This window comes from Panthera leo, chromosome B3, assembly GCF_018350215.1.
Source record: "Panthera leo isolate Ple1 chromosome B3, P.leo_Ple1_pat1.1, whole genome shotgun sequence".
In the NCBI taxonomy this organism is placed as follows: domain Eukaryota; kingdom Metazoa; phylum Chordata; class Mammalia; order Carnivora; family Felidae; genus Panthera; species Panthera leo.
This window is the reverse complement of record NC_056684.1, coordinates 69868658-69940746: the sequence shown is the minus strand read 5'-3', so window position 1 is coordinate 69940746 and position 72089 is coordinate 69868658. Positions and strand designations below refer to the sequence as shown.

Here is a 72089-nt window from a genome sequence, read left to right as displayed (position 1 = left end):
TTACTGCGATGTCACTAGACTAAGTTAGAGCTGCTCTAGCAGGAACATCAACTCTCAATGACAAAACTATACTTTGGTGACCTAATAGTCCTCAGTCCATTCATCTCGGGAATTCTGCCTTAGAATCCCCATGGTCTGAAGAAAGGTGGAATATAGAAGTTTGGTACAGAGTAAAATTAAGTTAAAGGAAAACAAATATTTGTGCAACCAAACACACCTGGGGAACCCTTTAAAGGAGAATCAACATTTCCAGGCAGTAGAATGTTACAAGACACCTGTGAAACTTATCTCAGTGAACAGGAAATAGCTATTAACACATTCAATAAGCACACTTCAAAATTAATTGTGAAGCATATTCATAATGAAAAGGTTTAAGTGAGAAAGTCTGCACATGCATTCCCATTTTAATGAAGTTAAGTTTCAGGCAAAATAAGTTGACCAAGGTTACCCTGCTGATTTTGTGTAACTGATACTCAAATCAGAGATTGAGGAATTAACCACTACACTGTACTGTTTCCCTTTTATGTCATTGTTATAGCATATCAACAGGGGTTCATAGGTTTAGGTAGCTTTTGAATTTTGTAATCAATATGACAAATATCACATATTCTTTTGACTTAATAAACTAAAAATAAGAATTTAGAGCACATCATTCACTTAAGGCTGGTAGCAGAGAACTCACATAACTCTGAGATTCTGCCCTAACATCAGCCACACTAAATGCCTGGAATGTTGTTCAGAAAAGAAATCTAAACAAATATAAAATTCAGTCTCACGCATCTTAATCATGGGAATTTAAAGTTAGTATAAGAATTAATTTTAAACACATGATTTCAGCTGAAATACATACGTAAATTTAATTGTTGTCAATGAAATTGCTATTAATCCTTTTCTGTTTATTAAATATTACACCAAGTTCTTCATAAAGCCTAACCTGGGGGAGCTTAAAAATAGATGAAAAATTTTGTGCATTAATTGTTTAAACATCTCACAGGCACAGACAGGACATAAAGTCGAATATGATTTTTACAATCACATTTATCCAAAGTAAATGACTAGATGAGTAATTAATAGAAGCTAGTCCCTGAAGAATTACTGAAATCCATTTACAATTTTTAATTAATTAATTAATTGATTACTTTGTGATGAATGAATGAAAGAACTGAGTGTACAAATATCCGCTTCCATGAGATTATTATTATTATGGTTAGGAAGTGAGATTTCTGCCACCGGAAGAATTCCAGCATCAATGAATAATCATCTGACAGAATTGCCATAGGGTAAAATTATACCAGATAATTTCTAAAGCCTTCTCATAAAGAAGGAGCCCTTAATATAACTTCTCCTTTTAAAGTCTAATTAGGAATATACATTTGATAGTAAAACAGTGGTTGGAAGGTAAAATAGTTTACTCATTATTCATTATTGCTGAGCTGGGAAAATACATTTCAATAATCACTGATTTAAATATTACTTTATCAGATTAACTAAATGGCAGTCATAATCCATTCATTCGATACGACAACAAAGGAAAAGTAGAAAATCTAGTCAATAAACCAATTATTTGATGTCCATGATACTAAACAGATGTTTTGACTAAATGAAGTAGTTGGTGTTGGATTGTGAAAACAGCCCTACACAACGCTCCATGCTTGCCTATGCTTTTTAGAGTGAGAAATATCAAAGGAATGATTACAACTAAACATGACCAACGTGGGAGTGGGGCAACATGGGTGCAGCCTTTTAGTCACTGATGTTTATTGACTATCTTCTGCTTGTTCATAAGAACAAAATGTTTTTGCATGTGTACATCTCATACTGAGTGTAGAATACTCTCTATGGAGGCCAAACCTGTGCTTTCATGATTCAAGGTCTTCACAATTGTGCTTACTCAAAATTCTATTGCCTATTGAACTGAAAAGATGCCTGAAATGTCTATTGTAAAAATGGCTTCCTTACATTATGTCCAGAATCCATATTAAAAGGCAAATATGTTACTTTAAAATATTTATATATATATGTCCAGTTTATTCAATATTAATGCAAATATGGTAAAAAATTTTTTTCAAAAAGTATAAGAGTGTTAAATTCCCCTCACCTTCCCCAGTTTCCCAGAAGTAATCACTGTTAAATATGTTCTTATGCATCTCTTGAAAAGTTTTCTATTCATATACATTATATCCCATTTTTACATACAAGAGGAATCACACTATATATTTTGTGGTATTATTTTAAGAATTTTTCTAGGAGCTAAGCCTTGTATATTGGGAAACCAGGGAAGTAAGACATTAATCTCTAAAATTCCTACAAAACATGACATGAAATACTGCATGTTTGTTGGACCTCCAAATCAAGTGGGAACTGTGGTATGGACATAAATAATTTTTCATGTAAAGGCTACAGAGGAAAGATTAAAGCCCAAGTAAACAGCATTCTAAGTAGCCATGTAGTAATAGAGGTAGAAGGCATGAGAAAAATATTGCTAATAATCCAGCTATAAACTTGGAAAGGCAGCAATATGAATTATCAAAGACAGAAATACAGCTATACTGTATCTATCTTTTCATAAGACTTTCACTCTAGTCCCCGGTATCAAAGAAGCACACTGTTTGCCTTGGATTAGTAGTCTTCCAAGACTTCAAGACTACACTGTATGTTAGCTAACTTGACAATACATACATACATACATACATACATATTAAAAAAATAAAAAATAAAAAATAGAAATGTCTTGACTTTGGGGGCACCTGGGTAGTTTAGTAGGTTAAGCATCTGACTCTTGATTTCGGCTCAGGTCATGATGTCACAGTCTGTGAGTTCAAGCCCCACATCAGGCTCTGTGCTAACAGCGTGGAGCATGCTTGGGATTCTATCTTCTCCTCACCTGCTCCATCTCTTTCTCTTTCAAAATAAATAAATAAACTTTTAAAAATAATAATAAATGAATTAATTAAATAAAATAAAAATATACTATAGAAATGTCTTGACTTTGGAGAGAAGTTGTGCTTATTTTAGAATTGGTTTGCTTATGTTTTTTCCTAGTATAACTGATCTGCTTAATCTTCTTTGTAAACAATTTCTAGAGTTCATTTTGAGAATAAACATTACCTTGAAACTGATCAATATAATTTTTGTGTTTCAAGTTCATTTTTTAAAAATAAATATAAAATTCTTTTTATATTTTTTCTGTGCCTGTGATTTCTTTATCCTCAATTAAAATACTATGAAATTATTTTCATTATTTAAAACCATTATCTAATATTTCAATTACAATATTTTCTTCAAATAAATTATTTTGGCTTTGTTCATTGATCCTACTGTGAACATCCATTAATATTTACTTTTCAATATATTATACCCTGCCATGTTAGTTGGGTTTACTATATTAGCCATCACTTACATTCAAAAGTTGAAAAACAATTACAATATTTTATTCATTCTTATTTGATTGTGTTAAAAGTTGAAGAGCTATAAAATTTTCTCTGAGCAAGATTTTACCCACAATCTAAAGGTTCTAATGACTACTGTTATCATTAGTATTATTATTACTCTACAGATTACTTAAAAAATTTAGTTGCATTTTACTTGATTAAAAGTTGTAAAAATATATATTGGTTTTGTTATTGATTGAATTTCATCTCCTCTTACCATATAAATTATACTTTAAAAAATCTTTGGTAGTTGCCCTAGACTTAAAATACATTTTTGCCTAACCTAAATGCACTTTCAAATAACACTATACTACTTCACATGTACTTGCAGGTACCTTATAACACAATACCTTCCTTTGTTCCTTTGTGTTAAGGAAAAACATTTATTCTAACATTTATTCCTTCTCCAGTGCCCTTCATTTCTTTATGTAAATCCAAGTTTCTGGCCTATGTCATTTTCTTGCTGCCTGAAGAATTTTTTTAAACATTTATTGCACGATAGGTTTTCTGATAATGGAATCCTACAATTTTTGTCTGCGAAACTTGTTATTTCTCCTTCACTTTTGAAGGAAAATTTCACTAGACATAGAAGCCTATGTTGATGTTTGTTTGTTTTTTTTCTCTTAATTCATTACATATTTCACTCCACTGTTTTTGCTTGCATGGCTCTAATAAGGAGCTCACTGTAACGTCTTACCCTGTTCCTCTACAGGTAAGATGTCCTTTCCACCTTTGGTTTCTTCTAGATTTTTCTGTTTGTCTCTTCATTTCTGCTGTTTGTATTGGATATGCTTACATGTGAGGATTTTGTTTTGCTTTGTATTTATCATTTTTGATCTTCTCTTGGCTCCCTCGATCTACAGTTCTCTCATTTTTTGACTTCTCACTCATTGTTACTTCAAATATTTTTTCTGCTCTGTTTTTTTTCTTTTTCTCCTTCTCTCCCTGGTAACCCACCAAAACATACAATAAGCCTCTTTTTATTGTCCCACAATTTTTGGCTATTCTCTTCTCCTTTCTTTCTCTTTCTCTTTCTTTTTGCATTTTAATTTGGGCATCACCAACCTTATCACTTCCTTCCTTGGCTCTATGGAGGCCAAAACTCTCTAGTGCATTTGTTTTATCCTCATCTCTTGACTTTGGGCTTCCCTAAGTATTCCTCCTTGAAAAGAGTCTGTGACATGCAATTCTGTCTCTTGTAATCTCTTGTTATCATACTGCAGCCCTGATCATATTGTGGTACATCGTGGAGGAAGGAGAACTTCTATAATCTTCTGAGATTAGATTTCCATTCTTTAGTGGGTCTGTGTTTTAAGGTTGTATCTCCAGTGATGTAGCTTGTTTAATTCTTCTGCCTCTTACTTCCTTTCCTCAATGCAGCATTTTTAATGTATTTTCTTGAAGCCCTTACCCCTTTGACTATGTTGGTGTATCCAGGAGGACTTAAAAGAAAAAAAACAAAGTCAGCCTGGGAAAAATTTCCTTACCCAGCTGGGAAGGATTTTAAAATTGTATTCTGACAAGGTCGTTTCACCTGTCCCTTGTTGTAGGAAAGGCTCTTAGTTCACAATGTTTACTTTGCTCTTCCCCAGCCATAACCATGAGGAAAAGATCCTTCTCAAATGTTTACAGTGATAACCTGGAAGGGTTCTTGGATGTAAAGGCCCCCAAAAATGTGCCACCCAAAAAGTTCTCACACTAGTCCACACTCAAGCCTACAACAAATCACCAAATTTATCAATCAAGTGTCCCTACAACTTCATAGTTCCAGCGGATTCCTCTCCAGTTAGGTAGACTTCATTTGAATCTTTCTGAATATGCTTCTCTTTCCAGATTCCAAAGTGGCAGTTTGCCTTATGACCTCAGTTATCTTACGGGTACAAAAAAAGTTAATGATTTTCATCATCCAGCTTTCCCTTGTTGTAAAAATTCAAGTGACAACTTGCAAGCTCTTTACTTGTCAGAGGGAAACCATAAGTCTCCTATGCTTTGTTTCTGTTGTACTTTTAAAACATGTCTGATGACTGATTACAAGATAACTACTTCCTTTTGCTTTCTGAGCTTGTAGTTCTTAATAAGTCTCAAATTGGCTCACTTCTGATTGCTATTCATCCTTGAATGTGCCCATCATATGTAAGCCAAAGAGTATTAGAAATAATGGACAGGGAAGAGTTGGAAAAGCAGGAAGCTAAGGAAATCATAAGTACACAGCTATATATGAGTTTCCAAAAATGAAAACAGTCAAGCAAACAGCCAGGAAAAGATATAGAACAACAAGAGCTCTCCAGGAGTACTTTATTGTATTACAAAGGCTTTTATTTTTTTCAAGTTTCATGGTAAGCATATATTTCCTCAAACTCTTCTCTAAACCAGCATCCTTCCCCAGAGGGTACCTCTCATTGGTCTTTCATTTAACAGCTGTAAGGCTTAGAAAAGTCACTTAGCCTCTTTTTGCGTATTTTCCTCTCTATAAAAGGATCTATATGTTATCATGATTATACAAGATAGTGCCTGGGAAGTGTATTACAGCATTCAAGCAAGTAAAAATAAGCATTGAATCTCTATGTGTGGATTCTAGACCTCAGGGCACAAAATGGTTCATGGAGCAAATAAATGTTTTGAGATCTAGAAATGAAAGGAATAAAGGAAACTCCAAGAAAGGGAAAATGAAATAGTAAAGAGGAAGGAAAGGGGCAGGGCCCATAAGGGATAAGTTGAAAGAAAGAAAACAGAGATTTAATAAAAATAGACTTTCAGGGGCAGCTGGGTGGCTCAGTCAGTTAAGCATCTGATTTCATCTCAGGTCATGATCTCGTGGTTCATGAGTTCAAGCCCCCTTGGGCTCTGTGCTGACAGTTTAGAGCCTGGAGCCTGCTTTGGATTCTGTGTCTCCCTCTCGCTCTGCCCCTTCCCCATTTACTCATGCTCTGTCTCTCTTGGCCTCAAAAATAAATAAAACATAAAAAAAAATTAATAGACTTTCATATATAATTTATTTAAAATCAAAACTGCAAACAAATAGTTAAGAAAAAAATTTACAATGATATATGTTGATATGTACACTTATCCCTATTGATAGGATCCATAAAAGAAGTCTGTACCACAAGATTGAAAACGGTAGTGATTACCTCCAAGAAGAGATAAGATTGGGAGAGGACAGATGAAGGGGGTCACCAATATTTGCTCCAGATAAATCTATTATTAATAGTTTAAATCTTATTAAGTTATATGGCATTCATATCATTATTTCTTTAATAAAGGAGTAAATGGCATCTGGTGGCTTAGTTTGTTAAGCATGTCTCTTGATTTTTGCTCAAGTCATGATATTGCATTCATGAGACTGAGCCTTGTGAGTGCTGACATCATGGAGCCTGCTTGGGATTCTCTCCCTCATTCTCTCTACCCCTCCCCAACTTGCATACCTGCATGCATGCATACAGGTATGCTCTCTCACTCTCTCTCAAAATAAATAAACTTAAATATATATATATATATATATATATATATATATATATATATATATATATATATATGAGTGAATTAAGAAACTATCCTTTCATTCTCTTTTCATCATTTAGAGAAATGCCTCTAATATGATTTACACTCAAACTATTAATATACAGGGCCCTGCTCAAGGAAGTACTGTGAAGGATGAGACCTAATATTCCCCTGAAATCCAAGGAAACAAAGTTCAATAGTTGCAACATTCCAAAGACGAGCTAACTGTCACCTGTCCATATATGATCTAACTTCTGCTGGGACTGGTATCAACATCTTGCTTCCCTTTATGACATGGTAGATACAGAGCAAAAGAAAGAAAGTTACATCCTCCTAATAAAAAGGAAATATAACATTTGAAACTCCTTTATTTTATACTTCCACTTGTATTTAAAAGGACTAACTTGAGGGATGCCTGGATGGCTCAGTCAGTTAAGTGTCTGACTTCAGATTAGGTCATGATCTCACAGCTTGTGGGCTCAAGCGTTGGCAGCTCAGTGCCTGGAACTTGCTTCAGATTCTATGTCTCCCTCTCTCTCTGCCTCTCCCCCACTCATGCTCTCTCTGTCTCAAAAATAAATAAACATTTTAAAAAAATTTTTTAATAAAAAAAAGGGACTAACTTGAATCTAGCTTTCAAAAGAGTAGATTATTGCATGATGCCCTTAACGCCCAACTTTTCCTCAGGGAAAGGTGGAAGCTAAGGATCCCCCAAGAGCATGATAGGGAAAACCTTTCCAAATACTTGACTCACTTAAACCACAGAGATAGAGATGGAAAGCCTCCAAGCTCAGAGGCTACTCTTTACAGCACACACTTGGCACACTGAGGACACAATCCGTCCAATATTGCTCACGGTACCTGGAATTCATTTCACCTAAAGCAGACTCTGGAGGTAAGCCCTCTCATTAAGCAGTGAAGGAACTGGTTTCAGAGGTGATCAGTGTAGGGTAAGTATATCCCAGATAAGAGATTATTTTTCTTTGAACTTTTACTTTTAATGCGTCCCCCCCTTTTTTTTTTTAAGTTTATTTGTTTTGAGAGAGGTGAGGGCAGTGAGAAGGAGTGAAAGAGAATTCCAAGCACACTCTGCACTGTCAGAATGAGCCACCCCACCCAGGGGCCCCGGTTCCCCCCTATTTTAAAACTATTTTGCAGATTTTTTATACCTATGGAGCTTAGAGTTCTGAATGTTTTATTTGGTTAAATGCTTACAGGAAAGTTTATGGGTTTTTCTCTCCCAGCTAATCCCTGGGACTTCTGAATTCCTAACAGCATTAGACACACTAACAAAAAGCACTGACTTTCTACAATCTTAGAGGTTCTGGAATGCCCTGGTTGGGGAAGATGTTTTCTTATCCTGATGTTTTCTGGATTTAGCTTATTCCACCATTTGATATACAAAACATATGAACATAGGGGAAGGGAAGGAAAAATAAGATAAAAACAGAAAGGGAGGCAAACCATATCTCTTAAATATAGAAAACAAACTGAGGGTTGCTAGAGGGGAGGTGGGTGGGGGATGGGCTAAATGGGTGATGGGCATTAAGGAGGGCACTTGTTGGTATGAGCACTGGGTATTATATGTAAGAGATGAATCACTGTGTTCTATTCCTGAAACTAATACTACACTGTATGTTAATAATCTTAAATTTAAATAAATAAGTAAGTAAGTAAGTAGTGGTAAATGCAGAAAAATCTTAGTCATTAACATTAACAGTCCTCTTAGTAATTAACATTAATAGGCCTAAGTACTGTCCTATGAAAACAGACAATGAAGTTAAAATGATTTTAAAATAAATATGAACATTGTTTTTGGACTCTTACATATGTTTGTGTCTGGGTTACCTCTTCATAGAATAAAAGGTCTTATTTTATAAAAACCTTTTCTATTTTTATAGTCTTGTCAAAATCAGAAGGCATCTCTAGGAGGGAAGTTATGTTGGTGGTTTGGGGATCAGAAAGACCTCAGTTTATATGCCAGTTCTGTTAACTTTCTAACTTATGACCTTGAAAAAAATCAAGTAAATGGCAATAAGTGCTGTGATTACTGAAATAGATAATGCCTATAAAGTGCATATTAGCACAGCAACTGGTACTTAATAAGCCATAGGTAGTCAATTTTTTAATCTTCTAGTTTCTAGCCTGAAAAAGGTAAAAAAAAAAAAAAAGACAGAGAAATTAAGAGAGACAAAGCAAAAAAAGAATGAAAGGAAGAAGAAAGATAGAAAGAAAGGAAGGATTAAAAGAAAAAATTTTCCATTGAAATCAATATATATAATATAGATAAATAGTTCATGAACAAGTGAACTGAGTTTACATATTCTCCCATCGAGGAGAGTCAGGAACTTTCAGAAGTCTGTCATATAAGATAATCTCAAAAAGGAAATTCCTCTTGCCAGTGAGGGGGAAGCACCAGTGAATATATGGAACATTTATGAGTCATTAATTCTCAGTCATGCTAATTGGTTTCATTTCTAATGGTACAATCTATAACTATTTGTCTAGAGCAATGATGATGAACCCAAAACAGACTGAATCTCTCCGTGTTTCTCAATCCCCTGAAGCTGCTGAGGATAAAAAGAGAGCCTGCGCAGGTACATGGAAATCGCATCTTTAATTCTCCAGCATCTGGTTCCATAAATTACCTCCTCTTTCTATGTTCTCCACTATTTACTTCTCTTTCAGTTGCCACTTCCTTTGTTAACTCACCTGATTTGACTGATTTTCACTCACATTGGTTATTTCCTTCTGGTCTTATTCTCACAATTAAAATTGTATTATAAGATGTATTTCTTCAGAATGCCTTGGTCTTTGTTAAAGTGGTATGTGAAGTACTTTGACCTTTTCATCTACTTTCTCCCTAAATATTAGTATCACAACATAAAAGGTAACATCTATGTCTTTACTATTCTATTCCTACTATTCAATATGAAAAGCATGCTAGCTTTATCTTTGCCAGAGGAATTAAACCACTGTTCCCATGGTTTCCTGAAAATCATCAAAATTATTGAGCACTTATTATATAGCAAATAAGTGCTTTGCTAGCACTTATTATATACCATAGCATTTCTCATGTTTTCTTGTTTCAACTCATTTAGTCCTCGAGACAATCATAAGAAGTACCGACTCTTAGTGTCTACCTTTAACAGAGGAAGAAATTGACCCATAAGGCAGTCTGGTAACTCACACAGAAATCACAGCAGGTAAGTGGAGCATCTAGAAACACAAATAGTTTGGCCCCTGTGTTGGTGCTGATGCTGTATATTGGAAATGGCTCCTATATAAGTGTTCTGATTCTCTCAACTAATTTTGATACATTTGATTTTAAATTTTAAAAAATACTACCTGTAAAAGTATAGGAAGTCGAGTTGGGGATAAAGAAACAAGCATAAAATTAGTTAAAATCCCACCACCTATATGGCCACAGATGGTAGCTATACTTGGGGTGAACATAGCATAACCTATAGAGATGTTGAATCTCTATGCTGCACAGCTGAAACTAATGTAACATTGTGTGGAAACTATATTCAAATTAAAGTAGAATTTGGGGGCAAATTCTAAACATCCGTTCATGCAAATGTAATTTGTACTCTCCTCTCCCAGTAAAAATATTTTTTTTCCTCTCTAGTTTTCTGGACTTACTGATATCTTCCCATGCTAGTTAATGTAGACACCTAATAACCCTTTTAAAACTGGATATATCCACATAATCAGTCCCTTATTAACAAACATTTCCTATTATAAGAAATGCTAAAGTAAAATAACATTATGCATTTTGTCTATTTTCTTTCAATTAATTCCAAGACATAGGATTCTGAATTACACTTAAAATATTTTTTACTCTTATGACTCAACTGCCTTCTGGGATGACTGTACCACTTCACATCTCCCATCAGCTGAGAATGAGAAGCACTGCTTCCCCAAACCTACAGCAGCAACAGGTTTATCTATTCTGTTGAGGAGAAAATTTTTAAAAATGGAATCTGCTTTCTGAATTTGAAGTAAACATAGACCTCTTCAATCTCCAGTTTTAGAAATTAACTCGTACCCATTTTATTAAAACTTTACAATTTTATTTTTACACTTAAGCCTTCTAAGCATCTGGAAGATACTTTGCTGTAAGAAAAATGGTAAGATACTTACAAGTTTATGTTTCCAATGTTGAGCTTCATATTTACTAACTATCGAATACTCTAATTTTAGTATATAGCCTTCGATTATCCTATTTAATTCCAATGCCTTATTTATCATATACTAAGTTTCCTAATTTGTACCACATTCTTAACTGGGTTTCGTTATATTTATCTGTTCAACTTCAGTTAAATCAATCATTGTTTAATTAGTATGGGTTTATGATATATCCCAATCTCCTTTACAGAAAGTGTTCTCTTTTCTACCCCCTAGCACCCACTTCATTTCCTTTTCACAATATCTCTGGACTTTGAAATGGACATTTAGATCACTTTGTAATGCTCCACAATATTTCTGCTTGGCTTTTTTTTTAAAGGTTATTTATTTATTTTGGGAGAGACAGAGCAAGTGAGGGGGAGGATAGAGAGAGAGGGTGAGAGAGTACTGAGCCTGACACTGGGCTCAAACTCACGAAACTGTGAGATCATGACCTGAGCTGAAACCTAGAGTCTGATGCTTAACCGACTGAGCCACTCAGGCGCCCCTCCACTTGGCTTTTTATTTTACTTATTTTTATTTTTTTATTTTTTTAAATATGAAATTTCTTGTCAAATTGGTTTCCATACAACACCCAGTACTCATCCCAACAGGTGCCCTCCTCAATACCCATCACCCACCCTCACCCACCCTCCCCCTCCCTCCCACCTCCCATCAACCCTCAGTCTGTTCTCAGTTTTTAAGTCTCTTATGTTTTGGCTCGCTCCCTCCCTAACCTCTTTTTTTTTCTTCCCCTCCCCCATGGTCTTCTGTTAAGTTTCTCAGGAACCACATAAGAGTGAAAACATGGGAACTGCAATTATTGCTCAAAATAGTTCAGTGAGAACGGCTATTTTTACAACTTTGAATCTTTTTTCTCTATTTACATGGTTTCATTTTCCATTTCAATCTGCATTTCAAATGTTTCAGAAAAGTTCGTTTTTTCAATAGAATGCATATGTTGCATAATTATTTCACTTATAAAGGAGACCTTTCTAAATTGTTTTATTTTATTAAGTTATTATTTACTATTTATTATTTATTATGTTTATTAAAATAATCCTGATTTATTTTTTTCATTTAATTACAAGTTATTGAGATGGGATTTGTGAACAATTATATTTTTGATATCATCCTTTCAAGAACATTACTTGATTTGCTCTTTCTGCTATAGTAAATTATTGAAACACAATTCTGCAAGTTTTCTTATTCATGTTCCTGATTTTAATGTTTCATCTATAATCAGACATTGACTATTGGTTTAAAAATTATATTTAAAATATCATATTAAAATATTTCTTAATCCTTCCTATTTTACTAAGAGTTTTTTATCAGGGATAAGCTTTGAAATTTATCCAGTGATTGTTTAGTACATTCATTCCCTATAATCTTTATAGAAATAGCCTCTGAAATCAAGTATTGTTTATCTCTTCTCATGGTCTTTATGTGATATGCTGTGGGATCTAAAATTTTCTCTTGATAGACCCACATAGGAAAACCACGTGATCATTTGATCTGTGGATAGACAGATATGGAAACAGACTGTAGAACAGACTGGACATGGGAAAAATGGAACAGAGAGATCATTCACGAGCCTTTTCAATTGGGAGCCTTTTCAAGATGGGAAAATATGTAGACCAGATGTAAAGGACAAAATGACAATAGAAGTGAAGAAGGAAATGAAATAAGAAATAGTTGAGAATAAAGTTATACAACTGGAGCTAGAAATGAAAGAACAGAGTGCTACCCAGGTATCTACACCAGACACTGGAGAGAATGGTAGTGATATTTATCAAGTCATTGCAGTAAATTAAAATATTATAATTTCAGTTCTGACATATCTACTTGATGATGGAGATGGAACTTGCATTTGTGTATACCACAGACTGCTTTGCATATATTACTCTGGAGCAAGGGATAAACCTACAGATTCAGAATTCAACATGTAGGTACTAGTGAAAATAAGTAAACGAGTATTGAATAAAATCTTTTTCCCCTCAGAGCAATGAGAATCTTTATGAGGGTTTTAAAAAGATACAGGCGGAGGTATGTGATGAAGAATTTGCATTTTTAAGTCCTTCCTATTATCAGACCAAGGTAAACAGGCATAGAAGACTTTCCTGAGAGAATGGTTAAAAGAGGTGTTGTCAACACACTTAAAAAAAAAATACTTAACACAGACTCTGAGTCACACCAGAAGTTAAGGTGAAGGAGAGTAAAAATGATTGCTATGTTCGTGAAAGGTATAGAGAGGTCAGAAAGGCAGAGGAATAATTAGGGAAGGGCTGTTATAAAAATGATGTAATTGCATTCAACAAATTAACAGAAAACCTGGTTTATAGTGGATCAAAGAAGTTACAGTTTATTTTTCTCACATTATAAGAATAAATCTGAAGGGACATTATTGCAGGCTTTAGTTAAATGATTCAACATGCCTTTGGTTTCTAGGTCCTCTCTGAATTTTTACTGTATTATTTTATTATATGGGCTTTGCAACTTTGTGGTTTCTGCACTTTTAAACATATCATTAGCATTAAATGCAAAAAAAAACCCCACAAAAACAAAAAACAAACAAAAAACAAACAAACAAAAAAAAAAAAAACCAAGACCATGAAAAGAATCTTCTCTACATGAAGCTTTGTCTTTTCATTTGAAAGGAAAGTTCTTCAAACAACATTAGTTTACCATTGAATAGTTCTGGGTCACATGCCCTATCTTAGATTAATTCATGGCCAAGGAAATGGGTTTATAGCAACTGGTTTATAAAAATCACGTATAGATCATGTATAAAAATCATGCTCTCAACTGGAGATAGAGCTAATGTCTTCTATAATCTAGAGATTTAAGCCAACTACCAGAAAAAAATGAAATTTCTGTTGGCAAGAAGTGGGAAGAAGACTGGCTTTAGAAAAGCCAATGAGGGGCACCTGGGTGGCTCAGTGGGTTCAGTGTCCGACTTTGGCTCAGGGCATGATCTCACGGTTTGGGAGTTCGAGCCCCACATCAGGCTCTGTGCTGACAGCTCAGAGCCTGGAGCCCGCTTCAGATTCTGTGTCTCCCTCTCTCTTTGCCCCTCCCACCCTCAAAAATAATAAATAATAAACATTACTTTAAAAAAAGAATTAAAAAAAAGCCAAGGAGCCAAGAGCAAAGGGAGTTACAGAATAAAGGGCATGATAAATATTATCACATCCTGCAGAGAGATCAAGGAAAATGATGCTAAAAATTGATTACTGTATGATGTATTCAGATTCCAGGGGTTCTTCCTATCAACAAGGAATTTTGGAAACTGAATTGTTTTGGCCTACTGGTGAACAAAAAGTGAGGACCACCAATGAGGAGTTAGGAAGAGAAAGAAAATTAGGAGACACAAGTTCAGAAACTTGATTTTTTAAAAAAGAACTAACTATGTAAATAGGTAAAAGGAAGCAAAAAGTTGAAAGTTTAATTGATCAATCCTTAGGGAAGATCCATGGTATATGGGGAAGAGCCAACCTTCAAGATCACAGAGCCATGGTCAGAAGCATGCATCATGTTGTCCTACAGCTCTGGGTAAAAGTCCTGGCTCTGACTTGATCCCTCTAAGACTCAGTTTCTTCATTAGTAAAATGAGTCTAAAAAAAGTTTTCCAAATTGAATTCTGTGGGGTTTAAATGAGATAATGTACTTGGTACAAAGCTTTGCATGGAGGATACATCAAAAACATGTCATCTATTAATATTATAATTGTTTAATTAACATTTTTTACTTACTAAGCATTCAGTCTTTGTATCTAACATTTTCATTGAATATAGAGGCATGTACCCATGATAATAGTTATGAATCAAAATTATGAATAATCACAATCTGAGCACCTGATTTCCATGGAAAATTACACACACACACAAATTTAAAAACAAAACCAAAACACATATACAAGGTGAAACAAGGTGAAAGGCATTAAACAATTTTGGCCTAAAGATCTCTATTTGACCACTGAAATAAATTCAGTTAAGGAAAATTAGCAAGTTTAGTGTGAGAATATTAATGTGAAGGTGACAGTAGTAGCCGAGATTATTCAGATGGGAGAACACGTAAGTAAGTGATCAGGGAAAGGTCTAGAAATCCTTGAGAGGTAAAATAAAAGGACCTGAAAATGTAATAGAAGGGAATTAATACCATTTACCTCCATCGAAAATATTAATAATTTTCTTCCCTTTTTATGTAATCATTCTCTTGATCACCATAATGTTTTCATATCCTTAATTTTTTTCTTATTCAATTAAAGGATTTCTAATTGGGGATATGTACCCCAAAGAAAAAACTAGCAAGAAATAGGAAATTTATACTTGTACCACTGATTCTGACTTTTAATCATTTTCTATTCTCAGGTGATTTGAAAATCAGCTCTTCTGCCCAAGTCAATGGATGGATTAAATAATTCTATGGTTTCTGAGTTTGTGTTGCTTGGACTCTCTAGTTCTTGGGAAACTAAAGTTTTTCTTACATTAATATTTTCCTTGATCTATTTAGGAATCATCCTGGGAAATCTCTTCATTGTCTTTTTGGTAATTTTTGATTCTCATTTACATTCTCCTATGTACTTCCTACTGGCCAATCTGTCCTTCATTGACGTGGGGGTTGCCTCTACCACAGTCCCCAAAATGATTAGAGACCTTTTAAATGAATACAAGATAATTTCTTTCCAAAGTTGTATGACACAGATATGCTTCATCCACATCATGGGAGGAGTGGAGATGGTGTTACTCATCGCCATGGCATTTGACAGGTACACAGCAATCTGTAAGCCTCTTCGCTACCTGAACATCATGAACCCTAAAATATGTGTTTCTTTTGTAATTGCTGGCTGGGTCATTGGGGTGATCCATGCTATGTCCCAGTTTGCTTTCATTATAAACTTGCCCTTTTGCGGTCCTAATAAAGTAGACAGCTTTTACTGTGACTTTCCCAGGATCATAAAACTTGCATGCACAGATGGAGCCAAGTTTGAGTTTATTATTGCTGCCAACAGTGGCTTCATGAGCATGGGCACCTTCTTCCTGCTAATCCTTTCCTATATCTTTATTTTGGTCACTGTCTGGAAACGTTCTTCAGGGGACTTATCCAAAGCATTTGTCACTCTGTCAGCTCACATCACTGTGGTGGTTCTATTTTTCACTCCATGCATGTTTCTCTATGTATGGCCTTTCCCCACATCGTCAGTTGATAAATACCTGTTCATTGCTGACTTTGCTATCACACCCATCCTAAATCCCATCATATATACGTTAAGAAATAAAGACATAAAGGTAGCCATAAAAAGATTGAGCAAATAAGGACATTATGTCAGACTCTGCTAACTGGTTCTATCATTGAAGCTCTCAACCTATACATCCACCTGTCTTTTATATATTTCTACCTAGGCATCTGACATTTAAAATAGACATAAACTTAATATATTTTCTACCTCACTGATCAAAATTCTACTCCTCTGTAGAGCATTTATTCATTACTTTGGTTTGCATGGGAGATGTGAATCTACTATATAAGGGTATTATTTTATTATTTTAGCAGACAGCAGTAGTATCTACTAAATAATATTTTATGATTGAAACTGTGATTATTTTGACAATAAGTAATATAAGAAAATCCCTTCTGCTTCCCATAAGGTTTGAAAACAAAGTACAACCCAGCTCTGGGGAATGTCAGGAACCATTACATTGAAGGGTTATATATGTAGGAGTAGCAGCTCTACATAGTTACTTAGGTTGGTTTCCCTTAGAAGACCCTAAGACAAAATTGTATTGCATGTAGTTTATTGGAAGCTGATTTTAGTATTCATTAGTAAGGGAACAGGGAAGCGGTACTGAGAAAGGAAAGATGCTTATGTTGCTATAACTGGAGTGCAAGCCAACTGTATTCCTCCAGGAGACTGTAGAGATTCTGTGATTTAGAATTGTCCCAATTGAAGGGCAAGGTATTCGAATTATTTCTTCATTTGTATTAGGTGCATTAACTCCTTGGCCTGTCCAGTCTTTCCCACAGTAAATACTGAACATCTATTTTAAGAAACAAAAGATAAGCAATGAGATAGCCTTTCTGGTGCTGATAGTAAAGAACCATCTCCAATAAAAGTACACTAGGGGCACCTGGGTGACTCAGTTGGCTGAGCATCCGACTTCGGCTCAGGTCATGATCTCATGGCTCATGAGTTCAAGCCCCACGTGGGGCTCTGTGCTGCCAGCTCAAAGCCTGGAGCCTGCTTCAGATTCTGTGTCTCCTTCTCTCTCTGCCCCTCCCCAACACTCTGTCTCTCTCTCTCTCACTCACTTTCTCTCTCAAAAATAAATTAACATTTAAAAAAAAGTAAACTAAAAGCAGCCTCCTAATACTGCTTTGTAACTGAAAGAAGTGTTAATTAAACATTTTACTCTAACAGAGCCAAACTGGTAACTGAGCACAGAGAATTCTGTGATAGAAAACATTTCTCTGCTTTCAATGTGCCTCATCAAACCAGCAGTTCAAAGTGGGCCATTCAGAATCCAGGAGCATGGTTTTGCAAGTCATGACCAGCCTATGGGATCAGGTCCCACAACTGGCCATCATCTGCTACCCACAAAAGACTTCCGACTTCCTCAAGAATGGGAAGTGAAATCTTGGTTCCACACAAAAACTGTAGACATTGATGAAAATAAAATTTTTCTCACACCTACAGAAACTTAAACTGAAAGTTTACTTCCAACTCTAGGACTGTTATACAGTAATTAAATTCACTTTGAATTTTTGGCTCCAAATTTCAGAAAAGGCACATTATCAGATGATGCTCTCAATTTAGGGAAACTCAGTAATTAAGACATTCCAAGAAACATAGCATGGATAATCAGTCTATAAGCCTTTCTCTACCCACAACACAGATCTCTAACATTTCCTACTCTAGAAGTTACTTTATATGATAAATACATCTACCTTGGGAGGATAACACTATCTAATAAAACTTGCCCAAACAAAGTGTATTGTTTGTTTTACCGTGTTTTGACTGTATTTAGGCCCTGGTTAGATTTTGGAATCAGCTCTATATCCATGAAGAAAAATATGATCACAGGTAATGATGGTTCCAAATGTAATATATCTTATACTCTATAATAAACTCTTCTCTCTTACTTCTCTTCTTCGCTTACATTTAAAACAGTACTTCAAAACCAACCACCATATATACCAAATCAGATTTTTCTGGAAGTTTTATAAAGTTTCCGGAAATATCAAGGGTTTCTTCTCAGGTAATTCCTGGAACATCTGGACTCTAAAGCAAAGACCTTCCTGTACCAAAAGGGATGCCTTCTGTACAGTCTGAGAGCTTCCTATATATTGAGGGAATATTCTAACTTCATGATTCACAATTCACCTATATTAAGAAATGGCTCTGACAGAATGCCAGTTACCAGAAATTTCCAAACAAAAAATTGGTTGCTAATGGTATTCATTGCTAAAAGTTTATGTCAGGAAGAACCTGAATGAATCATAGGGAAGGAAGCCTCCAAAATGCTATGAAAACAGTTATTTTCCATGGAAATAAAATTAAGCTTTTAGAATGTAACAGAATCAGAATGGCACCTTAGAAGTAGAGGTCAGAGGACCTAATATGGTACCCAAATCACGCTGTTTCCCAACTCTGTGACTTCAATTAAAATATGCTGAGATGTAATTTTTCAACATAAAATCCATTTCATTAGGTATGGATAGAGATTAGGTATTACAATGTGAATGCAAGCTCCTAGCATGTTAACTGTATTCAGGTTCTCTTTTCCTGATCTTTTTTTTGATCTCCACATGTTTACCCCCTCTTTAATGAAAGTTCTATCTTGACTATTTTAAGATAAAAATATAGACTCTAGGAACCTAAAGATAAACTTTCACACCTTAAACATCCTGTGTTTTTAAATTTTATTACCACAGTATTCTTTATCTGGCTATTAACATAAATTAATTTTATAATATTATCACTACCCTGTGATTTTTAAATCAGCACAAGACACTAGTAACACATTTCAAGGAAAGTGATAAGGGGAGAAACCAGGCATGGGCTTTGGTGTAATCTGTAGCAGTCAGGGTCTCTTTCATCTGAAGTGTCCAGAAGTAAGTAGGCTATGCTCTATGAACATGGTCAATAAATCCTTTTGACTTTACTAGAGAAAATTAGATCCTTCCAACTGCCTTTTTGTATGCTTACAAACAAGCACACTAAAATGTAGCTCACAATACCTTGCTTTACCACATACCCACAGGAAACAGCAGTGATAAAAATAAAGCCATAAATGAAAATTTGACAAAGTTATATTAACCAGGGATGGTAGATTCTGTCCCAGCCACCATGGTCATACAATTAACCCAAATTGATGTAATTTCATTATAAAGTATATTAAAGCTATTTTCACAATAAAGTTAAATTTTAATTAGGACACAAAAAGCTACAGCTAACATAAAAATAAACTACAACAGTGACTTTAATATTCTTGACTAAATGATAGCTAAGACCCAAACTGGGAATGAATACCCCATTATGATTAGCCCCAAGCTGAAATAATTATTATAAAAAAAAATGTTCACCAAAATACAAGCAAGAGCCTAAAAGTCAAAGGACTTGGCAGGGCTTTATATTTCTTCAGAAGAGCCTCTTCTACAATTGATAAACCCAATAAGAGTTTGCCAACTCTTGCAAATATAGTCTATATACCACCAACTTCAGCAAACCCTAAAATTATAATAAGCATAAACATTAAAACTTTAGGTCGAGTTGTAGCTTATGGGACAGAAAGAAATGGGCTATGATTTGTATTTCCCTGATGATGAGTGAAGCTGAGCATCATTTCATGTGTCTGTTGGCCATCTGGAGGTCTTCTCTGGAAAAATGTCTATTCATGTCCTCTGCCCATTTCTTCACTGGATTATGTTTTTGGGGGGTGGAGTTTGGTGAGTTCTTTATAGACTTTGGATACTAGCCCTTTATCCAATATATCATTTGCAAATATCTTTTCCCATTATGTTGGTTGCCTTTTAGTTTTGTTGACTGTCTCCTTTGCAGTGCAGAAGCTTTTTATCTTGATGAGGTCCCAATAGTTCATTTTTGCTTTTAATTCCCTTGCCTTTGGAAATGTGTCGAGCAAAAATTGCTGCAGCTATGGTCAAAGAGATTGTTGCCTACTTTCTCCTCTACGATTTTGATGGTTTCCTGTCTCACATTCAGGTATTTCATCCATTTTTATTTTTGTATATGGTGTAAGAAAGTGGTCTAGTTTCATTCTTCTGCATGTTGCTGTCCAGTTCTCCCAGCACCATTTGTTAAAGAGACCATCTTTTTCCCACTGGATACTCTTCCCTGCTTTGTCAAAGATTAGTTGGCCATACATTTGTGGGTCAAATTCTGGGTTCTCTATTCTATTCCATGGGTCTATGTGTTTGTTTTTGTGCCAATACCATCCTGTCTTGATGATTACAGCTTTGTAGTAGAGGCTAAAGTCTGGGATTGTGATGCCTCCCGCTTTGGTCTTCTTCAATATTGCTTTGTTGGCAGGAATGCAAACTGGTACAGCCACTCTGGAAAACAGTGTGGAAGTTCTTCAAAAAATTAAAAATAGAACTACCCTATGACTCAACAATAGCACTGCTAGGAATTTACCCAAGGGATACAGGAGTGCTGATGCATAGGGGCACATGTACCCCCAAAGTTTATAGCAGCACTTTCATCAATAGCCAAATCATGGAAAGAGCCTAAATGTCCATCAGCTAATTAATGGATAAAGATGTGGTTTATATATACAATAGAACACTACTTGGCAATGAGAAAGAATGAAATCATGTCATTTGCAGCAACATGGATGGAACTGGAGAGTGTTATGCTAAATGAAATAAGTCAGTCAGAGAAAGACAGATACCATATGTTTTCACTCATAGGTGGATCTTGAGAAACTTAACAGTAGAACATGGGGGAAGGGAAGGAGGGAAAAAAAAAGTTACAAACAGAGGGAGGGAGGCAAACCATAAGAGACTGTTAAATACAGAGAACACACTGAGGATTGATGAGGGGTGGGAGAGAGGGGAAAGTGGGTGATGGGCACTGAAGAGGGCACTTGTTGGGTTGAGCAATGAGTGTTGTATGGAAGCCAATTTGACAATAAATTATATTTTAAAAAAATAGAAAGAAATGGGCTATACCTCTATTCTAAAAACATTAAATTTTATACTGAAGTCTTTATAAAAATAACACCTAAAGGAGAATTGAGTAAAAACTTATGATGAAAAAGCTTAATTAAATAGGTCATGAGGCAAACACATGCCACCTTCCTCAAATATCAAAACTTACATATAACTTATTAATAATCATTATATATATAAGAGGAGGTAATAAGGTAAACATCCTGGAAAGTGTGTTTAGACAGATCAAAGCGTACCTTGAATAAAGCACCTGGTTTACACCCAGGAGATTTTATTTAATATGAGCACTTGAACTAAAGCTAGCCCAAAGTTACCAAACTCAATAATTATAAATGAATTAAACAAAACACTTATTTAAAATTAAAAATATTTGGGGCACCTGGGTGTCTCAATTGGTTAAGCATCTCTTGATTTAGGCTCATGTCATGATCTCACACTTGTGAGATGGAGCCCTGCATCAGGCCCCGTGCTGGCCATGGAGCCTGCTAAAGCTTCTCTATCTCCCAATTCCTCTGCCCCTCCCCCCCCCCCTCAAAAAATAAATAAACATCTAAAAATTAAATTAAATTATGAGTATAGGAGATGAAATTTCTAATTGGTGCTATAGAAAAGGTACCATAAAAGAATGATAAAAGAAATATTAAAAGCACTAAATAGCAAAGTTTACACTTTTATTTTTGCCTAATTATTTACTTAGAACAATTAAAAAGAACTTAACTACCCTGAAACCAGACAAGCTACCCATAAACAATTACAAAGAACAAAGTCACCTATGTAGCCAAAGAGTGAGAAGATTTACAGGTAGAGGTGAAAAGCCTATCATGTCTAGTGATAGCTGGTCATCCAGAACAGAATTTTAGTTCATTTTTAAACTTATCTTAAAAAATAATAATTTCAACATAAATTTAAATACTTTTCTAAACAGGTACAGCCTACAGGCACCTGGGTGGCTCAGTTAGTTAAACATCTGACTCCTGATTTCTACTCAAGTCATGATCTCACATTACATGAGATCAAGCCCCACATCAGGCTCTGAGCTGACAATCTAGAGTATGCTTGGGATTCTCTCTCTCCTTCTCCCACTTGCCCCTCCCCTCAAAATAAATACATTCTCATTCTCTCCCTCCCTCAAAATAAATACATAAGCTTTAAAAAATAAATAAAAATAAATTAATTAACTAAAAGGTACAATCTTTAGATATAGGATACAACCTTCCTTGGATAGTAAGAATGAACAACACCTTAGTTGGCCTAGAAGTGGTCACCAATTAAAGTATCCAAGGTCAACAATATATTTATCAAAATTCCAACACTAAGGACCAACTACTAACCTAATACTGGATTAATCTATTAATTAATAGAAGCAATACCATTCACTTGAGTAACATGAGTTATTTCTCCTTGCATAAGCTTATATTAGAATGGACAATCACTGATAGTTAACAAAATAAATTTAACCCAATAATTCATTACTTATTAAATTAATTGTTGACCCAACACAGGTATGCATTTAAGGAAAGATTTTTAAAAGTCAAAGAAACTCAGCAAACACAAACCTCACTTGTTTAGAAAAAACATTACCTCTGGCATTTCTAGTATTAGAGGCACTGCTTGCCCAGTGACATCTATTTAATGGCTACAGTATCCTCACTGTGTAAAGGCAACATAATCATTTGTTCTGGAAAAAAGGAACTCGTATGAGTGACCATATAAGGGTTTACTTACTCTTACTCTTAATCAATGAAAATGACTTTCCTGTGAGAAGGCAAGAATGACATAAGAAAAGAAGACCCTATGGAGCTTTAATTAATCAGTCCAAAAATGAACAAAAAATTTAACCAAATAATAGACAATTAAACGGTAAATGGACTAACAATTTTGTTTGACATGACCTTGGATAAAAAAAATAACCTTCAAGCAATTAAAATCTAGACCAACCAGTCAAATAGTTTATCACTTATTGATCCAAAATACTGATCAACAGAACAACTTACCCTAGGGATAACAGCACTATCTTATTCAAAGCTTCATAAGGTTTATGACCTCAAGGTTGGGTCAGGACACCCTAATGCTGTAACCATTATTAATGGTTGGTTTGTTCAACAATTAAAGTTCTATGTGATCTGAGTTCAGATCTGAGTAATCCAGGTCACTGTCTATCTGTTCTACGTTACCCCCAGTAGAAAAAGACAAGAGAAATAAGGACTGCATTACAAAAGTGCCCTCACATTAATAAATAAGATAATATTAATCTAATTAATTTATACCTATCCCCACCAAAGAACATGGCCAAGTAACTGTGTAAAACTTAAACGTGGGGTGCCTGTGTGGCTCAGTCAGTTGAGCATCGAACTCATTTCAGTTCAGGTTATGATGCCACTGTTGGCGAAATTGAGCCTTGCATCAGACTCTGCTCTGATAGTGTGGAGCCTGCTTGGGATTCTCTCTCTCTCTGGCCCTCCCCAACTCGTGCTTTCTCTCTCTCAACATAAATAAATAAATAAACATTAAAAAAAATTTAATGAAACTTCATTACCAGAGATTTAATTCCTCTTCCTAAACCACATTCATAATTAATATTCTGCCTAATTATACCTATGCTCCTTCCTGAAACATTCCTCACACTAATCACGTGAAAAGTATTAACCTATATACAACTTCATAAAGAACTAAACACCACTGGCCCCCATGACCTACTATAATCTATCACAGATGCTCTGAAGCTATTCATTGAAAAACTCTCACAATCACTAGCACCATAAATATCCATATTTATTGCTGTACCAGTCCTATCCCTAACTTTATCCCTGAGGATATAAGGGATTCTTAAATACAGAGAACAAAGTGGGGGTTGCTGGAGAGGAGGAGGGTGAGGGGAAGGGTTACATACGTGATAGGCATTAAGGAGGGCACTGGTCACGAAGAGCACCGAGTGTTGTATGAAAGTGTTGAATCAGTATGTTGTACAACTGAAACTAATATTACACTGTATGTTAAATAACTGCAATTTAAATAAAAACTTCAAAAATATACATGTATGTGTAACTACAGAACTGAATACTTAAAAGATTTAATTTTGCTATATGTAAACTGTGTTTCTGTGAAAACTATAAATTACAAAAACATTTATAAAATGAAATACTTTATTGCATTACAAGTGTTTTTACTTTTTTTTAAGTTTCATGGTGATTGTGTACTTCCTCAAACTCACCTCTGAACCAGCATCCTTACTCAGAGGGTATCTCTTGTTGGTCTTTCATGTCACAGCTGTAAGGTTTAGGAAAGTCACTTAGCCTCTTTTTGCCTGTTTTCTCCTCTGTAAAAATAGACCTATGTTGTATCATGATGATACGAGATGCTGTCTGGAAAGTGAGTCGTCGCACACAAGCAAGTGAATAGGCATTGAATCTTTCTGTTCTCAGACTGAGAGGTGCTGGATTCTAGGCCTCAGGGTATAAAATGGATCATGGAGCAAATATATTAAAGGCTTTGAGATCTAGACATGAAACAGATGAAATCTTAGAGGGAGACAATGAGACAGCAAGAAGACAAGCAAAAGCAGAGCCAATAAGGGATAAGAGAAGAAAGAAATGAAACATTTTTATCAATAGCCTTTCACATCTAATTTCTTTAAAATCAACATTGCAAACAAACACAAAAGACAGATAAAGTGCTAAATTCTCTAAAGACATTAAGTTGATAGGTATACTCATTTTAACTGATGGGAACAGTAACAAGGATGCCCTGTAGGATTGGTAGCTGTTACCTGCAAGACTGGATGACATTGGAAAGGACAGATGAAGAGATACTTCAAAATTTGATGTAAATAAATCTAATGTTAATAGTTTAAATCCTAGTAACTTAACATGCATTTTTATATTATTTCTTTAATAAAAGAGTGAATTAAGAACTATCCTTTCATTATCTTTTAAACACTTAGAGAAATGCCTATAGTATGGTTTACACTCAAACTACTAATATACAGGACCCTGCATAAGGAAGTACCATGAAGGTTGAGACCTAACATTTCTCTGAAATCCAAGAAGCGAGGTTCAAGTAGGCCCTTAAATATGAGCCTAGTTGCAACATGCCAAAGACGAGCTAGCTGTCACCTGCCCATCTACGTAAATCATCTAAATTCTGCTGGGATTGATACCAATATCTTAGTTCCCTTTATGTCATGGTACATACAAGGCAAAAGAAAGAAAATTACATTCTCCTAATACATGAAGAAATAAAAGGCTCGAAATGCCTTTCTCTTATACTTTCCCTTGTATTTAACTAGACTAACTTGAATCTACTTTGAAAAGGGTGGATTTTTATTGCATGATGCCCTCAACGCCCAGCTTTTCCTCAGGGAAACTTGGAAGCTAAGGATCCCCCAAGAGCATGACAGGGAAAACCTTTCCAAATATGTGGCTCTACTTAAAACACAGAGATAGAGATGGAAAGCCTCCAATACTCTTCAGAGTGCACACTTGGCACACTGAGGAGGACACAGTCCCTCCAATAATGCTCATGGCAGAAAATTACTTGCAATTCATTTCACCTAAAGCAGACTCTGGAGTCAGCCCTCTCAGTAAACGAAGAAATCGGTTTCAGAGGTGATCTGTGTAGTGTAAGTATATCCCAGATAATTGATGTTTGAACTCACACTTTTAATGTCTTCCACACAGGTTAAGACTAAATTCTTTTTTTTTTTTTCCTAAAGCATTTTTTTTCCATACCTATCTATAGAGCTTAGAGTTCTGAATGTGTTATTTGGTTCATGTCTTTTGGGAAAGATTATGGGTTTTCTCTCCCAACAAATCCCTGGGACTTCCGAATTCCTAACAGCATTTCAAATACTAACAACAGCATTGCCTTTCTATGACCTTAAATGCTGCCAGATGCCCAGGTAGGGGAAGATGGGTTCTCAAAAACCCTCCAACCTATCCTGACATTTTCTAATTCCTTTTGGATTTTACTTGTTTTACCCCTGATCAAAGCAGCAAATGGAGAAATGTTTCAGTCAAAAACTGTAGGGCAAAGTACCTAAAATTCAAAACAATGAACCTGAATAGATTTTAATGTGAAACGGTGTATCTCACTCCTATCGTTACTAGCCATTTACATTTATTTGTGTCTCTGTTACCTCTTCATAGAACAAAAAGTCTTACCTCAGAAGACTTTAATGTTTATTTTTGAGAGAGAGAGAGGGCAGAGAGAGAGGGAGAAACAGAATCTGAAGGAGCCTCCAAGCTCTGAGGTGTCAGCACAGAGCCCCATGTGGGGCTCAAACCCATGGACCAGACCATGAGATCATGACCTGAGCTAAAGTTGGATACTTAACCGACCGAGCCAACCAGGCTCCCCTGTCTTATTTTCTTAAAAAAAAAAAAATTTAAGAAATTGTATTTATTGTCTTAGTCTTGTCAAAATCAAGGTTTCAACCAGGTGCCATTTCGAGCAGGAAAATTCTATTGGAAGCTTTGGAGTCACAAAGACCTGTTTATATTCTAGTTTTTTTTAGTTTTTAATTTACAACTCGGAAAATAGATAATTTGGGTATGTATGTACATAGTTTGTGAGGTTTATGTGAAGTATTCTAACCAAAAAATATATTAAAGGACATTAAATTGAAATAAATAATTAGAATTCAATAGTGAGATGATATTAACAAGGACAACATAAGCACATGTTGATTTTTCTAACAAAGTCTTACTTTTTATGGAAAAATACTTAGAAGGAGAAAGAACAAAACCTAATAGGAAAAAGTAAAACAGAAAAGAAGGAGTAAAAAGAACATCAATCCTTCAAAATGGAGAAAATGCATAAAATCACAATAAGAAATTAAAACCACATACACTTCCCATTTCTCATCATCATATGACAATAACATCGCATTGGACAGCCTGTGAAAACACAGGTAATTCACACATTGCTGGTGGAAATGCAAAATGCTTTAAGCCCGGCAGAAGGATTACAAACATATGAATAAATAAGACAGATAACTGTTTTCAAGGTGCTTAACATAGATGTGCTATATAATTAGAGCTAATTAGTCCCTTTTATAACATGAACTTTAAAAAAAATTAGGTTATGAGAAAGATGGAGATATGAAGAGAGACCAAAGAAGAAATGGAAAAAGAGAAGGAAAAATGAAAAAAGACCTTGGCCTCCTGGCTTACAGAAAATAGTAAACATATGTATTTCCACAGAGCTCAAGTTAAACAATAGAAATGAAGAGTTTACATACAAACGAACTTAGAATTTATATTTTCTCCTGAAGAACAGTCAGGAGTAAAAGTAGCTTTCATATATCCTTCATTTAGGACAGCCTCAAAAAAGAAATCTCTGTTACCAATGAGAACCGAGAACCAGGGACCATCAAGGCATGTTAATGTTACTCAGGCCAAGGGAAACAGGAGTTTGTGGTCATATTCTTCCACGGGCAGATTCCAAATGCAGGGAAATACTGGATACTAGGAACGCACAGTCTGTAACTGGGATCTCTTTGGAAACACAACTATCTTTTCTCAAGTCATTTGATGAACGGTTTTTCCCAGAGTCAGTGAAATAATTGGTTCAGTCTGCTAACACATTTTCATAAAGCAATATTTGTTTCTGGGAAGCAAGTTTTGTGTCAGAAATGTAGCATTTGATTATTTCCCGGATTCTGGGAAATAACTTCTGAATATATTTAAAGCTACTCATTTTCCTGCAGAAGAGGCACATTCAAGCCTTGGAGAAATTATTTACCCAATATATTACTATTGAAATTTTTAACTGAATATTCATTTTTTATTCCCATAACAACTATACTTAAGCTAGGTAAGGCTTTTGACCTACACTTCTATACTTAGCTCTCCTTCTGGGCCATCAGACTGTGCCTACTTATAAATTCACAAAAACTTTATTTTCCATTTTGAGCTTTTGTACAATGGTATGATTTGAATTTTTGACGTGAGTACTACTTATCTGCTCTCCAGAACCTGAGCATTAATTACATTTTTCTTTCCATTCTAGAAGTTCTTAGTTCTTCCTTTGGGTCACATGAGAACACAACGTACTAAATGGAGGAAGCTAACCAGTCTGTGGTGTCTGAGTTTATTTTTCGTGGACTTTGTAATTCAAGAGAGCTCCAGACCTTCCTCTTACTGCCATTTTCCATGCTTTACCTGATGACGGTTGTGGGCAACCTCCTTGTCGTGTTCTTGTTCATCACTGACCCTCATCTCCACTCCCCGATGTACTTCCTCTTAGCCAATCTCTCATTTGTGGACTTCTGCGTTTCCTCAGTAACTACCCCTAAACTGATCATAGACTTCCTAAAGGATAATAAGACCATCTCCTTCGGTGGATGCATGAGCCAGATCCTCTGTGTGCATTTTTTTGGAGGGAGTGAGATGGTGCTACTCGTGACAATGGCCTATGACCGTTATGTGGCCATCTGCAAGCCACTCCGTTATTCCAGCATCATGGACAGACAAAAGTGCGTCTGGCTGGTTTTGATATCATGGGTCATTGGCTTTGTGCATGCCATGAGCCAACTAGCTATGATTTTAGATCTGCCCTTCTGTGGACCCAGAACAGTGGACAGTTTTTTCTGTGATATCCCTTTGGTGATCAAATTGGCCTGCATGGACACACATACTCTAGGAATATTGATAAATGCTGACAGCGGGGTCTTGGCAACAACTTGCTTCATTATCCTACTCATCTCCTACACCTATATCCTAGTAACAGTGCGCCTTCACTCTAAGAATGGAGCATCAAAGGCACTGTCTACCTGTACCGCCCACATCACAGTGGTGCTGCTGTTCTTTGGACCCTGCATCTTCATCTATCTGTGGCCACTTAGCATCACTTGGGTGGACAAGTTTCTTGCTGTGTTTTACACAGTAATCACACCTCTCCTGAATCCAGCCATTTACACACTGAGAAATAGAGACATTAGGAATGCCATAAAGAGACTGATAAGTCAGCATATGGATTCAAAGGATAATTTCTAGTTTTCTCATTAAATCAGAAATTGCACCCTTTACATCCAAATTTGGCCACATTTTTACCTATAAACTGAACTGGAAACATGACCTGTTCATCATACCGACAGCTTTAAGTATTCCCAGATGTATGGTTTGTGTTTATTCCATTATGAAAATGTGTTCAAAACTCCAACACTTATATTCTTACCACTTGGAGAGGATAATAACTGCAAATAATAATTTGTACAAATAATCCTTTACATTTATTCAAATATTTCCAGATGACAACAGGTTTCAGATAGGCCATGTTCTTTTGGGGTATATACCTCACCAATTTCTCCTTTCGAGAGAAGCGCTCAACAGAAAGCCCCCAAAATGTATGATATAGCATGCATAAATAGTAAAACATAGAGAAAGAAAATGTGAGCAGTTGGGTGTTTGTGTTAGTAGTCGGATTGGGAAAAACAGTCATGTCAATATCTTATAATCTTTTTGAACGAAACTGCCATTGTAATGGAGCATATATCACAGCACTGGATGTTATAGGCCATTTGCTGAATAAAATTATATTGACACACCTTTATAATATTGTGATTTCTAGTTTATTCCCATGAACAAAAGAAGAAAGTCATGACTTCTTGTGTACTATCTGTATACCAAGACCTAAACTGTTAATAATGACATCTCAATCTCTATACCATTAAAATAAAGTGATGATGACAAAATTGAAAATATACAAATAATTATTGTTATAATTTTTAACTTCCTAAAAAAGTTTTTAAAAAGAGAAGTAGAAACTATATCAAAAGATGTTTAGAGAGTGTTATGTTTCCCCAAACTAGATAATCATGGAAGCATCACTCAGATCTCCGTACATACATTCATGGGGACATATCATGGCTCCCAGGATATTTTTTTTAATATTTGTTTACTTATTTGAGAGAGAGAGAGAGAGAGGCAGAGAGAGCACATACATGCACACAAGCAGGGTAGGGAGAGAGAGAGAGAGAGAGAGAGAGAATCCCAATCAGTCTCTGCACTGTCAGCACAGAGCCTGACCCAGGGCTTGATCCCAAGACCCGTGAGATCATGACCAGAGCTGAAATCAAGATTAGACACATAACTGATGCCACCCTTGTGTCCCCATCCTGGGATACGTTTAAGATGCAATTATATCAGCCATTACTCAGTGATATGAGGCTTCAGATTTAGTGGCCAGCATTTATTCATAAGTGATTACAAGGATGTATATAACATCTTCTCACACCTTGGTATCAGAGAAATATAACAATGCTGAATCAGGATTGTGTTCTTGAAAGGCAGTATAATTAGTATTCTAAATTATAGACTACAAAATGAGGTCCTACTGTCCATCTAGTTTCTAAGGATATGAATTTCCTTTAACTCATTAGCAAGTCAATACAATTCACTTCTAAGTGATCCATGTTTCAGAAAGAACTTCAATGGAAAGTAAGAAAAACATTTTTAACTGAACACTACTAAAAAAATACATACATAAGCACATATGGAATGCAGTCTAACTGTGTTTTCAGGGACTTTTATATATACACATATTTTTAAAAGATAAATGGGTCATATGAATGATCCAAGTGTCTGTATCAAGATAATTCACCTAAAGAAACTACAGGAAGAAAATAATAAGAACAAAATTTAATTAAATAAAAAAAATGTTAAATCCAAAGACACAACAAAACCAAAGTTGGTTATTTCAGAAGACCAACAAAATTGACAATACATTAGCAAGACTGATTAGGAAAGGGAAAAGCACAAATAACCAATGCCAGAAATAAAAAAGGAGATAGCTCTACAGATGCTGCAGTTTTTAAAAATGTTTTACCCTGGGCGTGCCTGGGTGGCTCAGTCGGTTGAGCATCCCACTTCAGCTCAGGTCATGATCTCACAGTTAGCGAGTTTGAGCCCCGCATCAGGCTATTGTGCTGAAAGCTCAGAGCCTGGAGCCTGCTTTGGATTCTGTGTCTCTCTCTCTCTGCTTCTCCCCCACTCATGCTCACTCTCTCTCCCTCTCTCTCAGAAATAAAAAGAACCATTAAAAAAACAAATGTTTTATACTGTAAACTTAAAATTTTACATGAAATAAGAAAATTCCTATAAAAAACTGCCTACTAAGGCAAAAACATCTCGATGTGCCTATGTTTATTAAACAAATTGAACCTTTAATTAAAACATTTTCTGTTCCAATTATGGTTGCTTCTCAGCTCAAAACCCACCCTTTTGCACTCTGCTTTCTGATAGGGGGACTCCGCAAACCACATTCCTGTACTGCCATCTGTCTCCATTTTATGTTCTGGTGATAGACCATGCCAGGGGGAGGTTGCAAAGGTAGAGAGAGGGGAAGGGATTCCTTCCTCTTTGCTTCTACGGGCTCCCCCTCTGCCTGCTGTGCCTGTGTGAGCATTATCACCACAGCTACTGCAGTGATGTTTCTTTGCTATGGCAGCAGGTGAATCCAGGGTGCGGTCTCTCCATCAGTTTGAGAACTAGCCTCAGTGGGCTTTCTTAGAGATAACACTAGCATGCTGCTACTCTATCTCCAAAAAATCCAGGTCCCGGGCTTATCATGCCTCTCTTCTGAGTTCAGAGAAACAAGCAATAGCCAAGATACACTCCCTCCAAAAAGGGATTTTCATCAGCTCCACAGGACTCTATTCTAAAGAACTACATTTCAGTAATTCCAATTTCTTGTCTCTGCTCCCTCACCCTTAGGAGTAGAAGCTGCTTCTTACAACTGTTACCTCCATGAAAGCAGAGAGCTATCTTTATATACTTTCAGATACCTAGTTAACAACTTTGTACCTGGTTAATTTTTATATTAAACTCTGTTCAAATCACGTGTGCGTCCTTTTTGATGGCTGATCCCTGACTGATACAGCATTTCACAAAGAAAAGTGCAGGCCTAAAGCAGGTTTCCCTGGTGAATACTCAAAACACTTAAAGAAAACAGAAATTTAAAATAAATAAATAAAAATTTTAAAAAGAAAAAAGAAATATTTTTTATATAACGTTCTCTTGAGAAGAGAGAAAGAAGAAACGCTTTTTTTTTTTTTTGGCCAAAATAACAAAGTTGGACAATCAAAAACATTATCTGCTATCAAAATTTACCAATAAGCCAAAGGATACAGAACACAAAGGTCAAGAATGGAGCCTCCTGAGACCACTAAGAAGAGTCCCCAAGTTTGTTCAGGCTGTTGTAGGCTGCACGTGAAGAAGACAGAACAATGAAGACTCGGCCCTAATGATGCGTGTATAGCCTCCTTACAGAAAAGGACCTTATTTTGGTCATAAAACATCTTCAACGTTTACTCTGACAAATGGATAGCTAATTGACATTTTTCAGCTGAATCCATCCAATCATTCCAAAAATTCCAGGCTAATTTACTATTAGCAACCTAGACAGGTCAAGTGTAGCCTGCTTAAAGGGCTACGTATGTGAAGACTCCCCATTATCTTTCTAATAATAAATATTACAAGTGGTCCAATTAGCATTCCTCCAAGGAGATGGAGAGGTCATTTCTATCATTCCTTCTACATTTTTTTTCTCCAAGATGTCCACAAATTTGGAAGAATGGATTTCACACCAGATGCTAACACTTTATCCAGATTTATGAAGCCAACATAAATTTTACATGAAAATCAGATAAAGACATAAAAAAGAAAAATTATATGCTGTTCACTCTCATAAACATACATGCAACATCCAAAACTATAGCAAAGAAAGTGAAACAATATATAATAAGGATAAAATATTATGTCAAATTAAGTTAATACTGGAAGTGCAAGGTTGAATTAACAATTGGAAACCAATCACCAGGTTAAAAAAAGGGGGGGGAGATAGGGACGCCTGGGTAGCTCAGTCGGTTAAGCGGCCAACTTCAGCTCAGGTCATGATCTCATGGTTTGTGAGTTTGAGCCCCACATCAGGCTCTGTGCTTACAGCTCAGAGGCTGGAGCCTGCTTCTGATTCTGTGTCTCCCTCGCTCTCTGCCCCTCCCCTGCTCATGCTCTATCCCTCTCTGTCTCTCAATAATAAATGTTAAAAAAAAAAAAAAAAAGGGTGGGGGTTCTTACACATATGTGAATAGATACAGAAAGAACATGTGATAAAATCCCATACACTTTCATGATAAAACTCAGAAATGTAGACTTAGAATGAAAGTTACTTGGGCTGATAAAGGATACTTACAAACATCTCCAACACAAATTCTAGTTAATGATAAAATATTAGAAGCCTTCACCAACCTTTCTAACCCCCTCTCCACCTACATTGGGAATGAAAAAACATGCTTCCTCTCAACACTAATATTTGGCATTTTATTGGAAGTCCTGACCAGTTAAATAAGGAAAGGGCACTAAATAAAATGCATAAAAGGATAGAAATGTGAGGGGATGTGTGAAATAAAGGGAATTTAGAGGGACACACACACACAAAAGAGATAGAAATAAACTTATGGTTCTTAGACAATATTTTTGTTTAAAAGTTACATATCCTTTCATAGACTCCTCGGTCTAGGACTGTCTACCTACTTATAATAGCATTTAACATACAGTATTACCCGTTTCATTTGTTTTCATAGATAGATGGTTAACTGAAGAGAATAGGAATTCCTGGAGAGTGAAGAGGAATTAAAGGCAGATCTAATAGTGTTTCAGAAGTGTTGGCAAAGGTATTAGCAAAGAAAGTAATAGGTATTAGCAAAGAAAAATGAGTTTCTTTTGAAGCTCCACTGAGGGCGGAGCCTGCTTGGGACAATCTCTCCCCCTCTTCCTCTGCCCTATCCCCAGTCTCTTGCTCTATCTCTCAAAATAAATAAATAAACATTAAAAATAAAATTCAATTAAATTAAAAATATAGGTGATGAAAATTTTAATTGGCACTACAGAAAAAGTACCATAAGGAAATGATAAAAGAAATATGAAAAGAACTAAATAGCAAAGTTTGTCCCCCTTTATTTTTGCATAATGATTTACCTAGAACAATTAAAAAGAATTTAACCTCACTGAACCAGACAAGCTACCTAGTAACAGTCTTAAAGAACAAACTCACCTATGTAGCAAAATAGAAGATGTATAGGTAGAGGTGAAAACCTTAGTGACGGCTAGTCATCCAAAACAGAATTTTAGTTCACTTTTAAACTGATCGTAAAAAATAAAAATTTCAACATAAATTTAAATACTAATCTAAAAAGATACAGCCCAGAGGCTCCTGGGTGGTTCAATCAGTTAAGCATCTAACTCTTGATTTCACCTCAGGTCATTAACTCGAAGTTCATGAGATTAAGCCCCCTCTCCCTCCCACTGTAGGGTTCAGTGTTAATAGCCTGGTGCTTGCTTGGGATTCTCTCTCTCCTTCTCCTTGCTCACGTATGTGCAAACTCTCTCTCCCTCTCTCTCTCTCAAAAATGAATAAACTATAAAAAAAATTTTTTTTAATTAAAAAATAAAGAGCGCCTAGATGGCTCAGTCAGTTAAACATCCAGCTTTGGCTCAGGTCATGATCTCATGGTTCATGAGTTTAAGCCCTGCATCAGGTTCTGTGCTGACAGCTAAAAGCCTGGAGCCTGCTTCAGATTCTGTGTCTCCCTCTCTCCCTTCCCCACCCCCACCCCCACCCCATTTGCATGCACTCACTCTCTCTCAAAAAAAAAATGAATAAACATTTAAAAAATAAAATTAAATTAAAATTAAAAATAAAAAGGTACAACCTTTAGATACAGGATATAACCTTCCTTAGAGAGTTAGTATGAACAGGCCATAGTTGGCCTAGATAACCACCAATTAAAGTACTCGAGGCCAACAATATATTTATCGAAATTCCAATACTAAAGACCAACTACTAACCTAATACTGGATTAATATATTAATTAATAGAACAAAGTCTGTTCATTTGAATAACATGAATTATTTCTCCTTGCATAAGCTTATATCAGAATGGATAATCAGTGACAGTTAACAATAAAATAAATTTTACCCAATAATTCATTACTTATGAAATTAATTGTAAACCAACACAGGTATGCATTTAAGAAAAGATTTTTTTAATTTTTTTTTAATTTTTTTTTTAACGTTTATTTATTTTTGAGACAGAGAGAGACAGAGCATGAATGGGGGAGGGTCAGAGAGAGGGAGACACAGAATCTGAAACAGGCTCCAGGCTCTGAGCTGTCAGCACAGAGCCCGACGCGGGGCTCAAACTCACGGACCGCGAGACCGTGACTTGAGCTGAAGTTGGCCGCTTAACCGACTGAGCCACCCAGGCGCCCCAAGAAAAGATTTTAAAACATAAACTTGGGGCGCCTGGGTGGTTCGTCGGTTGAGCGTCTGACTTCGGCTCAGGTCACGATCTCGCGGTCCGTGAGTTCGAGCCCCGCGTCGGGCTCTGTGCTGACAGCTCAGAGCCTGGAGCCTGTTTCAGATTCTGTGTCTCCCTCTCTCTGACCCTCCCCCATTCATGCTCTGTCTCTCTCTGTCTCAAAAATAAACGTTAAAAAAAAAAATTAAAAAAAAAAAAAACAAAAACATAAACTCAGCAAACACAAACATCTCCTTTTTACCAAAACATCTTCCCTAGCATTTCTAATATTAGGAGCACTGCCTGCCCAGTGAAATCTATTTAATGGCTGCTGTATCCTGTCTGCGCAAAGGCAGCATAATCATTTGTTCAGAAAAAAAGGACTTGTATGAGTGGCCACATAAGGTTTTACTTACTCTTACTTTTAATCAGTGAAAATGACCTTCCTGTAAAGAGGCAGAAATGACAAAATGAGACAAGAAGACAAGGAGCTTAATTAATCAGTCCAAAAATGAACAAAAAAATTTAACCAAATTTAAACGATAACGAAACTGTAAATGGACTAACAATTTTCTTTGACGTGACCAAAGATAAAAAAATAAACTCCAACTAATCAAAATCTGGACCAACCAGTCAAAATATTTTATCACTTACTGATCCAAAACATTGATCAACAGATTAAGTTACCCTAGGGATAACAGCACTATCCTATTCTAAGCTTCATAGAGACCATAAGGTTTATGATTTCAGTCTTGGGTCAAAACATCCCAACGGTGTAACCATGATTTTTTTTAGTGTTTATTTATTTTTGAGAGAGAGAGAGACAGAATGTGAATGGGGAAGAGGCAGAGAGAGAGGGAGACACAGAATCTGCAGCAGGCTCCAGGCTCTGAGCTGGACTCCAGGCTCAAATTCACAAGCCATGAGATCATGGCCTGAACTGAAGTTGGACACCCAACCAACTGAGCCACCCAGGTGCCCCTGGTATAACCACTATTAACAGTTGGTTTGTCCAACAATTAAAGTACTATGTGATCTGAGTTCAGATGTGAGTAACCTAGGTCAGTTTCTATCTGTTCTACATTTCTCCCAGTTGGAAATTACAAGAGAAATAAGGGCTACATTACAAAAGTGTCTTCATACTAATAGGTGAGATAATACTAATCTAATCAATTTATACCTAACCCTGCCAAAGAACAGCTTGTTAAGGTGGCAGAGCCCAGTAACCGCATAAAACGTACACTTTTATTGCCACAGATTTAATTCCTCTTCCTAACAGCCTGTTCATAATTATTATTCTGTCATTAATTATACCTATGATACTTGCTGTAACATTCCTCACACTAATTGAGTGAAAAGTATTAGCCTACATACAACTTCAGAAAGGACCAAACATCATTGCCCCCATGAGGGCCGTCTATCTATCACAGATTCTCTCAAGCTATTCATTATAGAACCATTATAATCACTAACATCATCAATACCCATATTTATTATTGCACCAATCCTAGCCCTCACTTTAGCCCTAAGAATATGAATTCCACTACCCATACCATATCCATTAATTAATATAAACTTAGAAAAATGAACGATTGGGGCCTCATCAAAATAAAAAGCTTCTGCACAGCGAAGAAAACAATCAGAAAAACTAAAAGGCAACCAACATAATGGGAGAAGATATTTGCAAACGACATATCAGATCAAGGGTTAGTATCCAAAATCTATAAAGAACTTATCTTACTCAACACACCCAAAAAACAAATAATCCAGTGAAGAAATGGACAAAAGATATGAATAGACACTTCTCCAAAGAAGATGTGCAGGTGGCTAACAGACAACATGAAAAAATGCTCAACATCACTCATCATCTGGGAAATACAAATTAAAACCACAATGGGATACCACCTCACACCCATCAGAATGGCTAACATGAACAACTCAGGCAAAAACAGATGTTGGCGAGGATGCGGAGAAAGAGGATCTCTTTTGCACTGCTGGTGGGAATGCAAACTGGTGCAGCCACTCTGGAAAACAGTATAGAGGTTCTCTAAAAATTAAAAATAGAACTACCCTATGACTCAGCAATTGCACTCCTAGGTATTTATCTAAGGGATACAGGTACGCTGTTTCAAAGGGACACACGCACCTCCACGTTTATAGAAGCACTATCAACAGCACCCAAAGTATAGAAAGAGTCCAAATGTCCATCGATGGATGAATGGATAAAGAAGATGTGGTATATACATACAACGGAGTATTACTCGGCAATCAAATAGAATGAAATCTTGTCATTTGCAACTATGTGGATGGAACTAGAGGGTATTATGCTAAGTGAAATTAGTCAGAGAAAGACAAAAATCATATGACTTCACTCATATGAGGACTTTAAGACACAGAACAGATGAACATAAGGGAAGGGAAGCAAAAACAATAATAAAAAAAAAGGAGGGGGACAAAACATGACTCTTAAATACAAGAAAAAACTGAGGGTTGCTGGAGGGGTTGTAGGTAGGAGGGATTGGCTAAATGGGTAAGGGGCACTAGGGAGGACACTTGTTGGGATGAGCACTGGGTGTTATACATAGGGGATGAATCATTGGAATCTACTCCTGAAATCATTATAGCACTATATGCAAACTAACTTGGATGTAAATTAAAAAATAAAAAATAAAAAAATTTAAAAACAAACAAACAAAAAAGAATATTCACACAGCTTTACTCTTAATCACTGGAAACTGGAAACAACCCTAATATCCTAAAGTGGAACAGAGATAAATAAACTTGGTACATCTATACAATGAAATATGACTTACCAATGAAAAGAAACTACTAATACATGCATCAAAATGGATGAATCTCAAGTGCAATGAGAAGTCAGGCTCAAAAGGTAACATAATATATGATTCCATTTTTATGGTCCTTCATAAAATGAAACTATAGGGGCAGAAAAGAGATCAGCAGTTTCTTGAGACAAGGGAATGGTGTGTGGTTGACTCAAAGGACCACAGGAAAAGTTGACATGAAATGAGACTGTAGTACATCTTGGGTGTGATGTGGTTGCCCAAATATATATGTATGAAAGCAGAGAAGCAGCCTAGTTATTGTTGGGAAGTCCCCAAACATTTAAGAATTGGTAATACTTCTGAAAATGGGTGTGAAAGTACAGATAAAAAGAGGGAAATCTTGAATGTCTTAAGGTATATCTAGAGCCCCAAATCCCCTCACTGACACAGCTCCATAGGTGGCTGCATGTCTATTCACACTCTGGCAGAAGTCTGGTGTTTTAGTCTTTGGATAGTTCTCTGAACTACAGGATGCCAGGCCAATACCTTAACCTAGCACCTAACCCTAGCCCTAATCTTAGCATTGAGGGGAGAAAAAAAAAGATGTGATGCATATATATATGCAATGGACTATTACTCAGCCGTAAAAATATAAAACCTTGCCATTTGCAACAACATGGATGAAACTAGAGAGTATTATGCTAAGCGGAATGAGAGCAATACAAATACCATATGATTTCACTGATACGTGGCATTTTAGAAATGAAACAAAGGAGCACGGCGGTGAAAAAGAGAGAAAAAGAGGTAAACCAAGAAACAGAGTCTTAACTATAGAGAACAAACTGATGGTTACCAGAGGGGATGTCGGTGGGTGGATGGGAGAAATAGGTGATGGGAATTAAAGACAGCACTGGTCGTGATGAGCCAGACTTAAATACAGAGAACAAACTGGGACATGCTGGAGGGGAGGTGGGTGGGGGGATGGGTGAAATAGGTGATAGGCATTAAGGAGGGCACTGGTCGTGAAGAGCACTGGCTGTTGTATGTATGTATGTTGAATCACTATGTTGTACAACTGAAACTATTATTACGCTGTACGTTAAATAAGTGGAATTCAAATAAAAACTTCAAAAACATACATGTATGTGTAACTACAGAACGGAATACTTAAAAGATTTAATTTTGCTATATGTAAAATGTACATGTGTGTATGTGTGTGAAAAACTAAAAATAACAAAAACATTTATAAAATGAAAGAAATACTTTATTGCATTGCAAGAGTTTTTACTTTTTTTCAAGTTTCACAGTAATTGTGTACTTCCTCAAACTCACCCCTGAACCAGCATCCTTCCCCAGAGGGTACCTCTCATTGGTCTTTCACGTCACAGCTGTAAGGTTTAGGAAAGTCACTTAGCCTCTTTTCACCTGTTTTCTCCTCTGTAAATGGATTGTGTGTTATCATAATGGTATGAGATGGTGCCTGGAAAGTGAGTCGTCGCACATAAGCAAGTGAATAGGCATTGAATCCTTCTGTTCTCAGGCTGAGATAGTTCTGGATTCTAGGCCTCAGGGTACAAAATAGCTCACAGGACAAATAAATTAAAGGTTTTGAGATTTGGACATGAAACAGATGAAATCTGAGAGGGAGAAAATGAGACAGCAAAGAGGAAGGGCAGAAGCAGGGCCAGTAAAAGATAAGAGAAAAGAAAGAAATGGAGAATTTTATTAAGACCCTTTCACATCTAATGTATTTAAAATCGTCACTGCAAACAAATGCAAAAGAAAAAAAAAGAACTAAATTCTCTAAAGACATAATTACACTCATTTTTACTGATGGGAACAGTACCAGAAGGATGCCCTGCAGGAATGATAGTCGTTACCTCTGAGAGTGGCTGAGATGGGAGAGGACAGATGAAGAGAGCCTTCAATATTTGCTCCAAATAAATCTATTATTAATAGTTTAAATGCTATAAGGTTAGACTGCATTCATGTATTATTTCGCTAATAACGGAGTGAATTAAAAAGTATCCTCTCAGGCTTTCTGCCGGTGGACCTGCCAAGTAAGCAACATGAAAGTCTCCCTCCCACCGCCCTCATGTCTCAGTCAGAGTTTCCCAAAGAGCCTGAAAAGCCGCGGAAGCTTTTCATCAGAGGATTGAGCTTTGAAACAATGGATGAGAGCCTGAGGAGCCACTCTGAGCAATGGGGAATGCTCACGGACTGTGTGGCCATGACAGACCCAAACACCAAGCGCTCCAGAGGCTTTGGGTTTGTCACGTAGGCCACTGTGGAAGAGACAGATGCAGCCATGACTGCAAGGCCACACAAGGTTGGATGGAAGAGCTGTAGGACCAAAGAGGCTGTCTCGAGAGAAGCTTCTCAAACACCTGGTCCCCACTTAACTGTGGAAAAGATTTTTGTCGGTGGCATTAAAGAAGACACTGAAGAACATCATCTAAGAGATTATTTTGAACAGTACGGGAAAACTGAAGTGATTGAAATCATGACTCACCGAGGTAGTGGCAAAAAGAGAGAGGCTTTGCTTTTGTAACATTTGATGACCATGACTCTAGACAAGATCGTCATTCAAAAAATACCATACTGTGAATGGCCACAACCGTAAAGTAAGGAAAGTTTCATCTAAGTAAGAGATGGCTAGTGCTTCCTCCAGCCAAGGAGGTCAAAGTGGTTCTGGAAACTTCGGTGGTGGTCGTGGAGGTGTTTTTGGTGGAAATGACAACTTTGGCCGTGCAGGAAACTTCAGTGGGCAAGGTGGCTTTGGTGGTAGTTGAGGTGGTGGTGGATATGGTGGCAGTGGGGAAGGCTGTAATGGATTTGGTACCAATGGAAGCAACTTTGGAAGTGGTGGAAGCTACAATGATTTTGGCGATTACTACAATCAATCTTCAAATTCTGGAGGCAGAAGCTCTGGCCCCTATGGTAGTGTAGGTCAATACTTTGCCAAACCATGAAACCAAGGTGGCTATGGCAGATCCAGCAGTGGTAGTAGCTATGGAGGTGGTAGAAGGTTTTAATTACTGCCAGGAAAGGAAGCTTAGCAAGGGAGGAGCGCCAGAGAAGTGACAGGGAAGCTACGGGTTACAACAGATTTGTGAACGCAGCCAAGCACACTGGTGGCAGGGCCTAGCTGCTTCAAAGAAGACATGTTTTAGACATGTGTATGGACAAAAAACTGGAGAACTGTATTTGTGACTAATTGTACAACAGATTATTTTTGTTCTGCTCTGAGGAAAGTGTAAAGCATTCCAACAAAGGGTTGTAATGTAGATTTTTTTTTTTTAACTCCCATGCTGTTGATGGCTAAATGTAATAATCTGATCATGATGCTGAATAAATGTCTTTTAAAAAAAAGTATCCTTTCATTATCTTTTCATCACTTAGAGAAATGCCTATCATATGGTTTACACTCAAACTGCTAATATACATGACTCTGCACAAGGAAGTACCATGAAGGTTGAGACCTAACATTTCTCTGAAATCCAAGAAGCAAGGTTCAAGTAGGCCCTTAAATCATGAGCCTAGTTGCAATGTGCCAAAGACGAGCTAGCTGTCACCTGCCCATCTATGTAAATCATCTAACTTCTGCTGGGATTGGTACCAATATCTTAGCTCCCTTTATGACATGGTAGATACAGGCAAAAGAAATAAAGTTATATCCTCAAAATACACAAAGAAATCAAAGGCTTGAAACGCCTTTCTCTTATACTTTCACTTGTATTTAACTAGACTAACTTGAATCTACTTTGAAAAGGGTGGATTTTTATTGCATGATGCCCTCAACACCCAGCTTTTCCTCAGGGAAACTTGGAAGCTAAGGATCCCCCAAGAGCATGACAGGGAAAACCTTTCCAAATACGTGGCTCTACTTAAAACACAGAGATAGAGATGGAAAGCCTCCAATACTCTTCAGAGTGCACACTTGGCACACTGAGGAGGACACAGTCCCTCCAATAATGCTCATGGCAGAAAATTACTTGGAATTCATTTCACCTAAAGCAGACTCTGGAGTCAGCCCTCTCAGTAAGCAGCGAAGAAACCGGTTTCAGAGGTGATCTGTGTAGTGTAAGTATATCCCAGATAATTGATGTTTGAACTCACACTTTTAATGTCTTCCACACAGGTTAAGACTAAATTCTTTTTCTTTTCCTAAAGCATTTTTTTTCCATACCTATCTATAGAGCTTAGAGTTCTGAATGTGTTATTTGGTTCATGTCTTCTGGGAAAGATTATGGGTTTTCTCTCCCAACAAATCCCTGGGACTTCCGAATTCCTAACAGCATTTCAAATACTAACAACAGCATTGCCTTTCTATGACCTTAAATGCTGCCAGATGCCCAGGTAGGGGAAGATGGGTTCTCAAAAACCCTCCAACCTATCCTGACATTTTCTAATTCCTTTTGGATTTTACTTGTTTTACCCCTGATCAAAGTAGCAAATGGGAGAAATGCTTCAGTCAAAAACTGTATGATTTCACTCTTATGTGGATCCTGAGAAACTTAACAGAAACCCATGGGGGAGGGGAAGGAAAAAAAAAAAAAGAGGTTAGAGTGGGAGAGAGCCAAAGCATAAGAGACTGTTAAAAACTGAGAACAAACTGAGGGCTGATGGGGGGTGGGAGGGAGGGGAGGGTGGGTGATGGGTATAGAGGAGGGCACCTTTTGGGATGAGCACTGGGTGTTGTATGGAAACCAATTTGACAATAAATTTCATATATTAAAAAAACTAAAAAAAAAAAAAAAAAAAAAAAAAAAAAACCGTAGGGCAAAGTACCTAAAATTCAAAACAATGAAACTGAATAGATTTTAATGTGAACCTGTGTATCTTACTCCTATTGTTACTAGCCATTTACATTTATTTGTGTCTCTGTTACCTCTTCATAGAACAAAAAGTCTTATTTCAGAAGACTTTTTTTATGTTTATTTATTTTTGAGAGAGAGACAGAGACAAAGCATGAGTGGGGGAGGGGCAGTGAGAAAGAAAGAGAGGAAGACACAGATCTGAAGCAGGCTCCAGGCTCTGGGCTGTCAATACAGAGCCCCCATGTGGGGCTCAAACCCATGGACCAGACCACGAGACCATGACCTGAGCTGAAGCTGGACACTTAACCTACTGAGACATCCAGGCTCCCATGTCTTACTTATCTTCTAAAAAAAAAAATTTAAGAAATTTTATTTATTTTTTTAGTCTTGTCAAAATCAAGGTTTCAACCAGGTGCCATTTCGAGCAGGAAAATTCTATTGGAAGCTTTGGAGTCACAAAGCCCTGTTTATATTCTAGTGGTTTTTTTTTTTACTTTTTATTTTACAACTTGGAAAATAGATAATTTGGGTATGTATGTACATAGTTTGTGAGGTTTATGTGAAGTATTCTAACCAAAAAATATATTAAAGGACATTAAAATAAATAATTAGAATTCAATAGTGAGATGATATTAACAAGGACATCATAAGCACATGTTGATTTTTTTAACAAAGTCTTACCTTTTGTGGAAAAATACTTAGAAGGAGAAAGAACAAAACCTAATAGGAAAAAGTAAAACAGAAAAAAAACCGAAATAAAAAGAAAGGCAAACCATCCTTCAAAATGGAGAAAATACTTAAAATCACAATAAGAAATTAAAACCACATACACTTGCCATTTCTCATCATCATATGACAATAACATCACAAAGGACAGCCTGTGAAAACACAGGTAATTCATACATTGCTGGTGGAAATGCAAAATGCTTTAAGCCCGGCAGAAGGATTACAAACATATGAATAAATAAGACAGATAACTGTTTTCAAGGTGCTTAACATAGATGTGCTATATAATTCAAGCTAGTTTGTCGCTTTTATAATCTGAACTTTTAAAAAAAAATAGGTTATGAGAAAGATGGAGAAATGAAGAGAAACCAAAGAAGAAATGGAAAAAGAGAAGGAAAAATGAAAAAAGACCTTGGCCTCCTGGCTTACAGAAAAAGTGAACATATGTATTTCCACAGAGCTCAAGTTAAACAATAGAAATGAAGAGTTTACATACAAACGAACTTAGAATTTATATTTTCTCCTGAAGAACAGTCAGGAGTAAAAGTAGCTTTCATATATCCTTCATTTAGGACAGCCTCAAAAAAGAAATCTCTGTTACCAATGAGAACCGAGAACCAGGGACCATCAAGGCATGTTAATGTTACTCAGGCCAAGGGAAACAGGAGTTTGTGGTCATATTCTTCCACGGGCAGATTCCAAATGCAGGGAAATACTGGATACTAGGAACGCACAGTCAGTAACTGGGGTCTCTTTGGAAACACAACTATCTTTTCTCAAGTCATTTGATGAACGGTTTTTCCCAGAGTCAGTGAAATAATTGGTTCAGTCTGCTAACACATTTTCACAAAGCAATATTTGTTTCTGGGAAGCAAGTTTTGTGTCAGAAATGTAGCATTTGATTATTTCCCGGATTCTGGGAAATAACTTCTGAATATATTTAAAGCTACTCATTTTCCTGCAGAAGAGGCACATTCAAGCCTTGGAGAAATTATTTACCCAATATATTACTATTGAAATTTTTAACTGAATATTCATTTTTTATTCCCATAACAACTATACTTAAGCTAGGTAAGGCTTTTGACCTACACTTCTATACTTAGCTCTCCTTCTGGGCCATCAGACTGTGCCTACTTATAAATTCACAAGAACTTTATTTTCCATTTTGAGCTTTTTTTTAATATAAAAATTTTTTTTAATGTTTATTTATTTTTGAGACAGAGAGAGACAGAGCATGAGCAGGGAAGGGGCAGAGAGAGAGGGAGACACAGAATGTGAAGCAGGCTCCAGGCTCTGAGCTGTCAGCACAGAGCCCGACGCGGGGCTCGAACTCATGAACTGTGAGATCATGACCTGAGCCGAACTCGGATGCTTAACCGACTGAGGCACCCAGGCACCCCCATTTTGAGCTTTTGTACAATGGTATGATTTGAATTTTTGATGTGAGTACTATTTATCTGCTCTCCAGAACCTGAGCATTAATTACATTTTTCTTTCCATTCTAGAAGTTCTTAGTTCTTCCTTTGGGTCACATGAGAACACAACGTACTAAATGGAGGAAGCTAACCAGTCTGTGGTGTCTGAGTTTATTTTTCGTGGACTTTGTAATTCAAGAGAGCTCCAGACCTTCCTCTTACTGCCATTTTCCATGCTTTACCTGATGACGGTTGTGGGCAACCTCCTTGTCGTGTTCTTGTTCATCACTGACCCTCATCTCCGTTCCCCGATGTACTTCCTCTTAGCCAATCTCTCATTTGTGGACTTCTGCCTTTCCTCAGTAACTACCCCTAAACTGATCATAGACTTCCTAAAGGATAATAAGACCATCTCCTTCGGTGGATGCATGAGCCAGATCCTCTGTGTGCATTTTTTTGGAGGGGGTGAGATGGTGCTACTCGTGACAATGGCCTATGACCGTTATGTGGCCATCTGCAAGCCACTCCGTTATTCCAGCATCATGGACAGACAAAAGTGCATCTGGCTGGTTTTGATATCATGGGTCATTGGCTTTGTGCATGCCATGAGCCAACTAGCTATGATTTTAGATCTGCCCTTCTGTGGACCCAGAACAGTGGACAGTTTTTTCTGTGATATCCCTTTGGTGATCAAATTGGCCTGCATGGACACACATACTCTAGGAATATTGATAAATGCTGACAGCGGGGTCTTGGCAACAACTTGCTTCATTATCCTACTCATCTCCTACACCTATATCCTAGTAACAGTGCGCCTTCACTCTAAGAATGGAGCATCAAAGGCACTGTCTACCTGTACCGCCCACATCACAGTGGTGCTGCTGTTCTTTGGACCCTGCATCTTCATCTATCTGTGGCCACTTAGCATCACTTGGGTGGACAAGTTTCTTGCTGTGTTTTACACAGTAATCACACCTCTCCTGAATCCAGCCATTTACACACTGAGAAATAGAGACATTAGGAATGCCATAAAGAGACTGATAAGTCAGCATATGGATTCAAAGGATAATTTCTAGTTTTCTCATTAAATCAGAAATTGCACCCTTTACATCCAAATTTGGCCACATTTTTACCTATAAACTGAACTGGAAACATGACCTGTTCATCATACCGACAGCTTTAAGTATTCCCAGATGTATGGTTTGTGTTTATTCCATTATGAAAATGTGTTCAAAACTCCAACACTTATATTCTTACCACTTGGAGAGGATAATAACTGCAAATAATAATTTGTACAAATATTCCTTTACATTTATTCAAATATTTCCAGATGACAACATTGATAATGATAATGATAAGAGTAATAAATACTAACATTAGTTTACCAATAATCCCTACACCATGCTAAGCATTTTACCTAGTTTATGTATGTTACAAAACCACTATGAGTTAATTACCATTATTCTCATTTCTAATAATACATGATTTACTTACTTTAATTCTAACTTAGCTAGAGAGGATAATAAAGATATTTGAGTGATCTACATCTACCTAGAAAAAAAAATGAATCAAATTATAATGTTATTGCCCTTGTACTCCACAGCATAACCCTTATAGTTCAAATTTTCAAGTCTTTTTTTTTAATCTTTAACATTTATTCAGTTTTTGAGAGACAGAGAGAGAGCATAAGCGGAAGAGGGGCAGAGAGAGAGGGGAGACACAGAATCCGAAGCAGTCTCCAGGCTCTGAGCTGTCAGCACGGAGCCCAACGTGGAGCTCGAACCCACGAACAGCGAGATCATGACCAGAGCCAAAGTCGCATGCTTAACTGACTGAGCCACCCAGGACCCCCAAGTTTTCAAGTCTTAACTGTTGATTCAAACATTGAATTTCTCTTCACATATTTTTTTGCTAAATACAACAGAAAAAGTATTCACAACTTCTTGAAACATTACTTATTTTCTTATGTGAATAAATGAATTTCATGATTCTAATTTTACCTGATGTTAAAGCATTAAGAAAGGATTGCTAGTAGACGGGAAGAATGTGTTCCTTTGAAGCAAAAAATTTACAGCGAAGAGAAGAAAGCCAAAATGAAACCATCAATGCATACAACACAATAATTTTATTCAAAAATCTAAAAACTTCCTAGAAATTAATAAAAAAGAGAAATAATCCAAAAGGGGGGACAGTGGGAAAAATTTAGATCAGGTGTTTATTTCTGAAAAGAAATACCACTGGACACTAGACACTCAACCTCATTAGTAATCACAAAAATGTAACTTTAGATCATAATGACATACATGTTAAAGAAAAACATCTGTCAGTAAGTTATTGTTGACAATATGTATTGCTGTGTATTAATGGAAATTTTATGGCCTGCTGGTGGGTGAAAGTTGACTTAACCATCCTGAAAAACAATCTTGTGTTGCCTTGTAAAACCAAACATGGGGATACACTGTAAGTCAGTGCCTGGCTGCTAAGGGTCCATATGCCTATTCTTCCCATGACTAACACAACACCCTCAAGATTCAGCTGGACACATGACCACCCAGCTGCAGCGCAGATTTCCTAGTCTCTGCAGACGGATATGGCCATATGACTGACTTCTGGCAGCAGAACATGAGAAGCAATTTGTGAAACTTCAGCCATCTCTTTAAAGACATCAGCTCCATTTCTCTTTCCTCTGTCCTGGTGGCTGGCACACAACTGGAGCAGATGCTCTGGAGTCAGTAATGAAAGCTACACACTGAGAGGAGCAGAGCTAATGCTCCCTCCAGGAAACAGAGGGACTCCAGAAGGAGCCGAGGCAGCTGAGATGGTATTGGTATGTTCTATCTACCACCATACCATCGTTCATTTGCATGCTTTTCTTCCTAACCCACTTACATTGCTTTGTTTATTTCAGGTGTTATATATTGCAAATTAAAAAAAATAAAATAAAGGAAAGGCTTTCTTTTTGGTCTTCTAACAACACCACCACCACCACAAAATTCCACATACCACACAACCTTTCTTTCTACAGGTTTCAGATAGACCATGTTCTTTTGGGCTATATGCCTAACCAACTTCTCCCTTCGAGCGAAGCCCTCAACAGAAAGCCCCCAAAATGTATGATATGGCATGCATAAATAGTAAAACATAGAGAAAGAAAATGTGAGCAGTTGGGTGTTAGTGTTAGTAGTCTTGGATTGGGCAAAACAGTCATGTCAACATCTTCTGATCTTTTTGAATGAAACTGCCATTGTAATAGAGCATACATTACAGCACTGAGTGATACAGGCCATTTGCTAACTAAAATTATACTGACACAGCTTTATAATATTGTGATTTCTAGTTTACTCCCATGAACAAAAGAAGAAAGCCATGACTTCTTGTGTACTATCTGTATACCAAGACCTAAACTGTTCATAATGACATCTCAATCTCTATACCATTAAAATAAAGTGATGATGACATAGCTGACCTAATGAAACTATATAAATAATGGTAGTTATAATTTTTCATTTCCTGGAATATTTTTAAAAAGAGAAGTGCCAACTATATCAAGAGATGTTTGGGGCGGCTGGGAGGCTCTGTCAGTTGAGTGTCCGATTTCGGCTCAAGTCATGATCTCACAGTCCGTGAGTTGAGCCCCGCATCAGGGTATAGGCTGACAGCTCAGAGCGTGGAGTCTGCTTCAGATTTTGTGTCTCCTTCTCTCTCTACCCCTTCCTTGCTCGTACTCTGTCCCTCACTGTCTCTCTCTCTTAAACATAAGTAAACATCAAAAATAAAATTTAAAAAAAGAGATGTTTGCAGAAAGTTATATTTCCCCAAACCAAATAATCATGGAAGCAATACTTAGATCAGCCTTCAGATATCCATGGGGACATATGATGGTTTCTTGGAATATTTTTAAGATGCAATTATCTCAGCTGTACTCAGTAATAGAAGTCTTTAGTTTTAGGAACCACCATTTATTCATAAGTGATTTGAAGGCTATATATAACGTTTTCTCACAACTCTGTACTGGAGGAATAAAACAACATTGGATCAGGATTGAGTTCTTGCTACACAATATAATTAATATTCTAATTGATAGACTATAAAATGAGATCCTACTGTCCATCTAGTTTCTAAGCATATTAACTTCATTTAACTCATTAGTAAGTCAACACAATTCACCTCTAAGTAATCCATATTTCAACAAGAAACACAATGGAAATTAAGAAAATTTTTAACTAAACACTAATAAAAAAACAATACATACATAAGCACATATGGAATGCAGCTATAGCCGCATTTGCAAGCACTTTTCTATATGCACATATTTTTAAAAGAGAAATGACACATGCAAGTGATCCAAGTGTCCATCTAAAGATAATTCACCTAAGGAAACTAGAGGAGGAAAATAATAAGACCAAAAATTAATCAAAATAAAAAAAAATGTTACATTCAACACTTAACAAAACCAAAGTTGGTTATTTCAGAAGACCAACAAAATTGACAATACATTGGCAAGACTGATCAAGAAGGGGGAAAAAAGGCACAAATAACCAATATCAAAAACACAGATGCTGCAATCCTTAAAAATATTATAAGATGATATTATGTCCAATCTTACACCTCTGAATTTAAAGTTTTACAGAAAATAGGAAAATTCCTATAAGAAACTACCTCCTAAAGTAAAAATGTCCTTATATACCTATGTTTATTAAACATATTGAAACTGTATGATTATCTCTCAGCTCAAAACCCACCCTTTTGCACTCTGCTTTCTGATATGGGGACTCCGCAAACCACATTCCTGTACTGCCATCTGTCTCCATTTTATGTTCTGGTGATAGACCATGCCAGGGGGAGGTTGCAAAGGTAGAGAGAGGGGAAGGGATTCCTTCCTCTTTGCTTCTACGGGCTCCCCCTCTGCCTGCTGTGCCTGTGTGAGCATTATCACCACAGCTACTGCAGTGATGTTTCTTTGCTATGGCAGCAGGTGAATCCAGGGTGCGGTCTCTCCAACAGTTTGAGAACTAGCCTCAGTGGGCTTTCTTAGAGATAACACTAGCATGCTGCTACTCTATCTCCAAAAAATCCAGGTCCCGGGTTTATCATGCCTCTCTTCTGAGTTCAGAGAAACAAGCAATAGCCAAGATACACTCCCTCCAAAAAGGGATTTTCATCAGCTCCACAGGACTCTATTCTAAAGAACTACGTTTCAGTAATTCCAATTTCTTGTCTCTGCTCCCTCACCCTTAGGAGTAGAAGCTGCTTCTTACAACTGTTACCTCCATGAAAGCAGAGAGCTATCTTTATATACTTTCAGATACCTAGTTAACAACTTTGTACCTGGTTAATTTTTATATTAAACTCTGTTCAAATCACGTGTGCGTCCTTTTTGATGGCTGATCCCTGACTGATACAGCATTTCACAAAGAAAAGTGCAGGCCTAAAGTAGGCTTCCCTGGTGAATACTCAAAACACTTAAGAAAGAAAACAGAAATTTAAAATAAATAAATAAAAATTTTAAAAAGAAAAAAGAAATATTTTTTATATAACGTTCTCTTGAGAAGAGAGAAAGAAGAAACACTTTTTTTTTTTTTTTGGCCAAAATAACAAAGTTGGACAATCAAAAACATTATCTGCTATCAAAATTTACCAATAAGCCAAAGGATACAGAACACAAAGGTCAAGAATGGAGCCTCCTGAGACCACTAAGAAGAGTCCCCAAGTTTGTTCAGGCTGTTGTAGGCTGCACGTGAAGAAGACAGAACAATGAAGACTCGGCCCTAATGATGCGTGTATACCTCCTTACAGAAAAGGACCTTATTTTGGTCATAAAACATCTTCAACGTTTACTCTGACAAATGGCTAGCTAATTGACATTTTTCAGCTGAATCCATCCAATCATTCCAAAAATTCCAGGCTAATTTACTATTAGCAACCTAGACAGGTCAAGTGTAGCCTGCTCAAAGGGCTACGTATGTGAAGCCTCCCCATTATCTTTCTAATAAAAAATATTACAAGTGGTCCAACTAGCATTCCTCCAAGGAGATGGAGAGGTCATTTCTATCATTCCTTCTACATTTTTTTTCTCCAAGATGTCCACAAATTTGGAAGAATGGATTTCACACCAGATGCTAACACTTTATCCAGATTTATGAAGCCAACATAAATTTTACATGAAAATCAGATAAAGACATAAAAAAGAAAAATTATATGCTGTTCACTCTCATAAACATACATGCAACATCCAAAACTATAGCAAAGAAAGTGAAACGATATATAATAAGAATAAAATGTTATGCTAAATTAATTTAGTACTGGAAATGCAAGGTTGACCTAACTATTGGAAACCAATCACCAGGTTAAAAAAAAATGGAGGGTGGGGAGAAAAATCATACACATATCTGAGTAGATATAGAAAGAACACTTGATAAAATCCCATACACTTTCATGTTAAAACCCAGAAATGTAGATTTAGAATGAAAAGTATTTGAGCTGAAAAAGTACTTACAAACATCTCCAGCATAAGTCACAGTTAATGATAAAATATTGGAAGCTCCCCCAACCTTTCCAATTCCAACCTTTAACCTAAGATTGGGAATGAGAAAAACATGCTTCCTCTCAACACTAATATTTGGAATTTTATTGGAAGTCCTGACCAGTTAAATAAGGCAAGGGCACTAAACAAAATGTATAAAAAGAAATGTAGGTGAGGGGATGTGTGAAATAAAGAGAATTAAGAGGTACACATTCACAAGACAGAAATAAACTTATTGTTCCTAGGCAACATTTTTGTTTAAAAGTTACATATCCTTTCTATAGACTCCTCAGTCTAGGACTGTCTACCTACTTATAATAGCATTTAACATACAATATTGCCCATTTCATTTGTTTTCCTAGATAGATGGTAAACTTGAAGAGAATAGAAATTACTGGAGAGTAAAGAGGAATATAAAGGCAGATCTAACAGTGATTTAGAAGCAAATAGGTATTGGGATGCCTGGGTGGCTCTTGGTTAAGCGTCCAGTTCTGTGTCTCCCTCTCTCTCTCTGTCCCTCCCTCCACTCACACTCTATCTCTAAGTAAATAAACATTAAAAAAAATTAGAAGCAAATAGGTATTAACAAAGAAAAATGAGATTCTTTTGAAATAAAATCAAAAGTATCAGAACAATGAAACATCAAGCAAAGGTTTCAAATGTTGTGAAATCTGGTATATAATAGGTAGAGAATATCTAACACTGCACTGAGCCACAGGAGGGTCATGAGGAGACCACTCATGTCTCCCTTCAAGATAGAATTGGCTTCAGCAGATGTACTTTGCTGACAGTTTCCAGTTAACAATTTCAGATTCCAAAGCACCATTCACAGAGGCCACGGTCTCCTCCAGGCTTCTCCCAGCCAATGATTAACAACAGTAGGTGTACCAGAGCCCGGACATTCCTGCTCAATCTTTGCTGGAGCCCCCATCAACCTGACCGGGGTTTCTCAGAGCTGCACTTCAGTCCGAGGTTACCCCATCCAATCTCCCTCCTTTCCCTTCCTTTTTCACAAGAGCCACATGGCATTTTGTTAAGAAGGCTTTCCTTAAACTGGAGAGTGTGATGCTAAGTGAAATAAGCCATACAGAGAAAGACAGATACCATATGGTTTCACTCTTATGTGGATCCTGAGAAACTTAACAGAAACCCATGGGGGAGGGGAAGGGAAAAAAAAAAAAAAGAGGTTAGAGTGGGAGAGAGCCAAAGCATAAGAGACTGTTAAAAACTGAGAACAAACTGAGGGTAGATGGGGGGTGGGAGGGAGGGTACGGTGGGTGATGGGTATTGAAGAGGGCACCTTTTGGGATGAGCACTGGGTGTTGTATGGAAACCAATTTGACAGTAAATTTCATATATTAAAAAAATAAATAAAATAAATTAAAAAAAAGGCTTTCCTTACCCACTACTGCTCTTATTCTCCTTCACAGACATTTCCTCCTAGAACTATCCTATAATTCTGTCATGGTTCCTGCTTCACAGAGTAGCAGAACGGACATTAACACTTGGTTTTGGACACTAAAGTATTTGTGATCAAAATACTAAGAGGAATACCAGAAATAAGAGTTACCACCAAAGATTGCCTGGTCAAGCAGCAAACAAGTTTGCCTCAGACACCAAATTACCTACCCAACCCCCATTATAATGATATGGGGATAGAACGTATTGTAAGTAAGGTAAATTATTGTCCTGGGAAACCCAATACTATGAAATTAGGAACAAAAAGTAAAATGGTAAACTAAGTTGGTTTTTTATTTACTAATAATTCATGAACCAAAACACCCATACACCCATGCTTCTGAACAACTGGCCGCAAAATGAATCACATTTCCTTCTGACTTTCATCTAGTCAGTATAGATAATAAATCATGCCATCATTGCATTTTCATATTGCCTCACCTTTCCTCGTAGTTTATATTGCTGAGATGAGGAGGAGAACAGTAGTCAATAGAGACTGTATCCTCAATTCATTAATGCCAAATCCATTGCCTTCCCACTCTTAAATCAGGAAACAATAAATATTTATGGATTTCAGCTTGCAGAGAAAAGATCCTCAGGTTCTTGTAAGTTGTTTCTGCACTGTTATCTTGTCTTGATTCTTCCTCATTTACACAATTCACACTTCATTAACCAGACTGCATTATCATTCTCAGATTCATTATGTTCCCCTTATTTTGTTATTCAGTACTTTTCTAGTTCTATGTATAGGGACTTGGCCAGTATATTTGCCATAAAAAGCTTTGCATTTTAGCTAAAAAGGACTGATGTTCTGGAGGTAATCCCTCCAGAAAATATATTCCTCTTAATTAAATAGCTTCCATTTCCTTTCAACAGAAAATCATTTCATCACAAAAGGTATCCCAAGTTAAAGCTGTACAGGTGAAACTCCAACAAATCCTGCAGTGAAGCCCTAGGTAAAGTACTCTGTTTGCTTAAGTTATTTGTGAAAACTGAAAAACATCACTTAAGTATATTTAACCAATAAACATACTGCTTTTTTCCCAAAAACAAAAATTCCTTTGTCTTTAGACTTCCATGTAGAATTATTTCAGGTTATTAAAACTCCAAGTGACATTTTTGAGTTTATATTCAATCTATGCTTGATGCTTTCATATTTTTCAAATACAAATTTACTATTTCTCAGAATCCTAAGTGCAACTAGCAATTAAGAGTATGTAGTGGTATTTAGTCCTTTACATAATATTGATGCCAAACAGATACAATCAGTGAGTCATGATTCTGTTAACTTTCAACAATTCTATAATCTATAAAACATCTGTAATGTATCACATCTCTAATCTCAAATTTGAAAAAATACTGTCACAATCACATAATTACTACTCATAACACCAGACTGTTCAATTTCTCTATCACACTGTTCTGTAGCTCATGTAACTTGACCTTGGGGAAAAACCCAATGTTCATAAAAGACCTAATTTCTATAGACAACCAATAATGGAATAGATATTAGTCATTAATACCCAGCCCCGTAATTGGTTTCATTCCTAATGGTGAGCACTATTTTTAACTATGTGTCTTAATTAATAACAATGAATCTAAAAGGGAGTTAATCTCTCTGTGTTTCTCAATCCCTTGAAGCTGGAGGGTGAAACCAGAGCCTGCAGGTAGGTGGAAATTCAATCTTTAATTCTACAGTATCTGGCTCCATTATTATCACCCCTTTTTTGGCTCCCCATAATTTATTTCTTTTTCAGTCACTCTTTTCTTTTGTTAATTCACTTAACTTTAATGATGTTAACTTAACTTTAATTCATGTTGTTTAATATCCTTCTGGTATTATTCTCAGAGTTAAAACTGTATGATGAATAAACATATTCTTCAAAGCTCTAGTATCTTTTTAAAGATAGTATATGAAGTATATTGACTCTTCCATCTCCTTTTCTCTAAATATTAGTATCTTAAAACAAAAAGCAGTATCTATGCCTTCAGGATTGTATTCCTACTGAAACAACATGACAAGGGCATGCTAGCTTTCTTTCTGCCAGATTTATTCAATCAGTTACCAGTCTGAAATGCTAGGTCTGTTTCCTGAAAATCATCAAAATTATCACAATAGGTAACACTTATTTAGCATTTACTATATGTCCAAGCATTTTCTTATGTTTTCTTATTTCAATTCATTTAGTCCTTAAAACAATTACAGAAGCTACTGACTTAGGATCTGCCTATAACAATGAAGAAACTGATACATCCAGCAGTCTGGTAACTAACATAGAACTAACATAGAACAAATAGCTGGTAAATGGGGGATGTGGGGATGCAAACAGTTTGGGCCTTGTGTTTGTGCTCTTAAACACTGCGTTGTACTGTTTCCTGGAAATGGCTCCTATATAAATGTTTCTTTCCATCCTCTCAATTTATTTTGACACATTTACTTTCAAACTTAAAAAACAATAAATATTACCCCTAGATATATAGCAAATCAAGTTGGAGATAAAGAAACAAGAATAAGGGCATCTGGATGGCTCAGTTAAGCATCTGACTTTGGCTTATATCATGATCTCAAGGTTTGTGGGTTTGAGCCCCACATGGGGCTCTGTGCTGACAGCTCAGAGCCTGGCGCCTGCTTCAGAGTCTATGTCTCCCTCTCTCTCCGCCCCTCCCCCTTTGGTGCTTTCCTTCTCCCTCTCTCTCTCTCTCACTCTCTCTCTCTCTCTCTCTCTCTCTCTCTCAAAAATAAACATTAAAAAAAAGCATAAAACTATTTAAAATTCCACCACCTGTAGAAACTTGGGGTGAATCCTAAACATTCACTCATGCAAAATGTTATTCCAGCCCCCAAAATAAGAAGATTTTCTCTATAAATGTTTCCTTAACTTACTGAAATCTTTTCACCCCACTTAATGTAGATTTAATGTTCATTTTTAAGCCTGCCGTGTATGAATATATCCACTTATTTAATCACTCTGTTATTCTTAAACAATATGTTTCCAATTAGCTTACATTATTCAAAATGCTCATAAGTAAAATAACATTACAAATACATTTTGTTCATTTCTCTATTTCCTTTCAAAACAATTCCAACAGGATTACTGAGGTGTGTTTTTGGTTTTTTGTTTTTTTTTTTTTTTTACTTTTATGACTCAACTGCCTTCTAGAATGACTGTACCACTTCATATCTCCCATGAGCTGAGAATGAGAAGCACTGCTTCCCGGAACCTACAGCAGCAACAGGTTTATCCATTCTGTTGAGAAATAAATACAAAACTGGAATCTACTTTCTGAACTTGGAGTAAATACAGAAAGACCTCTTCACCTGAAGTTTTCAAATTAATTCATACCTATTTTCTTAAAATTCTATAATTTTACTTGTACATTTAATCCTTCTAATCATCCAGAACCTCCATTGCTATAAAATGTACAATAAGATACTTTCTCTGCCCTTCTCCCATGGCACTCTCTCTCTCTCTCAAAAAAATAAACATTAAAAAAATTGTTAAATGTATAACAAGATACTTACAACTTTATGTTTGCAATGTTGAGCTACATGTTTAACAACTATTGAATATTCTGAATTTATCTATTTTTATTTTAATTCCAGTGTAGTTAACATATAGTGTTATAGTAGATTGAATAACTCTTCATCACCTACATAATTGTGATGCCTTTTTTATCATATGTCAAATTCCCTTATTTGTATCACATTCTTAACTGTGTTTTATTTATCTGTTGACCTTTAGCCAAATTAATCACTGTTTAATTAGTATAGGTTTAGGACATATTCTAATATCTTTTATAGAAAGCATTCTCATTTTGTCCTCAATTCCCATTTCATTTCCTTTGGAAAATTTCCTGAGTTTTGAAACAGACGTTTGGATCACTTCGTAATGTTCCAAAAGATTTCCACTGGACTTCAAATGAGCGCTGCAGTTAGTGCACAAATTGGTCAGTGAGAATTGATATTTTTATTACTTGTCATCTTTCTTTCCCTCCATTTGCATGGTTTCATTTCCCTTATCATACAGGTTTCAAATATTTCAGAAAAAATTTTTTTTCAGTAGAATGCATACACTACACATTTTGTTCACTTATAATTGAAGTTTCTCTATTTAACAGATTATTTTTGACATTATATTTATTAAAATGATCTTATTAGGGGCACCTGGTGGCTCAGTTGGTTAAGCATCCAACTTCACTCAGGTCATGATCTCACAGTTTGAGTTTTAGCCCCGAGTTGGGCTCTGGGCTGACAGCTCGGAGCCTGGAGCCTGCTTCACATTCTGTGTCTCCCTTTCTCTCTGCCCCTTACCCACTCATGCTCTGTCTCTCTCTCTTTCAAAAATAAATAAATATTTAAAAATTTAAAAAATAAAATGATCTTACTAAATTTAATATTCTTAATATTTGTCTTAAGTTTTTGAGGTCGACAACTGTGTGATTTGTTAATTAATATATATTACAACAGTCCCTTCAGTAGAATTACTTGATTTAATCTTCTTGTCCATAGCATATGATTGAAACAGTGCTGCAGGCTTCCTTCTTTATGTTATTGATTTTGATATTTCACCTATAACCAGATTTTGACTGCTGGTTTAAAAATTCTATTAAAACAATCATGTTAAAAATATTTCTTAATATTTCCTATTTTACTAAGAGATGTTATCAAGAATCAATTTTGAGGGGCACCTGGGTGGCTCAGTGGGTTAAGTGTCTGACTTTGGCTCAGGTCAGGACCTCACAGTTTGTGAGTTCGAGCCCCATATCTGGCTCTCTGCTGACAGCTCAGAGGCTGGAGCCTCCTTCAGATTCTGTGTCTCCCTCTCTCTATGCCCTTCCCCTGTTAGTGCTCGCTCGCTCTCTCAAAAATAATAAACATTAAAATAAATTTTAAAAAAAAGAATCAGTTTTGAAACTTATCCAGTGACTGTTTAGTACATTCATTCCCTAAAATTTTCATGGAAACAGCTTCTGAAACCAAATATTACTCATCTCTTCTCAGCATATTATGTGATGTGCTGTGAGATTTCAAGAATTTTCTCTTGATAAACCTACCAGAGGCTTTAAGTAGGAAAGTCACATGATCAAACTTGACTTTTGACAGACATATCTCAAGTCAGACTATAGAATCAACTGGACTTGAGGAAGAATGGAGCTGAGAGATCTTTTCAACTGTCAAGATGATAAAATACATAGACCAAAGGCAAAAAAAAAAAAAAAAAAATGACGATAGAATGAAGAGAAGATGAAGAAATATTCACCAATAAAAATTGTGCAACTAGAGGTGGAAAGGGAAATACAAACAAGAGTGCCACACAGGTGTCTGTATTGGGCATCTGGGAAAATGGTAATGATATTTATTAAAACAATGGTGTGGAATATGAGTTCAGTTTTGGCTTGATAACTTGAAGGTGGAAGTCAGACTTCCATTTGTGTGTATCGTATACAGCTATGAATATATTGCTCTGGAGTGCAGTGATAAACCTACAGATAGAAAAGTGAACATGTAGGTACTAAAAAGCAGAAGGAGGAGATCATTCATGGCTTTGGTTAAGTGACTGTTCATGCATTTTGGGTTCCAGGTCCTTTCTAACTTTTTACTCTTACTTTTAGCACATGAGCTTTCGAATGTCAGGGTTACTTCACTTTTAGCCATAACATTAGCATCAAATTCAGGAAAATATGGATCAGGAAAATCCGTTTGCACATGAAGATTTGTCCTTTTTATTTGGGAAAGAAAACTCTCCACAGATGACATTGATTTTCAATTCAATGAACCATTCTGGGCTACACAATCCATCTTAACATCTCAAGGAAAATGAGATTATAGTAACTGGTTTAGAAAAATCATATAACAAACTTTCAAGTGGGATAGGCCTACACGCTCCTAATTTGAATGATTTTAGCTCACTACCTGAACAAATGGAATTTCTATTGGCAAAAAGTTGGAAGGGAAATGACTTTAAAGAAGACAAGAAGCCAAGGTCAGAAGGAGTTGCAGAAACAAGGAAGGGCATGATAAACAGTATCAAATCCTACGGTAAGATCAAGGTAAATAATGATTGAAAAGAAAGTGTTATGTGACATATCCAGGATCCAAAGCTTCTTCCTAACAAGGAAGAGACCTGTGGATACTAATTTTACTTATGAATGAAAATAAGTTTGGACCAGCTTGCCAATGAAGAGTTGGAGAGGAAAAAAATTAGAAAAGAACACAAGATATAAAGATTTGGCTTTTTCAAAAGAGAGTTCACTATCCTAATAAGTCATAATGCTTAATGTTCTCTTAGTTACAGGTCAAGGAAAATTTAAAGAGGAAGAAAATTAATTGATGGGTCTTGCATAAGACCCAGGATATAATTGAAGGGGCCGTCCTTGAATGTCATACTGCCATGGTTTAGATCAGGAATTCTGGTATCCTGCAAGCATAGATACAAATTCTGGCTCTGACAATTAATCCTTCTGGGACTCAGTTTCTACACTAGTAAAATGAATCTAATAAAACAGTGATTATATTATAGAATTTTATAAAGTTACAATGATGTACTGAGTACAGTGGCTTGCATGGAGGAATCACTTAATATGTTTTATCTGTTAATATTATCTTTGCTTAACAAACATTTCCTTACTTACTAACGGTATTTTTTCTCTCATACCCAATATTTTATTTGACATAGAGGTCCATGCATGCACCATGAAAATAATGTGTCTTGAACAAAGCATTTCAATTTGGACTTGCATGATAAATTGTACAAAAAAAACCCCACAGATGAGGTGAAGCAAGGTGAAACTTATTCAACAGTCTCAGCTTGATGATCTCTATTTGAACAGTGAGGTAAAATATCTAGCTGACAAGAATTTGCTAGTATGAAAGCAATGTGAAGGTGACAGAAATGTTTGAGATTTTTCGGTTGTGGAAATACCTAGTTAAGTGGTCAGGGGAAATGTCTTGAAATCTCTAACAGGAAAACAAAATGCCTGATAATGGAATAAGAAGGGAAAAATAGTAATTCTGTTTTCTTTGTATTTCTTTTCCAATTAAATTATTTCTAACTCTAGGATATGAATAAACTAGTAGGATAAATAGGAAACTACATTTGTACCACTGATTCTCACTTTTCTTCATGTTTTATCCTCAGGCGATTTGAAATCACCTCTTCTGTCCAAGTCAATGAATGGACTAAATGAATCTGTTGTTTCTGAGTTTATGTTGTTGGGACTCGCTAGTTCTTGGGAAACTAAAGTTTTTCTCATGTTGATATTTTCCTTGATTTATTTGGGGATCATCCTGGGAAATCTTTTCATTGTCTTTTTGGTAATTTTTGATTCTCATTTACATTCTCCTATGTACTTCCTGCTGGCCAACCTATCCCTCATTGATGTGGGGCTTTCCTCTACCACAGTTCCAAAGATGATTACAGACCTTCTAAATGAGTATAAGATAATTTCTTTCCAAAGTTGTATGACACAGATATGCTTCATCCACATCATGGGAGGAGTGGAGATGGTGTTACTCATCGCCATGGCATTTGACAGGTACACAGCAATCTGTAATCCTCTTCACTACTTGAACATCATGAACCCTAAAATATGTGTTTCTTTTGTAATTGCTGGCTGGGTCATTGGGGTGATCCATGCTATGTCCCAGTTTGCTTTCATTATAAACTTGCCCTTTTGCGGTCCTAATAAAGTAGACAGCTTTTACTGTGACTTTCCCAGGATCATAAAACTTGCATGCACAGATGGAGCCAAGTTTGAGTTTATTATTGCTGCCAACAGTGGCTTCATGAGCATGGGCACCTTCTTCCTGCTAATCCTTTCCTATATCTTCATTTTGGTCACTGTCTGGAAACGTTCTTCAGGAGACTTATCCAAAGCATTTGTCACTCTGTCAGCTCACATCACTGTGGTGGTTCTATTTTTCACTCCATGCATGTTTCTCTATGTATGGCCTTTCCCCACATCATCAATTGATAAATACCTATTCATTGTTGACTTTGCTATCACCCCTGTCTTGAATCCTGCCATCTATACATTACGGAACAAAGACATAAAGATATCAATAAAAAGATTGAGCAAATGGGGACATTATGTCAAATTCTGCTGACTCAATCTGGCTTTGGAGCTCTAAAACTATACATCCATCAACCTATTGGATATTTTCACTTAGGTTTCTGATACTTGCCACATCTGGAGCTGGACATAACAGCTATGTCACTGAATAGATTTCTACTACTTCTGTAAAGCATTTATTCATCACCCTTACTACCATGGGAATTGTGAATCCACTATGATATGGGTTATTTTATCAGACAGCATTACTATCTACTAAATATTTGTAATTGAAATTATGATCATTTTTACAATAGAAAGATATAATTACATCTCTTCTGCTTCCCACAGGTTTGCAAATGAACTGCCAACTAGCTCTGGAGAATGTTAGGAATCATTATATCAAATATATGTGAGACTAGTAATTCTATGTAGTTTACTCAGTTTGTACTCCTTGAGAAGATCCAAAGTCAAAATTTGATTATAATTTATTTGAAAGCTGATTTTTGGAAACAACATCATTAATGAATTGGAAAGTGAGACGGAGACATGAAGGATGTTTATGTTGATAAATGTAATGGATTCGAGCCTATCATGGTCCTCTGGGGGACTCTATAAACTGTGGCTTAGAAATGTCCTAATTTAAGGTAAAGGAAGCTAGAGTACTTTTTAATTTTCATAGAGTGCATTAACTTCTTGGTATGTCCACTCTTCCCCATATATAATACTGTGCATTATAGGAATATGTCAGGTAGACTTTCAGATGCTGGCAGTAGAGAACCACCTCCATGTTTGGTAACAAATGCCAAGGTATATCCCACTTTTCAAAGATACTTGATCTGTACTAAACATCACTTCATCCTGCTATAGATTTTTAAAGCAGCAACTGGATAAGATAATTCTGGGTTGAAAAATCACTATTTTAAAAGTCATTATGGATTTTCACTCAGCTCATGCTTATTGACCTCATGTTATTTGGTCTCTACTAAGGCCTAGCAACTAGCCAGAAATGTTTGTTTTCTTTTTTTTTTTTCTTTCTTTCTTTCTTTCTTTCTTTCTTTCTTTCTTTCTTTCCTTTTCTTTTCTTTTTCTTTATTTATTTTCCTTTCTTTTTTGTTTTTAAATTATTTTATTGAATTATAGTTAATATACAGTGTTATATTAGTTTCAGGTGTACAATACGATTGAACATTTCTGTGCATTACTCAGTGCTTACCACTACAAAGTAGCTACCATCTGTCAGCAAATAATATTATTACCATCTTATTTACTATATTCCTGATGCTGTGCTTTTCATTTCTGTGACTTATTTATTTTATAACTGAGTTTGTACCTCTTAATCCTCTTTATTTATTTCACCTATCCTCCCATCAACCTCCCCTCTGGCAACTATCACTTTATACTCTGTATTTAAGAGGTTTTTTTTTTTTAATCTCTCTTTTTTTCTTTGCTCATTTATTTCTTAAATTCCACATATGATGAAATCAGATGTTTTTCCTTCTCTGACTTATTTAATCTAGGATTGTACTCTCTAGGTCCATCCATGTTGTTGCAAATGGGAACATCTTATTCCTTTTATGACTGATTAATATTCCATTGTGTATATATACCATATATTTATCCATTCATCTATTGATGGACATGGGTTGCTTCCATATCTTGGCTATTATAAATAATGTAACAAGAAAAGGGGAGCATGTATATTTTCAAATTAGTGTTGCATAAATGTTTTCTTATTATAAGAAAGCTAAAGAGGACGGAAGAATATTTTAAATCATAAAGATCTGTACTAAGATCACCCATACGGGCTAACAAATTCTCCATGTAGTATCCATATGTGACTCAGTAACTTCAAATATCACTGTTTCTACCCTAGACCACTGGTCTCCTAGAAATTATCCCAAAGGGACAGGTCCATGAATTGGGGGAAAATATGTTTCCCACTTTCTGGCATACATGTGACTTACAAAAGTGTCTATAACTTTGCCACTTCCTTCTCATCTGGTCCAACAGCATTATATCATTACTGTAATGGACATGGATTATGTTCTCTGGAATAGAAAACTAGAGAGTTGATAAAGCCCTGAGACAGAATAGTGAATGTATGTTGCTGTATCTGCCAGAAGAAAAAAATGCTTCTGAAAATTTTTGCTAATAACCACCCCCCAGGGAAGACGGTAGAGTAGGAGGACCCTAAACTCACCTTGTCCCATGGATACAATTAGATAACACTTACATAAGAGTAAACAACTCAGAAAAGGACCCAAAGACTGGCCAAACATATTTTACAACTGAAGGTAGAGAGAGGCCATGTTGAAGAGGTTAGGAAGGGTGAAGACTCAGTGGGAACCTAAACCCTCAGATTTGACCACTAGAGTGAAGGAACTGGGAGTGTGAGAGGAGCAAGAAACAGACTACTTATACCAGGGAGCCTACAAAAAGAAGAGAAATCCCCATACCCTATGACTTTGAAAATCAAAGGGACCAGATTTCATGAGTGCTTACAACCTACAGGACTTAGAACCTGGAACTTTAAAAATCAGCACACTCTGCTCTGAGAGAGCCCAGAGGGTGCTAAGAATCTGACCCACTGACCTTAAAGGGACAGCACAGAGAATAGCTCACAGAGATACAGCTTGGAAGCAACAGTTTAAAAAAGGTGCCTGGAGTTTATGGGAGGAAGAGTCGGTTACTAATCTCACAGTTCTCTGAGGGACTTCTTTAGGAATAAAGGAGATGGTAGGTGCCATTTCTGTCCTCCTCCCCCTCTTCATAAATACATAGCCACCTGTGGGAACCAGCACTACTCCAGCACTCACTACCTAACTTGCTTACAGTACGCCCCAACCTCTTGAGCCAGGCCTGTCTTAGTACCGATGCTGTGGACTCCCTCCCCCAGAAGATGTGTACAAACTTTGCCAACACTGCACCTCTCCGCCTCCCACGTAAGATGCCCACACCTTTTAAAACTGCACCTCCAGCCTGCACGTGCTTTACTGAATTACTGAACAGCTTGGCTGGCCCAGTCTCTACAGCAGCCTCCTCCATATGGAGGAGGAACTGCACACACAGCTTACAGCATCATGCTCCCACCCTGCCAGCCAGTCTCTGCAGCAGGCGTGTGTTCGCTGTGGAGGAGGGCCAGCATCACTTAGTTAAAAGTTTTAAGTGCAGGGGTGCCTGGGTGGCTCAGTCGGTTGAGTGTCCGACTTTGGCTCAGGTTATGATCTCGCGGTCTGTGAGTTTGAGCCCTGCGTCTGGCTCTGTGCTAACAGCTCGAAGCCTGGAAACTCCTTCACATTCTGTGTCTCCCTCTCTCTCTGCCCTTCCCCCACTCATGCTGTCTCTCTCTCTCTCTCTTTCTCTCTCTGTGTCAAAAATAAACATTAAAAAAAAGTTTAAGTTCAATACACTACTTTCATGGGCAAGAGATGAAGGTGACTTTCCCAATACACAGAAACAGATACAGAGTGACGGAAAAAAATGAAGAGTCAAAGGAAAAAGTCACAAATGAAAAGTAGGACAAAACCACAGCAAAAGACCTAAATGAAACAGATATAATAACATGCCTGATAGAGCATTTGAGGTAATGATCATAAGGATAATCAATTGACTTGAGAAGTGAGTGAAGGATATCAGTGAGACCCTTAAGAGATAGAAAATGTGAAAAAGAACCAATTACAGATGAGGAACACGATATATGACATTTAAAATACACTTGATAGAATAAATAGCAGATTGGAAGAAATGGAAGAATTAATTAATAACTAGAACAGAGTAATGGAAAGAATCAAACTGAACAAATGATAGAAAAAAATTATGCAAAACTAGAATAGACTTAGGGAACACAGTGACTCCATCAAGTGTAATAACATTCGCATTATAGGGAATTCCAGAAGAAGAGAAAGAAAAGGGGGCTAAAAATTTATTTGAAGAAATCATAGTTGAAAAGTTCCCTAATCTGGGGAAGGAAATAGATATCCAGATCCAGTAGACACGCAGAACCCCCAACAAAATTAACCCAAGGAATTCCATATAAAGACACATAGTAATCAAAATAGCAAAAATGTGATAAAGAAAAAAAAATTAAAGCAGAAAAAAAAAGACAGTTCCATGTACAAGGGAAACCCCATAAGAGTTATCAGCTGATTTCTCAGCAAAAACTTGACAGGGTAGAAGGGGTGGGCAGGATATATACAAAAGGCTGAAAGGAAAACTTCTACAGACAAGAATACTCTTTCCAGCAAGGCTATCATACAGAATAGAAGGAGAGATAAAAAGTTTCTCAGACAAACAAAAACTGCAAGAGCTCATGACCACTAAAACAGCCCTATAAGAAATATTAAAGGGGACTCTTTGGGTGGAAAATAAAAGGCCATAAGTGAGAGTGTAAAAAGTAGAAAACAGTAAAAATAAGTATATCTGTAAAAATCAGTCAAGGGATTCACAAAATAAAGGATGTAACAGATGACACAATATATCTAAATGTGGGGGGGAGAGAAGTAAAGAACAGGTTCGAACTTAAGCAACTATCAACTTAATGTAGATTGATATATGCAGATTTTGTATACAAACCTAATGAAAACCACAAATCAAAAACTATGAGATATGCAAAGAATTTTTAAAAAAGGAATCCAAGTAAAGAAATTGTGGTTTATATACACAATGGAATACTACGTGGCAATGAGAAAAAATGAAATATGGCCTTTTGTAGCAACATGGATGGAACTGGAGAGTGTGATGCTAAGTGAAATAAGCCATACAGAGAAAGACAGATACCATATGGTTTCACTCTTATGTGGATCCTGAGAAACATAACAGAAACCCATGGGGGAGGGGAAGGAAAAAAAAAAAAAAAAAGAGGTTAGAGTGGGAGAGAGCCAAAGCATTAGAGACTGTTAAAAACTGAGAACAAACTGAGGGTTGATGGGGGGTGGGAGGGAGGGCAGGGTGGGTGATGGGTGTTGAGGAGGGCACCTTTTGGGATGAGCACTGGGTGTTGTATGGAAACCAATTTGACAGTAAATTTCATATATTAAAAAATAAAAAAAAAAAATAAAAAAAATAAAAAAAAACAAAAAAACAAAAACAAAAAAAAAAAAAAAAAAAAAAAAAAAAAAAAAAAAGGAATCCAAGGATATCACTAAAGAAAACCAGAAAATTATGAAAGAAAGCAAGAGAAGAAAGGATTAGAGCAAAACTACAAAAACAACCATGAAACAAGTAACAAAATGGCAATAAATATATATCTATCTATCAATAATTACTTTGAAGGCAAATGAACTAAATGCTCCAATCAAAAGACACCAAGTGACAGAGTAAATAAAACAGTAGGACTCACCTATATGCTGCCTATAAGAGACTCATTTCAGATGTAATGATACCTGCAGATTGAAAGCAAGGGGATGGAGAAACATTCATCATGCAAATGGATGTCCAAAGAAAGTCAGAATAGCATACTTACATTGGATGAAACAGAACTTTAAACAAAGACTGTAACAAGATATAGATAGATAGATAGATAGATAGATAAAAGGACACTATGTATTAATAAAGGGGACAATCCAACAAGAAGATATAACAATTGTAAATATGTATACACCCCACATAGGAGGACCCAAATACATAAAACAGTTAATAACAAGCATAGAGGAACTAATCAATAATACAACAATATTAGGGGGCTTTAACACCCCACTTACATTGATGTCCAGATCAACCAAACAGAAAATCAACAAGAAACAGTGGCTTTAAATAACATACATGATCAGATAGGTTTAACAGATATATTCAAAACATTCCATTCTAAAACAGCAGAATACACATTCTTTTCAAGGGCACACAGAATATTCTCTAGACTAGATCATATATTAGTACATAAAACAAGCATCAGCAAACTCAAAATGATCAAAGTCATACCATGCACCTCTTCTGACCACAATGCTAGGAAACCACAAAAAAAAAAAAAAAAAAGTCTGGAAAGAGCACAAATACATGAAGGTTAAATAACATAATACTAAACCACGAAAGGGCCAACCAAGAAATCAATGAAGAAAACATTGGTTTCAGCTCAAGTCATGATTTCATCAAGCCCTACTTCAGGCTCTGTACTGACAGCATGGAGCCTGTTTAAGATTCTCTCTCCCTCTCTGCCCCTCCTCCACTTACTCTCTTCTCTCCCTCTCTCAAAATAAATAAACTTAAAAAAAAAAAGAAAGAAGGAAAACCCACAGTTAATATCATACTCAATGGGGAAAAACTGAGAGCTTGTCCCCTAAGGTCAGAAACAAAACAAGGATGTCCACTTTTATTCAACATAGTACTGGAAGTCCTAGGCACAGCAATCAGACAACAAAATGAAATGAAGGCATTCAAACTGGTAAGGGAAAAATAAAACTTTCACTATTTGCATATGAATGATAGTATATATAGAAAATCTGAAAGGCTCCACCAAAAATCTGCTAGAACTGATCAATTCAAAAAGTCCCAGGCTAAAAAATCAATGTGCAGATATCTGTTGCATTTCCATATACCAATAATGAACCAGCAGAGAGAGAAATTAAGAAAACAATCCCATTTACAAATGCACCAAAAATAATAACATACCTAGAAATAAACCTAACCAAAGAGGCGAAAGACCTGTACTCTGAAAACTATAAAATAGTGATGAAAGAAATTGAAGGTGACATAAAGAAATGGAAAGACATTCCATACCCATGGATTGAAAGAACAAATATCATTAAAATGTCTATACTACCAGAACCAGTATACATATTCAATGCAATCTCTATCAAAATACCAACAGCATTCTTCATAGAACTAGAACAAATAATCCTGAAATTTGTATGGAACCACAAAAGACCCCAAATAGCCAAAGCAATCTTGAATAAAAAAAGCAAAGTTGGAGGCATCACAATTCCAGCCTTAAGCAAAGAATATGGTACTGACACAAAATTAGACACATAGATCAATGGAAAAGAATAAAAAAACCCAGAAATAAACCCAAAATTATGTGGTTGATTAATCTTCAATGAAACAGGAAAGAATATCCAATTGAAAAAAAATACAGTCTCTTCAAAAATGGTGCTGGGAAAAATTGGTCATCTACCTGCAAAATAAAGAAAGTGGACCACTTTCTTACATCATATACAAAAATAAATTCAAAATGAATTAAAGACTTAAATGTGATACCTGAATCATAAAATTCCTATAAGAGTATACAGGCAGTAACTTTTTGACATTGGCTGTAGCGATATTTTTCTAGCTATATCTCCTGAGCAAGGAAATAAAATAAAAACCAACTATTGGGATTACATCAAAATAAACAGTTTCTGCACAGCAAAGGAAATAATCAACAAAACTAAAGGGCAACATACAGAATGGGAGATTTTTGCAAATGATATATCCAAGATAGGAGTAGTATCCAAAATATATAAAGAATTTACAAAACTAAACACCCAAAAGACAAATAATCCAAGTAAAAAACGAGCAGAAGAAATGAAAAGACATTTCTCCAAAGAAGACATCCACATGGCCAACAGACACATGAAAACATGCTCAATATCACTCATCAAGGAAATGCAAATCAAAACTATAATGAGATACCACCTCACACTTGTCAGAATGGCTAGAATCAACAACAGAAGAAACAAATTTTGGCAAGGGTGTGGAGAAAAAGAAACCCTCCTGTACTGTTGGTGGGAATGAAAACTGTTTCAGGCACTCTGGAAAACAGTATGGAGGTTTCTCAAAAAGTCAAAAACAGAACTACTCTATGATCCAGCAATCACACTACTGGGTATTTACCCCCAAAATACAAAAACACTAATTCAAAGGGATACATGCTTCCCTATGTTTATTGTAGCATCACTTACGATAGCCAAATTATGGAAGCAGCCCAAGTATTCATCAACAGATGAATAAAGACGACATGGTATATACTCAATGGAATATCATCTTGCCATCTGCAATGACATGGATGGGGTAGAGAATATAATGCTAAGTGAAATAAGTCAGAGAAAGACAAATACTGTATGATTTCACTCCTATTTGGAATTTAAGAAACAAAACAAATGAGCAAAGGAAAGAGAGAGAGAGAGAAACCAAGAAACAGACTCTTGGTTACCAGAGGTGGGGTGGTAGGGGATTGAGTGAAAGAGGGGTGGGGATTAAGGAGTGTACTTACCAAGATAAGCACTGTGTCATGTATGGAATTATTGAATCACTATATTGTACACCTGAAACTAACATAACACTGTACATGAACAATACTGGAAATAAATGTTTGCTAACAAATGTAGACAATCAAATGCATTTAGTAAATCAATAACTATGTACCAGAAACCAGATGCATAGTAATTTAATACAGCAATGAATTCATAGATGGAACAATAGGTATAATTGGCATTATCACCTGATTAAGTTTAACATAATACACTGTTGTTCTTAAAGATACATCAAGACTTCTGCACAGGTAAAATAGCCAAGTTGAAAGAAATTGTGGTAGGAATCAAAACTCTGCATCTTTGAGAAAGTGATGTCAGCAAGATGGTGGAATAGGAAATCTCAGCCCTCATTCCCCTACAGGAGCATTTATTTGACAATAACATACAGACCGAAACACCTTTTTGAGAGGTCTGGAATCCAGTTGTAGGACCCCATGGAAGCAAAACACCAAGGATAGTCATATTAAATTGTGAAAGAAGAGTGATTTCTCTTTGTGTAAGTCCTCCCCCCAAACCAGCATGGCTCAGTGCCTAGAAAGATCACATCAGCCCTATACTTTTCCCATGGAGGAAAGAGAAAGTGGAACTTACATCCAAGGACCACAGCCTTTTGTGCACTACCTGAGGGGCCAGTTTGTATCTTCCCTTTACAAGTGTTGCTGAACCAGTATAGGTTGTATGCCTGAAGGAAACCAAAAACAGAGGGAAGGGGCAGAAGGCTTGCTACACAAATAAAATGGAGAAAAGGGAGAAATTAATTACACTATAAGTGTTTTTTAAAATATAAACAAAATTAACAAACTTTTACCTGGACTAACAAAAGAAAGGCCAGTAAAAAAAATCAGAAAGAAAAATGAGATATTAAGACTGTTAACACAGAAATTTAAAAGATCATAAAAACTATTATAAATAATCACATGCCAACAGATTGAATATCCTAAAAGAAATGGTTAAATTCCTAGAAATACACAACCTACCAAGACTGAATCAGGAACAGATATCTGAACATACCAATAATGAGTAAGGAGATTGAATCACTAATCAAAAACTTCACAACAAAGAAAAGTCCACAACCAGATGGCTTCACTGGTGAATCTACCAAACATTCAAAAAAGAATTAACATCAATCCTTCTCAAACGCTTCCAAAAAATTAAACAGAAGGGAACATTTCAAACTCATTTTATGAGGCCACTATTAATATTTAGAAGGCCTTAATATCAAAAATAAACTAAGACATTTAGTTTTATTGTTTCCTTCACTGTGTAGAAGCTTTTTATTTTGATGTTGTCTCAATAGCTTATTTTTGCTTTTGTTTCCCGTGCCTCAGGAGATATATCTAGAAAGAAGTTGCTATGGCTGATGTCAAAGAAGTTACTGTCCATGTTCTCTTACAGGATTTTTATGGTTTCAGGCCTCACATTATGACTACAATAGACAATTTATGGAAATAGCTTAAGTGTCTATGGATTGATGAATGGATAAAGAAGAAATGATATATATACATACAATACATTACTCAGCCATAAAAAAGAACGAAATCTTGCCATTTGCAATGACATTGATAGAGTTATTAGAGAGTACTATGCCAAACTAAATAAGTCAGATAAAGACAAATACCATATGATTTCATTCACAAGTGGAATTTAAGAAACAAAACAAACAAGCAAAGGGGAAAAAAAGAGAGACGGGGGTAAACCAAGAAACAGACTCTTAACTATAGAGAACAAACTAATGGTTACCAGAGGGGAGGTGGGTGGGGAAAGGGGTTAAATAGATGATGGGTATTAAGGAGGACATTTGTGATGAGCACTGGGTGTTGTATGGAGGAGCTGAATCACTATATTGTATACCTGAAACTAATATTACACCGTATGTTAACTATCTGGAATTTAAATAAAACATTTTTAAAAAACAGACACTACAAAAAGGGAAAACTATAGGCCAATATCCTTGATCAATATAGATATAAAAATCCTCAACAAATTACAAGCAAACCCAAATTCAATGGATTAAAATGATCATACACCATGACCAGGTGAAATTTATCCCTGAGATTTAAGGAAGATACAGCATACACAAGTCAATTAATGTGGCACAGAACATTAACAGAATAAAGGATAAAAATCATATGACCATGTCAACATATGAAGAAAAATAATTTAAAAATTCAAACACCATTTCATGATTAAAGCTCTGAACAAACAAGACATAGAAGGAAATTACTTCAATGTAATACAGGCTATCTATAAAAATCACATAATCAATGGAGAAAAAAAAGAAAGATTTTCCTCTAAGATCAGGAACAAGGTGAGGATGCTCACTCACACACTTCTATCCAATACAGTACTGGAAATTCTAGCCAGACCAATTAGACAAGAAAAAGAAATAAAAAGCATGTAAGCCAGAAATATAGAAGTAAAATTATTTGTTTGCACATGATCTTCCATGTAAAAAACCCTAATGAGTCTTCACACATACACAAAAAAACTATAGAATAAAAAACT

General features: G+C 36.2%; 4 protein-coding genes and 1 pseudogene across 4 annotated transcripts; all 5 read left to right on the top strand.

Moving 5' to 3' along the window:
* The first annotated feature begins 15502 nt into the window (after positions 1-15502).
* Positions 15503-16414, top strand: LOC122221235 (olfactory receptor 4F21-like). Its single transcript, XM_042940549.1, has one exon. The coding sequence runs from the start codon at positions 15503-15505 to the stop codon at positions 16412-16414; it is 912 nt and encodes a 303-aa protein (XP_042796483.1).
* An 11928-nt stretch (positions 16415-28342) lies between these two features.
* On the top strand, positions 28343-29281 carry LOC122222567 (olfactory receptor 4K3-like). Its single transcript, XM_042943135.1, has one exon. The coding sequence runs from the start codon at positions 28343-28345 to the stop codon at positions 29279-29281; it is 939 nt and encodes a 312-aa protein (XP_042799069.1).
* Positions 29282-40460: 11179 nt separating this feature from the next.
* Positions 40461-41400, top strand: LOC122221232 (annotated as a pseudogene).
* Positions 41401-45463: 4063 nt separating this feature from the next.
* LOC122222566 (olfactory receptor 4K3-like) lies at positions 45464-46402 on the top strand. The gene has a single exon (XM_042943134.1). It carries the CDS (start codon positions 45464-45466, stop codon positions 46400-46402), a length of 939 nt encoding a protein of 312 aa, XP_042799068.1.
* A 14076-nt stretch (positions 46403-60478) lies between these two features.
* On the top strand, positions 60479-61414 carry LOC122221231 (olfactory receptor 4F15-like). Its single transcript, XM_042940546.1, has one exon. It carries the CDS (start codon positions 60479-60481, stop codon positions 61412-61414), a length of 936 nt encoding a protein of 311 aa, XP_042796480.1.
* Positions 61415-72089: the final 10675 nt, after the last annotated feature.

Bases quoted from the DNA above. Each gene is read 5' to 3' on its own strand.
- LOC122221235 (XM_042940549.1), top strand. From the start codon at position 15,503: ATGGATGGATTAAATAATTCTATGGTTTCTGAGTTTGTGTTGCTTGGA.
- LOC122222567 (XM_042943135.1), top strand. From the start codon at position 28,343: ATGGAGGAAGCTAACCAGTCTGTGGTGTCTGAGTTTATTTTTCGTGGA.
- LOC122222566 (XM_042943134.1), top strand. From the start codon at position 45,464: ATGGAGGAAGCTAACCAGTCTGTGGTGTCTGAGTTTATTTTTCGTGGA.
- LOC122221231 (XM_042940546.1), top strand. From the start codon at position 60,479: ATGAATGGACTAAATGAATCTGTTGTTTCTGAGTTTATGTTGTTGGGA.